The 72,089-nt window shown below is 40.3% G+C and overlaps 1 protein-coding gene and 1 pseudogene across 7 annotated transcripts in view; both read left to right on the top strand.

Moving 5' to 3' along the window:
• Positions 1 to 30,093, top strand: part of ATRNL1 (attractin like 1) — an 832,634-nt gene extending 802,541 nt beyond the window's left edge. For all 6 annotated transcript variants that reach the window (XM_017944361.3, XM_017944358.3, XM_017944357.3 and 3 more), the window contains one exon: positions 28,177 to 30,093. In XM_017944361.3, coding sequence (XP_017799850.1) covers positions 28,177 to 28,298 — 122 coding nt within the window. In that variant the 3' untranslated portion in view covers positions 28,299 to 30,093. The remainder of the gene's footprint in view (positions 1 to 28,176) is intronic.
• Positions 30,094 to 43,891: 13,798 nt separating this feature from the next.
• Positions 43,892 to 44,246, top strand: LOC101008653 (annotated as a pseudogene). Its single transcript, XR_651975.4, has one exon. The product of XR_651975.4 is annotated as a 60S ribosomal protein L37 pseudogene (transcript).
• The last annotated feature ends 27,843 nt before the right edge of the window (positions 44,247 to 72,089 follow it).

Raw genomic sequence — 72,089 nt, 5'->3', positions numbered from 1 at the left:
GCCCCCTGTCAGGAACTGCCTCTAGGTATGGTACAAAAATTAAGTTCCAAGTTTTCATTTTTGCAGTGCAAGTGAAGAGAGCTGCTATAGACAACCATAGAGGTCATACAGTCCGAATCACAAATGTGGCAACACTGCCAAAGCTGAACCTTGTCAGGGCTTTGAGATGGCGTCTAACTCTAACTGCCAGTTTAGTAGCTGTGCTACCTCTGGCACTCTCTGGATCCTGCCTTTCTTCCTCTGTAAAACAGGGCCATGATATTCACCTTTTAGAGTGATCATGTGGACTACATTAGACAAAGTAAGCAAAATGTCCGCTCACTATGTAGTGGTTTTTGGTTTTTTGTTTGTGTTGTTTTCAATGAGAGAGGTTATTTAAATATCCTTACCATGGAGTAAAAACTCATATGTGATTAATATTTTGAAGGAAAAATTATTCTTTACTTTTCTCATAGTTCATTTTATAAGGAACAATGACCCCGTGAAAAAGCTCACCAGATATGTAAGATATTTATGCTAACCACATTTCGTTCATAATAATGCTCCAATGAAAATTTTCTGCAGGGCTTGATTCTTACTACAGTATTTCAGGTCAGCTCAGCACTCCCTCACCTGGTATTTTCCATATTAACAAGTAACAAAATAAGTGGGGGTAACAAAAGTCACTGCTGTTGTAATTATTAACAAGTATTGTTTGGTTGATTGGCTTTTCTTTTGTAAAATTCTATTTCTAATAATTGTTAAAATAGTAAATAAGAGGTCCCAGAAATAAGATTTATATCACGTTTAAACTCCATTTCAAAATGTTTATTGCCTTGCTGTAGAATAAAAAAAATCTCAGATTTGTGTGATATGTGTCCTAGCTTACAGCAATCTATTTTTTAGGGTCTTTTTGTGTGTGTGTGTGTGATGAAGTCTTGCTCTGTAGCCCAGGCTGGAGTGCAGTGGCACGATCTCGGCTCACCGCAACCTCCACCTCCCAGGTTCAAGCAATTCTCTTGCATCACCCTCCCCAGTAACTGGGATTACAGGCATGCACCACTGTACCCGGCTAATTTTTTTGTATTTGTAGTAGAGACGGAGTTTCACCATGTTGACCAGACTGGTCTTGAACTCCTGACCTCAGGTAATCCGCCCGTCTCGGCCTCCCAAAGTCCTAGGATTACAGGTATGAGCCACTGCACCCTGCCTTTTTAGTGTCTTGTCTTTGCCTTCTAAGTAGTTGTACAGATCAAGAAGTAGTGCTAGCTACATTCCTTGTGGAATATAAGGTTAAGAAATTCCCAGGAAAAGTTTAAATAATTTCGAGGCAATTATTTCAGTAACTCTGAAGAAATAATTAGAATTTTTAGAATTAACCAATAAGTATTTATATAGTAGAGATGTAGTGGGGTTAGGGATTTGGGAATGGCAAAGGGGGATAAAACACACAGCCAGACCCTCTTCAGTGGTAACTGCTAAAACAGCAATAAACAACAAAACCACCAGAGGTCGAATTATGTAATATGGGCTTTAGGTGCTAAAGAAGTTCAGAAGGAGAGAAATTTTAGTGCAGTCTTTGATAATCAGAGAAGCTTGCTGGTGAAGCTGGGTCTTGATCTGGGTCTGAAGGGATGAACAGAATTTGGATAGGCAGAGGTAATAAATGTTCCTTAGTGTTTAATATCGCTGATCTGTAGTGGGAATCTGCAAATTCTTTCACATTATAAGGATGTAAAATATTTCCAAATAACTAGCAAACGTAAGAACTTGACTGTGACTGCCTAAAATGATTCAGCAATAAAACTTCTAGACATAAATAAAACCCATCTCAAATTCCTGACTCAGCAATAAAACTTCGCAGACATAACCCCATAGGAAGAAGAAATACCACCACTGAGGTCCACATTTCCAGCAGGAACCAGCATTGCCCTGAGTTTGTGCATCAGATCTTCAAAAGATAAGGGGTCAACAGATTGTGATTTTGCAAAAGAGGTGTTCCAATTCTACTTGGGCACACAAGTAAATAAGTTAACAAGAGAACCTGAAAGTTAGCTAAATTGGAAAGCTGGCTGAAATGCTAAATGAAACATACTCAGTAAGAAGCAGTGTGTTCACTCAGCCCGGAGGAAGTGCAGCAGAATGGAGAATGTTTTCTAATACAGCTCTACTCATTATGATCTCAGCTCAAAGTTCCTCAGTGATAGGTGCAGAAGGCATATTGGAAACTTCCCACATGTCTAATTATTTCCCACTAAGTCTATCAAAAAGTGCAAACATTTAAAAATCACAGTGAATGTTGATGAAGGTGTTAACATTCTGTGCTATAGATGCCATACTGAATGTGTATACATAATTAATATTATGTATACGTATACATATACATATGTACATATGCACACACACACACACACATATATATATATAGTCTTAGTCCATGGGGCTGTTACAACAAAAGTATCACTGGTGGCTTAAACAGCAAACATTTATTTCTCACAATTCTGGAGGCTGAGGCATCCAAGATCAAGGTGCTAGAAGATTTGGTGTCTGGTGAGGGCCTTCTTGCTGATTCATGGATACTATCTTCTTGCTGTGTTGTCACGTGGTGGAAAGCAGTGAGAAAGCTCTCTGGAATCTCTTTTATAAGGGCACAAATCCTATACTTGAGGGCCCCACCCTCATGACCTAATCACCACCAAAAGGCACCACCTAGTAATATCATCACATGTGGGCTAAGATTTCAACATGTGGATTTGGGGGGGACATATTCACTCCATAACCCTATAAATTGAAATTTATCATTATTTTAAGAGTCTGCTCACCTGCCTGTGTCCCCCAGTATATCTTGTCATTGAAGTCCAGTCTCATCCTTCCTAACAACTCAAAATTTAGACTCATGGACAGCAATCTTGTCACATTATTCTCCACTACTCCATGCCCATGTTATGTTAGACTCATGATTTTGTAAACAAACATATTTTGAGCTCTTTTTATTTTCACCTTCATGGATGTCCAGCAGGTCACCCCAAACTCTGCCTTACCAGTTTATTCTGATCATATCAGGCACATGGAGTTGTGGTAAAATGTGTTCTGTCCTCACCTCTGTCATCTTTGCTGCTACTCATGGAACTCAGACCAGGAAAGCCAGAGCTAGTACAGGCACCTCCAAAGAAATGGCAAATGACTGGTTGTGAGCAAGAGGGAGTAATATGAAGACTGTAATTGTGAGACAGTCACCCATCCCCTGCTGGGGAATAATATAATTGTTTACCTGTGTTACAGACACCCAGAATCTAAGAGAGGCACAAGACCCCATCTAGCCAGATCTGGCTTGAGACTCATTTGCTAAAGGCCCCCAGGTGGAATCTGTATAAGGAGAAGGGGAGCCCAAAAGTGCATGGAATAGATTTAAGCTATCCCTTGAAATGACCTTGCCTGGTTAACCAAAATCTGGATTCATTTTTACTGTGTCTTTTACAACAGTCACCTTCACAGCATTAGATGGAACCATTAATGAAAGCAGGAGCTCTTCTAGTCAATACACATAAAAAGAAGTCGTTTAAACCCAATATTACATAGATATTAACAATAAAATTGCAAAAAACAGTTTTTAAGAGAAAAAAGAAGTTAAGAAGTATCAAAATATCAGCACTTATTTCTATAACTAATGTATATATAGAAGATATTTAAATGGAAATTATCTGTGAACTAAAATGAGAAGTTAGAAATAGTACAATAACAGAAATAGTTATTGAAATCATCTGAAATTTCCTTCTCTTCTACAGTATCAAATAATGATATGACAGTCTGAGTTGCTCACAGAATAAGATAGCGTTAGGAAGATTTTAGAAGACATTTTTGGAGTTTCACAAAAGGAGGTCCCTGAAGAATAGAAGATGGTTTAGATAATGCTATTATTTAATCAAAAATGTCAAATACCAGCAATCACACCACCTGCTTTTGAAAGTAAAGGAAGCTTGGAACTAAAGGGGGTGGTTTAAAAAGAGACAGAGGAAGAATAAATGACAAAAAGAAGAGAAAAAATTAATTATAGATAGTCTAAAGGATATGGAGGTAGGTTGCATTTAAGCAGTATTTTTTTGTCTCAGAAGTTTATATATGAACTAAAATGTATTAAAGGATAAAGAAGCAATATGTACAACTTTTTGTATGTCAGTCATGCCTCAATAAAGCGGTTTTTTTAAAAAAGATAAAGAAGAAAACTCTAGGAATTAGCACCTTTTTTTTATTATTATTATACTTTAAGTTCTAGAGTACATGTACACTGCTGATGCAGGTTTGTTATATATATGCTTGTGCCATGTTGGTGTGCTGCACCCATCAACTGCGTCAGCACCATCAACTAAGTCATTTACATCAGGTTATAACTCCCAATGCAATCCCTCCTCCCTCCCCTCCCCATGATAGGCCCGGTGTGTGATGTCCCCTTCCGAGGTCAGAGTGATCTCAATTTGTTCCCAGTTCCCACCTATGAGTGAGAACATGCAGTGTTTGGTTTTCTGTTCTTTGATAGTTTGCTACAGAATGATGGTTTCAATTTTGCATCCGTGTCTAAAGGACACAAACTCATCCTTTTATGGCTGCATAGTATTCCATATTGTATATGTGCCCACATAGGAGTACTTTACACACCATTAGTTGGGATTGTAAACTAGTTCAACCATTATGGAAACAGTGCAATTCCTTAAGGATCTAGAACTAGATGTACCATATATTATACATCCCATTACTGGGTATATATAAAAGGATTATAAATCATGCTGCTATAAAGACACATGCACACATATGTTTATTGTGGCACTATTCACAATAGCAAAGACTTGGAATCAACCCAAATGTCCATCAGTGACAGACTGGATTAAGAAAATTAGCACCTTTTTTAAAGGATGAGAAAAGAGGCTCCAGTTATAATAACTGTTAAGGTTCTTACATTCTTTTACACCTCTTACCCCCATATTTCTGGTTTTCACTGTATTATAGTTTGATAATACAGCCCTAATTTACCTTTGAGCTATAGCTCTTCTTCCTTGTTAGGGCTTGATTCTTAAGGAGATTGCTCAGGTGTTGAGAACAGTTAGTAGAGACACCTAAGTATACCCAGTATTAATCCCAGAAGAAATACCATGTTAGTCAATTTCACTTCATGCAGTAGCTAATCTTTTTTAAAAATTGTGTTAGCGTAAAGTGTTGGTGAATCCACTCATTTTTACATGGGATTATCCCAATTTACATAACCTTTTTATAACACCACATTTTCAAGTATTAGAAAATAAAAACAGATTAACTTAATATTGTGACTAATCGAGAGTTAACCAAAAATTATTGTATTTTAAACATATGACTGAAAATGTTTCTTAAACATTAGTTGGCTTCCCTGCCTTAGGGATTGTTGACTCACCTCCAGTTGTAGGATGAAGGATAGCTCAGCTATTGAGACTGCCAGCCTCATTACCCAGGGCTGTAGGTCAAGGAGGTGCCAGACCAGGGCCTGAAACTACTCTGAACCCTGCCCCTATGTTCACTAGTTTTCAGCACTAAGATCTGCTTGAAGTGAAGAAATTCTCTAAATACATATGGACAGTTTGACATTATCTGAGTATGGGAAAATATTTTGATTTTAATACTTGTCTTTTAGAAAAACTATCACTTGTCAACAGGGATCTGTATGTTTTAATAAAGAAAGCAGATAAAGGGTGGTTTGCATGTAGTCACTTAGCTAAAATTTCGTGTCATTTACATTTTCTGATTATGAGTAACCCAGAAAAATTAAATATACTTAACATAAAGTAATAAAATCCTTTCATATAAATAAATAAGCAACCAGGATAGTTTTCATTCTATCTACCTATTTATTTATTTATTGCCATTTTAACCATTTTAATTGTACAATTCAGTGGCTTCATATTGTCACAATTGTGCAGTCATCAGCACTATGTATTTCCATAACATTTTCATCACCCCAATCTTCAATCTCTTTTTATTAAAACTTATTATATTTTAATTTCTTTTTTTAGAGACAGGTTTTTGCTCTGTCGCCCAGGATAGAGTGCAGTGGTACAATCATAAGCTCACTGCAGCCTCAAACTCTGGGCTCAAGTGATCCTCTCACCTTGGACTCCCAAAGTGTTGGGATCACAGGCATGAGTCACTGTACCCAGCCTGGGAAGCCTGCAATAGTTTTCATTTTCATAAGTCAGTTAAGATTATCTTTAGCAGAAATACTCCATCAATGCTGAGTTTTCCCATCTGACATATGTAGTAGTATAAGAACATGTTTTAAGTTTTAAAATCTAATAAGAAAATACGTAAGGCAAGTTCTTCATATAAAAACAATGTATAGAGGAAAGAACAATAGGTTAAGAGGAGAAGAAATAAATTTATTTCTACAGAAACAAAGACCCAATGGGATCAAAAGAATTTAGAATTTTTAGCACACGGAAAATACCATGCATGGTGAGGTAGCAGATGGGTTATTCTCTTCCTATTCCTAAGATATCAGTGTTACTTTAGCCCACAGTAAAGGGGGAATATAAATAATTTCCATGAATCAACATAATGTATGAGTCTCCAAAAGATTGTTAATTTTTAAAAGATTATTCTGTAGTCCCTTACAGTATCTTCTTGTCCAGGCCTTAGCTGAAGGATTGAAGTGTTTCTAATAACAGTGAAGTGGCTCTAATGAAGTGATCTCCTGATTTAAATTATTGTATCAATATCTTCATGTAACCCAGCAACAAAATATATGTGGGTACACATATATACACAAAACATATATGTATATATGTATGTAGTAGATCAAAAATTAGAATTCTATTTTTTTTAAACTTTAAGTTCTGGGACACATATGCAGAATGTACAGGTTTATTACATAGATATACCTGTGCCATGGTGGTTTGCTGCACCTATTGACCCATCTCTAAGTTCCCTCCCTTCGCGCCCAACCCCTCACAACAGGCCCTGGTGTGTGTTGTTCCCCACTTTGTGTCCAAGTGTTCTCACTGTTCAACTCCCACTTATGGGTGGAACATGTGGTGTTTGGTTTTCTGTTGCTGTGTTAGTTTGCTGAGGATGATGGCTTCCAGCTTCATCCATGTCCCTGCAAAGGACATGATCTCACTCCTTTTTATGGCTGTGTAGTATCCCATGGTGTATATGTACCACATTTTCTTTATCCAGTCTATCATTAATAGGCATTTGGGTTGGTTCCATGACTCTGCTGTTGTAAATAGTGCCACAATAAACATATGTGTGTCTTTATAGTAGAATGATATATATTACTTTGGGTATATTCCCAGTAATGGGATTTCTGGGTCAAATGGTATTTCTGGTTCCAGATTCTTGAGGAATCGCCATACTGTCTTCCACAATGGTTGAACTAATGTACATTCCCACCAACAGTGTAAAAGCGTTCCTATTTCTCCACAGCCTCACCAGCATCTATTGTTTCTTGACTTTTTAATAATCACCATTCTGACTGGCGTGATATGGTATCTCATTGTGGTTTTGATTTGCATTTCTTTAATGATCATTGATGTTGAGCTTTTTTCACATATCTGTTGGCTGCGCAAATGTCTTCTTTTAAGAAGTGTTTGTTCATACCCTTTGCCACTTTTTTATGGGTTTTTTTTCTTGTAAATTTGCTTAAGTTCCTTGTAAAATCTGGATATTAGATCTTTGTCATATGGGTAGATTGCAAAACTTTTCTCCCATTCTGTAGGTTGACTGTTCACTCTGATGATAGTTTATTTTGCTGTGCAGAAGCTCTTTAGTTTAATTAGATCCTATTTGTCAATTTTGGCTTTTGTTACAATTGCTTTTGACATTTCTGTCATGAAGTTTTTCCCATGCCTGTGTCCTGAATGTTATTGCCTAGGTTTTCTAGGGTTTTTGTATGGATTGGGTTTTACATTTAAGTTTTTAATCATTCTTGAATTAATTTTTGTATAAGATGTAAGGAAGGGGTCCTGCTTCAGTTTTCTGCATATGGCTAACCAGTTTTTCCGGCACCATTTATTGAATAGGAGATCCTTTCCCCATTGTTTGTTTTTGTCAGGTTTATTGCAGATCAGATGGTTGTAGATGTGTGGCGTTATTTCTGAGGTCTCTATTCTGTTCTGTTGGTCTATATGTCTGTTTTGGTACCAGTACCATGCTGTTTTGGTTACTGTAGCCTTGTAGTATAGTTTGAAGTCAGGTAGGGTGATGCTTCCAGCTTTGTTCTTTTGGCTTAGGATTGTCTTGGCAATGGGGGCTCTTTTTTAGTTCCATATGAGATTAAAGTAGTTTTTTCTAATTCTGTGAAAATGTCAATGTTAGTTTGATGGGAATAGCATTGACTCTATAAATTACTTTGGGCAGTATGGCCATTTTCACGATACTGATTCTTCCTATCCATGAACATGGAATGTTTTTACATTTGCTTATGGCCTCTTTTATTTCCTTGAGCAGTGGTTTGTAGTTCTCCTTGAAGAGATCCTTCACATCCCTTGTTAGCTGTATTCCTAGGTATTTGATTCTCTTTGTAGCAATTGTGAATGAGAGCACATTCATGATTTGGTCCCCTGCTTGTCTGTTGTTGGTGTAAAGGAATGCTTGTGATTTTTGCACATTTATTTTGTATCCTGAGACTTTGCTGAAGTTGCTTGTCAGTTTAAGATGTTTTGGGGCTGAGATGATGGGGCTTTCTAAGTATAAAATCATGTCCTCTGCAAACAGAGACAATTTTACTTCCTCTCTTCCTATTTGAATACCCTTTATTTCTTTCTCTTGCCTGATTGCCCTGGCCAGAACTTCCAATACTATGTTGCATAGGAGTGGTGAGAGAGGGCAAAATATAAAGATTAATGACACTATGAAGAAACTGAATCAACTAGTGTGCAAAATAACCGGATAACATCATGATGACAGGATCAAGTTCACACATAACAATACTAACCTTAAATGTAAATGGGCTAAATGCCCCAATTAAAAGACACAGACTGGCAAATTGGATAAAGAGTCAAGAACCATCAGTGTGCTGTATTCAGGAGACCCATCTCATGTGCAAAGACACACATAGGCTCAGAATAAAGTGGTGCAGGAAAATTTACCAAACACATGGAAAGCAAAAAATAAAAATAAAAAATAAAAAAAATAAAAAAATAAAAAAGCAGGGTTTGCAATCCTAGTCTCTGATGAAACAGACTTTAAACCAACAAAGATCAAAAAAGACAAAGAAGGGCATTACATAATGGTAAAGGGATCAATGCAACAAGAAGAGCTAACTATTCTAAGTGTATATGCACCCAATAAAGGAGCAGCCAGATTCATAAAACAAGTTCTCAGAAACCTGTAAAGAGACTTAAACTCCCACACAATAATAATGGGAGATTTTAACACACTTTCAATATTAGACAGAACAATGAGACAGAAAATTAGCAAGGACATTCAGGACCTGAATTCAGCTCTGGATCAAGTGGACCTAATAGACATCTGCAGAACTCTCCACCCCAAATCAACAGAATATACATTCTTCTCAGTGCCACATGGCACTTATTCTAAAATTGACCACAAAATCAGAAGTAAAACACTCCTCAACAAATGCAAAAGAACTAAAATCATGACAGTCTCTCAAACCATAGTGCAATCAAATTAGAACTCAGGATTAAGAAACTCACTCAAAACTGCACAACTACACGGAAACTGAAGAACCTGCTCCTGAGTGACTGCTGGGTAAATAATGAAATTAAGGCAGAAATTAAGAAGTTCTTTGAAAACCAATGAGAACAAAGAGACATCATACCAGAATCTCTGACACACAGCTAAAGCAGTGTTAACAGAGAAATTTATAGCACTAAATGCCCACATCAGAAAGCTATAAAGATCTCAATTCGACACCCTAACATCACAATTAAAAGAGCTAGAGAGTCAAGAGCAAACTAATCCAAAGCTAGCAGAAGACAAGAAATAACTAAGATCAGAGCAGAATTGAAGGAGATAGAGACACAAAAAACCCTCCAAAAAATCAATGAATCCAGGAGCTGGTTTTTTGGAAAAATTAACAAAATAGATAGACCATAACTAAACTAATAAACAAGAAAAGAGAGAAGAATCAAATAGACACAATAAAAATGATAAAGGGAATATCACCACTAACCTCACAAACATACAAACTATCATCAGAGAATACTATAAACACCTCTATGCAAATAAACTAGAAAATCTAGAAGAAATGGATAAATTCCTGAACACATACACCTTCCCAATACTAAACCAGGAAGAAGCTGAATCCCTGAATAGACCAATAACAAGTTCTGAAACTGAGGCAGTAATTAATAGCCTACCAACCAGAGAAAAAAAAAAAAAAAAAAAGCCTGGGACCAGAAGGATTCACAGCCTGATTCTACCAGAGGTACGAAGAGGAGCCAGTACCATTCCTTCTGAAACTATTCCAAACAACTGAAAAGGAGGGACTCTCCCCTAACTCACTTTATGAAGCCAGCATCATCCTGATACCAAAGTCAGGCAGAGACACAACAAAAAAAGAAAACTTTAGGCCAATATCACTGATGAACATCGATGCAAAAATCCTCAATAAAATACTGGCAAACCAAATCCAGCAGCACATCAAAAAACGTATCCACCACGATCAAGTCACCTTCATCCCTGGGATGCAAGCTGGTTCAACATACACAAATCAATAAATATAATCCATCACATTAACAGAACTAAAGACAAAAACCACATGATTATCTCAATAGATACAGAAAAGGCCTTTGATAAAATTCAACATCCCTTCATGTTAAAAGCTCTCAGGTATTGATGGAACATATCTCAAAATCATAAGAGCTATTTATTACAAATCCACAGCCAGTATCATATTGAATGGGCAAAACCTGGAAGCATTCTCTTTGAAAACTGGTAGAAGTCTATTTCATTCAAAAATGATTAATAATGTTTGAACATTTGCTAAGAATACTGTGATTACTGTTGTTTTCAGTAACAGTACTGTGAGTACTGTTGCTTCCTTTGAATTTTCTCAATAATACCAAAAAATTAAATTTAAAAAAAAATTAGAAGATAACATGGGAGAATCTTGCTATGATCTAAGAGTAGGGAAGTCCTTTCCAAACACCATATAAACATTTAGATGATCTTTAGCTTGAACTATATATAAAAGCAAAAGTTTGAAGCTTAAAAAATAAGCATGAAATGACAACTAGCAAATAAGAGAAATATTTGCAATACAGTATATTGTTGTTAAATGCTTCTTTATCCAAACCTTTCACAGAGATACAAACTTGTAAATGTGTTTGATAATATTTTATAGACTTGTCAAGAGGATCAGTGCGCAGTGTAGGTGTTGGGAATCGTTTTAGTGCTGTTTTCATGCTATTTGTTAAAAAACCTATATTTTGCTGTAAGTTTTTCATGTTATGATTTAGCATAATCTCTGAGCTCAAACTGTACTCTCAAAACTTTAGGGACAAGAAGTAGCACGGTTCAGGAAGAACCAAAGTAATTTCAAAGCCAAACTAGTCAGTACTTGAGAAAGTCTAACTTTTGTGGTGGTTTCCAATGGAGAAAATGAAAATAATCCCTCTTCAGAATTCGGCTCTATGGACTGTTTGGGAGACTGAATTGTTCTTTTCCCATTTGTTAAACCAGGAAATTTCTAAGGCTCCTTCCAGCTCTCCAATTCTCTAGTTCTATGAATATCCTCATTATTATCATTACATCTCATTTTGCTTAAAGAATGCTAACATCAGTAGTCTTGTATCTTACATCTATCTTTGTGAGAAAGAGTAAAGAAAACTGAATTTGGTTTCTTCATGATTAATGCATTTGTCAAATTCGTTCCAAGTAGCAAATTAATTTATTGTGTTTTTTCATGAATGCAAATTAAAGCTGTGCAAACTTTTGTGGTAAAACTTAGCAGTCTTTTTTTATAAATTAAAGCTAACTGATTTAATGTTAATGAAAGGAACTATATTCAAACACAAATTTTAATAACTTGGGTGGAAAGAAAATCTTAGACTTCATAAGCTTTTCCTTACATAAAATTCATGTAATTTGAACAGAAAGTCATTAAAATGTAATTTTCTATAGTGAAGCTTGTATTAATTACCTTATATGAAAGTCTGAAAAGTTACTGAATAAATGTCTGTTTCTATGCATTCCCTGGAGAGAAGAATTGTCTATTGATTAGTTAATTATCTCAAACCAAGGGTCCCAGGTTCAGTTTTTGGTGATCATTTTCTTATCTTTTTCCTGTTTGAATATTCTGATCAAAACCAGAAGTAAAACAGATTTTTTTAAAAAATAGAGATGTATTTTGCTTCTGTTCATATTGATAATACAAAGAGTACTAGTATACATATGATAAAATATTTTTCAACTTCTTGGTTCATAGGACTTAATCAGTGTTTCATGTATGTGGGTATGAAAAGCACCTTTATTACTGGGAATAAGATTTTAAGAATGATTTTAGAAACATGTCCTTTAAACTTGATTCTCTCATACTTTTAAGATTAAGTTCACTTCAATGTGATTGTCCAAAACAAAGTTATTTTCAAACTCACTGAATCCTTATGTTCTTCTTTAGTGTAACTATTCACAAATCCCATTTTGAATACTGATCCTGGAAAACATGAGAGAATCGAAATCTGTGTTTTCTTTTGATTTTTGCATCATGATTGCATTTTTACTCATTTCAACAAGGGGAAATCTCAACTTTTTATACTGACTAAATAAACTGTAGGGGCTAATTTATGCTTTTAAAAAGGAAAAATTTATAGATGCTATGTTTGATTACACTTATTTCTTACTGGTATTTAGGAATTTGTGTAATAATAAACACTTCTCATTTTTAACATTAAAATTTGCAAGGTTCACCAAATTCTGAAGGTAATGCCTGATTGGAGTTAATGTTCACTTAATTCTGGGTCTAATCTTTGTAGTTGAAAAAGCGAAAACTAAAGCATACATCCTTTGACTCATTCTATCTTATATTTATGTCATATTAAAAGTCATAAAAATGGACAAAACAATAAAATTGAAACTGAAACATATCCAAAATGTTTTTGCCTTATCTACTTACAAACCAGAGACATGCCAGGTATGAAGGAACCCAAGGCTTGAGTAGGTCAGAGGGTCCGATGAGTTTATCCATCCTCTAGACATGGTCACTTTCGGATTTTACTTTAAGAAAAAATAACTTCACGGAGGACCATTATAATTTTTGTGATGAACATGTGTAATATTTTTGTGTCCACTTTTTAGTTTTTATCTTGGCTGCCTTAACATCTTCCTTCAAAATGTCAGCAGTGATTAGGCTACATTATGGGATAATTCATATGAACTCTCAAAGCTAATTTTGACTAATACTAGAACAAAATATATGCCAATATGTTAAAGATGGGAAGTTGAACAGATTACTTTCCTATATAAAAATATTTTTTCTCTACGTTCACCTTATTTTTCAAATACTAACCCAATCTCAATGTTTGAGGAAGGTTAAGCAACCTGTGAAAGAAGCACCATTTGAAATTTGATGGTGCAGTTCCTAAAATCTTTCCAAAGAATGTGGTATAGATGCTTACATATTGAAATATTGACATTCTAGGAAGTTTAGGAAATATTTCCTCTGAACTTGAACTCTGGGGTTGTAGCTATGGTTGATAAGCTATGCCCAGTTCACACTTTAATTCCAGTGTCTGTATTTTAACATTATTTTAATGTGACATTGTATGCCTTGTTTATTTCTTCTAAGCCGTACTTTTCCCAAATTAGTTAAAATTACTACACGACGTGTTTTTAACCACAGTCATTCTAGAGATTTATTTGGTTTTTTCCTTCCCCAGAAGTTGCTTCGGTCATTTTTGATTGCACATCTGAATAGAGACCATGCTCAGAGTTGAAGTGTAAACCTCTTCAGGTCGGATCATAAGCCTCAGAACATGTCATACATCCCATAAACTTCAGAACTAGCCATACGTAAGCTTCAGAACTAGTCATACATCCCACGAAGAGCATCTTAACTGATACTGATCTGAACAGTTCAGTCCAACAGCCAGGCGATTCAGCCACCTACAATTCAACTATTGGTTTTATTTGAATGAAAATCAAATTTGGGGTATAATTGGCTTAGCTAAAATATTCACCTGGGTCAATTTTGGTCACATAAGTGATTCTGCACAAAGATATAACCACATTTTATCTCAGGCATCTCACTCAACATTTTTAAAGATAGCGTTTTTTAAAATCTGCTACAAAGAGTGCATTAAATATACAACTAAGAGTCATACTGGTGGATGGTAAATGTCTGGGCATGAGCATTATGAGTTAATGTGTTTTTGTTCACTGACTTTTCATTTTTGCAGATTATTCTAACTCTCTAGAAGTAATGGGTAGCCCTTTGGCACTGTGGCTCACTGGCTCAGGGTCAGTATTTTTACTTCTCCATCCTCTTCTCAGTTAGCACTTGAACAAAGAAAGAAAAACAACTGGTCTGCTATTTCCAACTCCTGAAAGTGAAAGAGGGACAAAATAATAATTAATTTAAATATGCAGTTATTCACAGAGGATTTGCTTTTGTTCTTATAATTAGGATCCCAATTTGTCAAATGCTTTAACAACAGTCTTACAGCCTTTTACTAAGGGAGGGGGGAGGGGTGAACATCCAGGTTAATTATAAGCCATATATTTGTCTTTTCAAGATTTGCTTTTACATTGCTTTAGGGCAAATGATAAATATCTTTGCAAATACAAATTGTAATCTTCATTTCTCCAATTTTAGTAAGTGAAAGTTGGGTTTAAGAGAATATGAAACTAAATCTGATTAAATTATACTTTTTGAAACCTGACAGTACCTTACTTCTGCTGCACTGCACTTTCTTAGATTTAATGCCTCTAAAGTATAATGATAATATAAGTTTCTTTTCTTTATTTAAAAATAAAATGATTACTCTAATTATGGGAACTCATGTACCATTGGGCTGAAAGTCAGAGACAGCTGGATGGTGAACTGGCCCCTTGCCCAGACCTCAGAGGAAGATTAATTTGAAAACTCTTTACAGAACACAGCCCAGAGCCTGCTGCTCAGAAGATCTTGCTTTAATCAGCCATTGATCATAAGAGATTCCCTTTATTGACCTGAAAGAAAGGTGTTTTCATCTTCATGCCAGCTAAGGCACTTACTGAAAGTAGGTACACGGCATCCAAAGTGAATATGCCTAATAAAGAGAATAAAGTTTTCCATCTCTCCCCACAAATGACATTCTGTAATGACATGTGCTAATAGTTTCTATCTCCATCCATCCCTTAACTCATCATGTTGCCATCCTATGGGGAACCTATGGTTAACAAGGGCCCCTTTCTGCAGATACACATGTCAAATGACCGAGGAAACATACCGGCAGGGATTGTGGAACCAGTCTATGAGAATTCTCTTTGTGTCTGAAAATACCATGGAGTGGATGCAGGGCAGTATTTACCCCCCTGAATATAACATCAGAAAGTTCCAGATCACTCTGAAGTCTGTTCTCTCTATGATTTACCTGCCTGTGGAGTTTGGAAGGTCCTCACTAGTGCTGACTCTTTCTGACACTTCTCAATCTATAGTAGCTCAGAGGCCACTTTGATTGTTCCCAAAGGCAAAATGGGGCATCATGACACTTTTTTCACTCAAAAGGGCCAGCATTTATGGGATATACTCAGTCAGATTCTCAAAATTGCTTCAGAGAATCCTCTGTTAGATTAAAGGAGGTCATTTAATCAAACAACTTTCCAAAAGTCCCTGTTTTGAATTACTGGAGAGCATGTGTACTCTCAGGGTCCCGGATCACTTAGCAGACATCAGAGGAAAGGTTTCAAGTCTGTTTTGAGAAATGTACTGTCCAAGTCTACTGCTTTTTCCTTCAGCAAAGGAGATTTATCAAGGATCAATTTGGCTACAGACATACCTGTTTTCATTAAAATGCCTTTGGCCATTACATTATCTATAATAACTTTCAGTAAGGTCTAAGCAATTTATAATAATATTAATGGAAAAAAATCATGATTCTCTACAGCATTTTCCCTTCCATTTCATCTGAATGGCTACAAGTGAGTGTTTGCATAATTTTTTCTAGTTTTTTTTTCTCCCATTTTGCCATGATCTAGTTTTATATGGAAGTCATAAATTTGTTCTACCAATGGAGTTTGTTAAAACAATATTTTGACTTTGCAGAGATCATTGTATATTTTCTATTTATTTTGATGTCAAACTTTTAAAAATATTGACTGCTAGGAACTTAAGAGAGCAGAAATATCACTTTGAAAAATACTAACATTCGTTTTTTCTAGTTGATACCTTGTCTTTTAATATTCATTGTGGTATATCTGTGCTATGTAATATTATAAGCCTTGTATCTATCTCCTATACTTTCCTATACCCTCACATAAATACTATGGAAAATTATAATGTGCATCACTACCCAATACTTTAGCCTTGACTTAAAATTGTAATATAATTTCTTATAAATAGGTATCTGAGCTTAAAAAAACAACAAATAAAAACACATTCCTGTTGGTTCTAACTTTGCACAGATCCCTTGAAAGAGATCAGAACTCATATGGAAGGTGAACTGATTCTTCCATTTGGCAAGCAATTCCTTCAGGAACTGAGTTACGCTTATGGTGGGACTTCCAATTAGAAAAGGAAATTTTAAAACAAACAAACAACCAGGCTGTTCAGAGATGGCTAGACACAAGATCAAGTCCCAGCCAGGTGTTTGACATTGCCCCGTCTCTTTACTCTTGTAATGTGAAACTTAGAGTCAGCTTCTTCACTAGTGTTTTTGGCATCATAGAAACGGCACCTAACCATAAATGCAAACCATAGCTGATACTACCAGTGCAGTTCTCATTCTTGTAGAACTATGTTCAGTCCTTCTCAAGTCATTAACTAACAAGACCAAATGCACATTTCTAGCCAGGGAGTCCTTGAGCCCATCCAATCCCCTGACTTCACAGCAATGCTGTGGCAGCCCACTCTGCTGCCGCCTGCAAGCACACATGGAGGGGAGGCCAGCAGGGATGGTCCTCGCCCATGGGCTGATGAAGAAAGGCAGCTGCAGTCATGAATTCATAGAACCAGAAGTGACCTTAGCAGCCACCTACTCTAACTGCTTTCCAAGAGAAATTTCTCAAGAGACATGCTGAATTTCAAGTCAAGAACAGCTTGGAAGCCACAAACTAAGCTGGCTTACAGTTGCCATGGAATTTTGGGACTATTTGCTGCAAACAGAAACAGGATCCACAGGTTATAACTAGCTACTGACCAGTGTTGTAGAGCTTGTGGACAATCTCATTCCTGGTTTCTCCTACCTCTCTTCATTTTCCTGTGTTCTTCACCATCAGCCCTCCTCTGGGTATTCTCCCTTTCTTACTCTATTCTTTCTACTAGGGAAGCCTCATCCACTCTAATGGCAGAGTGCTAGTTTTCCACCCAAGATTTGCACACACACCCCCGCCCCAGCTGAATGGTGGAGAGGTGTTGCCCGGCAGCAGTTCTTGCTAATGGCATGGGAACAAAGTGTTTTAGAGTGGGGGTACCTTTTCCACCTGCTCATCTTCTGCCTGCCATGTAGATGCCAACGCTCAACACATTGGTGGATGCCCTGGATTAAGGATGACAGAAGTGTCATCGGTCTGAGACCCTAAATAATGCCATAGACCAGAGCTAAGCTGTGTTCCTCTCTATCCCCTTCCAGACAGCCTGCCACCAATCAGGAACACTGTACGTCATGAGAAACAAACTTCGATTTTGTTAAACCCTTGAGATTTCAGGCTTTAACTATTGCAACAGCTAGCATTCCCCGCCTATATAATTATAAAATCTTCAGATTCCATCTATGCTAATTACTCCCAATTCTGCGTCTCTGGCATCGATTTTATTCCTAAGCTTCACACCTGCATATTCAAGTAGACAGGTCCACTATAATGACCTGCAGGTTACCAAATTCAGTATGTCTGAAGCCAAACAAATGATCCACTGCTTTCCCACACACCCTGGCCATTCCTGTTCCATCATATGCTTGTGAACACCAATTGTATGCACCCAGGTACTCAAGAGTGCCCTATTTTATCTCCCATAGTACTCTCTCCTAAATATCTATCCTGTCCATCACCTTTATCTCTCCTTATTGCCATATTCTTATCTGGTTTCAATAATAGTAGCCTCACCCCCTACTCCAGTCTGTCCTCCATGCTACACTGTCTCTTTGAAATGAAAATCTGATTATGCCTCTCTACTCCTTAAAATCCTTCCATGGCTCTTTCTGCCTTGCAGATTAAAAATAAAAGTCCTAGTGTAACACCTAAGGCCGCTTTATGGACCCTTTGCTGCTGACCTTCTGTCTTCTCTCTTACCATTCTCCCATCGTTCCGTTTACAACGTATGTCCCGAAGTTTCTCAAATATTCCTTCTCTCCATGCTGCTGATTTTGCAGTTTCCAGCATCCAGAACACACTACACCCCTCCTGCCAGTGTACTTCTTCCTCTTCATCATTCAAATCTCAGTTCAGAGATCATGTCTCTTGGGAATCGTCAACCTCCACATTCCCCTTAGAGATCACACCTCTATCTTTCTTTTCCTTGTGGCTTCTGCCTACTTCACAGAGTTGGTCTCTGCGCCATTGTCAGCAAATCTAGGAGCTCTTGCATCTTTGCCCTAGTTTGATGTTCTTTGAGAACAGCCAGCTACAACACTGCCTGCAATATGCCCTCAATACGTGTTTCTCAATTTAACCTGTATTGTCACCCACTCCTAGCTGCATATCCTGACAAAATAATGCATATATAGTGCTGACGGTAATGCCTGGCTTATTGCAAGCATTCAGTTGATGTTAACAGAATCAATCATGGTTTTTTGTATTATTATCATTACTGTTTTTATTACTATCAGCAATTACTCAATGTTTTTGACCATAGCTGATTTTACATCTCTACTAAGTTTTGTTTTTCTTTTTCTTCTGTTTCACAATCACGTGGGAGACATTTGCACCAAAGTAGCGACTTCATTCTTCTGGCTGCAAATGAGCAGAGTGCAGGTCAAGGGATCTGGAGTCGTGGGTTCAGGTGCCACCACTGTCACCAGCTGTGTGGGCATGAACTAGTCATTTAACCGCTCTCTGCCTCATTTTGGCCATCTGTGACATCAGGACAAAAATAGCTTCCTGACCCACTTCAACAGAATAGTTTTGAGAAACAACCTAGATAATGAATGTAAAAGCATTTTGTAACTCTGAAAAATGATAAAAGTCCATTATTAGTAGTATTTCCAATGACATGAGCAATATTAGTATAAACAAATGCTTTCTCTGTTGAATGTTGTCATTCCTCTATTTTGCCATTATCACTTTCGGTTATTTTTGCATTTCCTAATGAATGGACAACACACGTAAGTCATGTATTTCCGCATGAGCAAATTCTCATTTTCATCACCCCAGGCATCACATAAATTCTGCTTTGAGGACTGTATACAGAATCACCTCATTGATGATGTTGCTGTAAATTGGCATTGTCTGTCTTTGAGTCTATCTTTCTAATAATTTTTTCCTTACACGGCATTTCAACCCATGGTAGACATACTGATTTTTGCATGAATGAATGCTTTTACAGATACAGGCAAAATCTTTGAGTGCCTAGAGTTTTGTCTACTATTTCCTATTTGACTTCAAGCTTCTCACTTGATGTTAATGAGAATGACGATGATGATGATGAAGATTGACATTTTTGAACTCTTATATACCAGGCATTTTTAAGCCCTTTTACATTTAATCCTCACAATGACTTGGTCAAAAGAATTCATGTGCTAGATCCACTATAATGTAAACTCCAAGAGGTACAGAATCTTTCATATATCATCGGTTTTTTTCACTGATAAATCCTTGGGGACTAAAGCAGTGCCTGGCATATAGCAGGTGCTCAGGAAACACTTGTCGAGTGAAGTTACTTGCTTCTCAAATGATTTTTTAATCCTCAAGTCTTTGGAGTTTTCTGAGCATTTATAGTTTGACTGTGATTGCTTATTGGTAGTAACAGATTATTATTGAAATTATTAACTATATTTATATAATACATTATAGTTTATAAAACACTTTCACATACATAACCTCACTTAAAGCAGCCAACGACATTTTTCCACTAGAAACACTGAAATACAATGTCTCTACCAAATGAAAAATAAAACATAGCCATTATTACAATACCACCATCATTCCATTTCTTCAATGAGCAGTAAGCATTTAAATTAAGAATGACTAGGGTTTACAATAAGGATTGTCAAATATCAGAATTGTTGGGGTTTTTTTTAATTAAAAGAAGAAAATACTAGAAAATATTTCTCCACTTGGCTTAGAAAGAAGGAATTTCCATTTGAGTTCCAAATTTACTTAACCATCTGGAAAGGTGGCTGCAAGTCTGATTCTGGTAAGTATTTGTGTCTCCAAAATCAATGGCAACAAAATGTTTTAAATAAACCAAGTAAAGTTTTGAGTATGTCATTAGAAAATAGAACTGATGAGATCGCTTGCCAAGAACAGTGAGGATTTGCATTAAAAACAATGATTTGAGACAGTCATGGTCATGATTTACTCAGCACATTCTACCCAGTGAGAGAACAATTCGTATCAAAGTGAGGGAGTGCTCAGCAATGTTATAGAAAGTGTTGGATAAGGTGTCTGTGGTGCTAGAGTAGGATAACATTTTCTATAACTTGAACAGTGTGTCTTTAAATGAAATTGTAAAGTATTATGATATGTTAAAGGCCAAGCAAAATTTTATAACCAGAATACAATGATCATTTATATTTAAACATTGGCATCTGTAGTTGTCACTGGTTTTTAGTAGGTGAGGGGAAATAGCTCTTCAAATGATCAGACAAGTTTGACTAGAGCATTTGTCATTCCAGTGTCTTCGGCACTTGAAGTTTTTCCATTTTTGTTCAACAATGTAACCTTTGGAGTTTTGCCTAATAATGACTTCACTTGTGCTGGCCTTCCAACAGATAAATGAAAATGGAAATGCATATTTTCTAATTATGCATCCAGCCTTAGTTGCATATTGGCGAGGGTGGCCACACTGAATGTTAAATTAAGTCTGCACAATAGTTAGAGTCTATGTAACATCAAAGTTTCCCAAAGTCACTTTCTTAATCATGTGAAGGATAGCCAAGACTCTGATCAGTAGTATGCAGCTATATACGATCAGAGGAAAAACATTTAAACATCCCAGCATGGTATTTCCATTTAAATCTGATTACAGTGAAATAAAACTGTAGCCATTAAAGGTTTAGAAGAACTACAAATACAAGCAGTAAAAGAAGACAGATAGTAAATGAGGTAGTAAAACATTTCGGCAGGGCAAACAGTTTATAGCACTCATTCAGTCGTCCTGAAGCAGACTGTACAATTCACTACAGACCCGGCACCATTCCCTGAACTCCACTTAAACCTACAATTAACCTTTCACGCCTAATGAAGCTGTTTTCCTGGAAAATTAAAATATATAGTGGTGCCTGCTTTTACACAGACTTCAGAGGAGAGCATTTCAAAATGAATGACTTTTCTGAGGCTTTTGTTCAAATGTAAAATGGAAGTGCTCTGTTTGTATATAAAGCAGGAATGTTCTTTCCAAGGCAATTTCATTTGATGTGCAGTATTTTATTACTGTACTTATTAATTGTTCTGCATAATTGTAAAAAACACACATCAGTAATTTTATGATTAGATTGTTACTGCTGAAGTCTACTATTACCATTTCACTTCCATTAGGGAAAACTAGAGTTTTGCTAACAGTAACTAAATTCCTGATGTTTCTCCTTGGTGGTTTTCATTGCAAATTTAGTGGTTTAAAAAGACATGTTTACCATTTAATTATTTAGCTGTTATTTACATTGCTGTCTCTTTGGGTCATGTTTTCACATGTTTAAAGATAAATAAAATTCTTAAATTTCAGGAGTCATATATTGTTTTTTCCTAAAGTTGCAAGTGCAGGTCTGATTTTGGTGTATGTTCTACTTATTTACAAAATAGCTGTGGGGTACTCCCACATTCATTTCAGCATTCTTCACAATAGTCGAGATATAGAAGCAGCTATATGACCATCAATGGATAAAGGGAAAAAATAAATAAAGAGAATGTGGTCTTTATAAACAATGGAATATTATACAGCCTTAAAAAGAAGGAAATTCCGTCATTTGCAACACATGAATGGAACTGGAGCATATTACGTTAAGTGAAATAAGCCAGGTACAGAAAGACAAATACTGTATGACTTCACTTATATGTAGAATCTAACAAAGGTGATCTCAGAAATTCAGAGTAGGAAGCTAATTACCAGAGGCTAGGGGAAGGGGGAGGGATGGTGAAAGGGAAGGTGTTGATCTAAGGGTACAAACTCCAGTTAGACTGGAGGAGTAAGTTTTAATGATCTTTTGCACTACATGGTGACCACAGTTAATAACAATGTATTATATATTTCAAAACTACTAAAAGAATAGATTTTTAACATTCTCACCACAAAAAAAGATGGTAAGTTGGAGAGGTGATGGATATGTTGATTAGCTTGATTGCATCTTTCCAAAACGTATACATAGGTCAAAACACCACATTGTATCACATAAATATCCACAATTATTTGTCAATTAAAAATAAGCTTTAAAAATAGCTGTGGTAACTCTTGGCATCCAGCCCAGGGACCACTGAGTTGTGCCCATTTTCTGAGGGAAATTACTATGGTCCTGAAGGAGCCTGCTTCCTTTAGGGCTTGTCCTGCCCTGGGTGAACAAGAGCAGCCACTGAGGCTACTCTCTGTTAGCAAGGACCAGTTTGAAACACCAAGAGACCATGGATAATGGAACAGGAAACAGAGGGATGGTATGTTCCTTCCTATGTGGTTTATACTTCCTATTTTAATCATCTAAATGTCATAGTGTCTAGTGTTTAAGCACTAAAAGTACAAAAAGGTAAAGCTGATAATAACTATTGAAACCCCAGCATTTTTTTAAATCTACTGATATATTTTTATGTAAATCCTGCTAGCCTGCAGCATCTGTGCATCATCTTTACATGGTAAATGAAATTCCTTTAGACCACCAGTCTAAAATAATGAATTGTTCCCCCAGTTAATTGTATTGCTTTGATAACACGGAACTGTGCTAGGCCTAGAGAACACAGTAAGTGAATTTCATCAGATGATTTGTGTGACGTTTTGAAAAATGATCTTCTGGAGTGACCTGATTTTAATGGAACTCTAGCGGCATGCAGCATGGGCCGCTGCCCAGCATCCGACTAGGAGGAAGCACTTCCTCCTATGGCACAAGGAGTGCGGGATCATCCCCAGAGGACCTCTCACTGGGAAAAATTCTCAGGAAAGACAAGAGAAAGTGTGTGCCGAAAATGGCAACACAAAGAACCTATTGATAGGTTGCTTTTCTTTTATTGATACGTATCTTTTTTAAAACCCAGAAAAGATCGCAGACGACCCTTATGTCTTCACTGCCAGTGTGAAAATAAACCAAGACCAAGCAAATGAAAATAAGCAAAAGCTGTGTTTTCTGAGCTTGCTATAGCAAGAGAGTCAACCACTTTCACTTGTGTTTTGGCGGAGACTCAAAGACAGGCAGGAGTGGGAAAGCTTTATCGTGAAAAAAGGGAAGCTTCAGGTGTGCCGTGATTAGAGGCTGTTGGCTTGTGGGAGCTGTAGACAGGCTAACTAGAAGTGGGGCATCCTACGTGGTTAGGGGTACATATTTGGCTTCCTCTGGCTGGAAGTGAGGACACAAATTAGGGAAGCTGTTATTTATTAATCAAGTCCTGGCCATTTGGAGCCATTCATGACAGGGATTACAGTTTAACTTCGTGAGTTATTACTAGAGATAGCAGTCTGACTTCTTACAAGTCGACATAGCAAGCTGGCTTCCTGGGCTGGTTATTGCAGATCATAGCTTGGTTTCCTGAGCAGGTTGCTGCAAGTTGTGGGTCAGAATTCTATTTATACATGGTCTGGGCATTATCTATATGTTCGGTCTCTTACCAGAATATAACCGCTACATTTAGGGGATGGGGGAGGTAATACTGTCTTTGTAAAAAAGCTATTGACTTGACTTTTCTTTTTATCAATTAAGAAAATTAGATTCCCTACAATAACAAAGTGTGCTGAAAGGCAATGACAGAGATTACTTTCTCTTTCTCTCTCTCTCTCTCTCTTTTTAGTGAGTCTTCCATACACACTATCGAATTCAATAAGACAGGGGCTTTGCCTCTTTTTTTTCATTCTTGTATCTAGGTTCTCTTGTAGGTTGAACAAGAACATAGCAACTTCTGATTTTTTTTTTAAGGTTCACCTTATATTTAACATGAAGAAATGCGAAAGTGGTAATAACGATATTTAAGGCACACACACATATAAATGCAGTTATTATGATTATTATCCTATTCATAATTAAATTACAAGATTTATAAAGAAGAGTAACTCATGATGGGCCACAAGCAGTGGGGTCCAGTAAAGGACCTAAGCCAAATGAAACGTCATTTGGCCCATCAAATGGGCAGACAAGACTTTGGGCAAGTGGCCCTGAGTGTTCTCTGTGAGTGCACCATGGTGAACACTTAAGTATCTCTGCCTAGAGAAGTGCAAGTCTTTCTACATACACATTGTCATTTACACGGATCTGAAAATGCAGTTGTTACATTTTCATAAGAAATGACAAAAAGCTGTCAAATTAAAAATAAGTATGATTTGCAATTTTATTTGTAAATTAAGAACTGAAATATGATTTACGATTTTCAACTGAATGTGTTTCCAAGTTTCAGAATCATTAGTAAACCCTGGACATGTTGTGAGAGACGCTGCTTCAATTAGGTTCTGGACTTCATGAAATACAGCGATACAGTGGCAGTTTTGAATTAGCATAGAATTTCCTGTTTTGGCAACTCAAACTGTTTACTCCTCTCCTGATGATATATCTTCTGTAACGAAAACATTTGCATTCACATGTAAACGGAAAGTATTATTTTTTCAGAGCTTATTTAGACTACATCATGCAGTAGTTTAATGAATAACATGATTTCATACTTGGATGTTGTGATCATTGAAATTAGTGTAAGTAGTCTCTGTCCACATTAAAGGAGACATATATTATTTGTCATGCTTGGCTGTCTCTGGATTAGTTGGTGCCAGGAATAAAATAGCAGGAAGTTGTAAATAATGACAGAAGTATGCCAGAAGATCAGTGGAAACTTATGGTCAGCTTGAACTCTTAGTTAGCACCACCACAATCTGTGATTTTAAAAATAACAACAAGGTCCTTCGGCTCCGTTAATTAAACAAATAATGAAATAATTATTAACTACCGCAGAATAAGTGTTTAAAACATCTATGTTAGACTCTTCAGAAGTTCCCATGTGCTCTTCAAAGGTCAAGAAAACAGTTTTTATTTAAACTTCGAACTTGTAATAACTCTAAAAAATTCAGGATGATATTTAATATCCTGAAAGAGCAAATTACCTAAGAGCAACCCTTACCAGGTGAATCTGTAAATTTATCAGGTTAGCCAGTGCTTATTGTAATTTTGTAATTTCTTTCCTTGCTAACACCATAAATTTCTCCTTCTCCACAAATCTCTTCTCTTCTGTTTTCAAATGTACCCAAGGCTCCCTTTTCCTTTAAATAATACACTTACATAATCCCATGCATCCACATGTATTCCATCTGACACTGCTACTTCCGTTATGTAGATAAGCTTACTTATCTCTTCCCATTGCTGAGCATCTTAAACATGGAACTTACGCCTGCTGGCCACACTTTCCATCACTCCATTCCTTGCTTAACTTTCAGACTTCTATCCTCAGTTAGATACAGAAATGACTCAAAGATCACCAGAATCTTCTCTGAGGAAGTCTAATGGCCTTTGCCATAGGCCTTACCCTGCTGGCCTGTTTGTCACTTTTTATAGACTCCTTAAGCTTGGCCCTCCCTTGACTCCCACAACACTGCATTAGGTTAGTTTGCTTTCCTCTTACCGTGCCCACGTCCCTTTACTGGCATTTCTTTCTGTCCATCAATCTCTGAATTCTGTTCCTGCCAGGAAATATGTGACTCTTACCTAGAATTAACCGACCCACAGGAACAAAATAATTCAATGATATTCTATGTAGGATAAGATCTGAAAATGATCTTCCTCTAAGAGTAACATGTGGAGAAGAGGTCAGCTCAATTCAAAATCAGGTCTTGAAGATCTTGGAGAAAGGAAAATGAGCCAAAAGTCCTTTTGTGGCCTTTTCTTAAGCAAGGCCAAACAGTCTGGCCTCATGGTTTAGTATGGTGATTTGATACATTTGGTTTTACTCAAGAATTACATGGGACTCAACATATATGAAAATGATTCATATGTAGCTATGATAAGCCAAATTATCTGGTTGAGCCATTGCTTCCATAAATTTAAATATAAATTTACTGTCCCTGAGCATCTTACCAAGTGTTCCTGTCCATCATTGGACAAACAATGTAACAAAGCAGATCAACATAATTAAACAATATACTTTTTAAATTACCTGTGATAGCTACAGCTCTGCCTTTGTGGTCACTTTCTGTTAATAATACTCAAGGTCCGTTTCTAATACTTAAGACACGTGTCAGCTACATGTCAAGTGAGCTTTCTTCCATGTCCATTTGTACATAGCATAACTCTATCCATGGAATGCTTTTATACTTTTTAAAACAGTTTGTGAGAATGAAAAGACAAGCCATAGACTGGGAGAAAATATTTACAAAACACATATCTGGTAAAGAACTGTTATCCAAAATCTTCAAAGAACTCTTAAAACTCAACAGAAAGAAAACAAACAACCCAATGAAAAACAGGCAAAAGATCTGAACAGGCACCTCACTAAAGAAGATATACATTTGGCAAAGAAATATATCAAGAGTTGCTCAGCATCATATGTCATTAGAGAACTGCAAATTTAAACAGCCGTAAGATACTGCCACACACCTATTAGAACGGCTAACCCCGAAAACACTGACAACAACAAATGCTGGTGAGGTTGTGAAGCAATAAAAACTCATTCACTGCTGGTGGAAATACACAATGGCACAGCCACTGTGAAATACAGTTTGGCAATGTTTTTTTTACTAAACGAAAACATAAGCTTACCATATTATCCAGCAATCAGGCTCCTAGGTACTTATGAATTGAAATGTTATGTTCACATAAAAACCTGCACACAGATGTTTTTAACAGCTTTATTCACAATTACCAAAAATTGGAAGCAAGGACAATCAAGATGTCCTTCAGTAGGGAGTGCATAAACAAACTGTGGCACATCCACACAATGGAATATAATTCAGCAATAAAAGGAAATGAGTTATCAAACCAAAAAAAGAGAGATGGAGCTATGTTAAATACATATTTGTAAGTGAAAGGAGACCATCTGAAAGGCTATGTACTATGTGATTCCAACCATACAACATTCTGGAAAAGGCTAAACTACAGAGACATTAAAGAAAGATCGGTGGTTGCCAGAGACTTGGGAAAAGAGAAGAATAAATTGGTGAAGTGCCGGGGGTATTTTAGGGCAGTGAAACTATTTTGTATGATACTTTAATGGTGGATACCCTGCATTATGCAGTTGTCAAAACCAACGGAACTATGCAACAGAAAGAGTAAACCGTAATTTAAGTGATGGACGTTAGTTGGTAATTTTATCTCAATATTGGTTCAATTTTTCTGTAAACCTAAAACTGCTTGAAATATTTTTAAAAATCTTAACATGACTAGTTTTGTTCCAAAAAAAAAACAGTAACATTGAAATTTTCTAGTACCTCCACAGCAAACTTGTGTTCAGACATAGAGAGGAAGGCTTAGGGTCCTATGCACAACTAGATGTGATAATTTGTCAAACACTGATTTGACTGTTCCAAGTCAGAGTCAGTTAACTTTCTTAGACCTTTGTTCTTCTTCCTTCGTGCAGTTCACATGCCCAAGTCAAGAAACATTTTAGGTGAAGGGCAAATTACTTGAAAACTTCCAGTAACAGCCAAACGTGTGATGACTAAATGAAAAGCACTAACAAACGGGGTCCTTCACCACCACTGTTGCCATCCCAGAAATGTCTAAGCAAGCATTTAAATGCTTTTCTCTTTTCTTCCAGGCCTTGCAATTGCCAGTGCCCTAATAGATATTTCACAACAGAAAGCTTCAGATAGTAAAGATAAGACTTCTGGAGTCCGGAATCGAAAACACCTTTCAACACGTCAAGGAACTTGTGTCTGAGAAATGGAAACCGCTCCTGTATATTCTGTACTGTTTTACTCTGGGCTTCTGTTAAAGCTGTTCTATGGCCTCGGATTTTATGGAGGCAAATCTCTGTATCATCCCGAGCCTGAGTACAGTTTCCTTCCAAATGGGCAGTGACCCAGGTGGCCAAAGAATGTTCATGAGTTTTATAAAAGTATTGATGGTCACAGGCGATAAAGTCCGTTTTTACCACTATCTTAGGCTTATTATAGCTAACATTAAACTACTCTGGAAAAAGATGTATATTGTTTCTTAATGAAGATGAAAAATATGTAATTCATATAAATCAACTGTTTATATCCCAAGACTTTAAAGAAAGACATTTTTTAATGCCTGAATGATGAGAATTGTACAGTTTTTGCCTCATAAGCCAACTTGAATCACCTGTATATGAATAGGGAATGAATACATTGCAATGGCTTTAAATGCTCTTTTATCTCGTTGTAAATGTGAAGGCCAGATTTTGATGTAGTAAGATGTAGGTAATGTATTTAAATATTTCACATGACCATATCATGTCCAAACTCAGTCTGAGAATGTGACCGCTTTCCATCTAACTGGAATGCAGATCAGAATGAGTTCAACTCATTCTGTGCAACTTCACAGGAGGTTTATTAGAATGCTCAGTGTAGAGGACATTCCTGTCATCCATGCCAACTGCCTAACTCATTATCAGAGCTGATAGAGCATGGAAAAGCCTGTCCAGCAGTCAGTTGTTCCCCTCCTTCCAAAAACAGCCTCCAATGCCACGACCTGAAGAGAGCCGAAATGGTTATTTTACAACATACAAGCTTCTGCTCCAGTATGATAATTTTTAGTTGCCTAAGAATCATTGGATCAGACCTAAATGATCCATCTGCATTTTTATAAGAATGGATCTTTCTTTGCCCTTCCTCTCCTAGCTGCTAGATTTTAACTACCTTTTACAAATGTTACAAAATGTATTTTAGAGGCAACGTCTCTCAAGATGACCTGAGTTCCTTCCTGCCAACTGTTCCACTTAGAATACAAGTAGAGAAGAGCACTGGCTGGCAAGCATCAACAGAGTCTTCTTCCTAACATGAGCACATCCCTGCCATGAGAAAAAATCTGTGGTTTAGAAAATATGATCATGGTTGCCCACAGTCAGCATACTCTTAATGACTCAAAATTCTGAATTATGGCAGAAAGGAAAAATAAAATAGACTTCACATTAGAACATAGAATCATTTACATCCTAATACTGACCACAGTTCACTAAAGCTCAGTAGCATTAACAGATGTAGTTTGGAATTGCACTTTCCTAACTTCAGGGTGACGACAAGATATGTATAACAGTGATAGAAATCTCCAAAGCTGCTGTATATGATATAGCTTTGTTAAATATGAAGGTCATTTAAATACAATTGATGTTTAGTACTATATATGTACTTTTCACATTCTTTGGATTTCTGGAAGGTAATGACACCTTACTGTTTACAGCTAATGCATAGTTACTTGCATGCCATGGTTGTACAGTAGCAGACTACGACCCTATCGTGATATTAAATGTTTATTTCATAATGCCATCTATACATAGCTTAATTTGATGAGGATTGAATGTAATATATAACAGGAATGATTATACAATATGTAGTTGCATCTTATATAAGATTGCTAGGTTGCATCTTACCATGACTATGTCATTATTTTGATAATTAGGCATTTATGAATTATAGTATATATTCCTCATGTTGGCATGATAATTTTGCTATTTTCCATGCATTAAAAATAAGACAAATTCTTAGAGTAATTTTAGTAATTTTATCTATAATCTGTGGGGGTTTTGGAGGGGGAGGCCACTGGTTGTTTCTACTTCCCTGTGATATTTTCTCTCTCACTAAAGGAATGAGCTAAGTTTGTAAATGTCTCCTAAAAACAATCAAGTAATTTTATTAGCTTCTTTTGGACCCTTTAAATGTTGACTTCTCCCATTAAAAAATAAATTGATATAACTAGTGATTACAAAGATATAATCATTTTATAAAAGTGATGGCCCAATGTATTTAATTCTCTAACAATTGTCACAAGAGAAAGCGTATGTAATAAAAATATAAAAACATACAGATTTAGATGTAAAATCTATATCAGCTATATTTTTAGGGAGGCTAAGCAGATGGTATTACTGTGGAAGAATTATCAAGTTTTATTCACCTCAAATCCCACTGGGTTCTTAAAACTTGAAAATTCAAATTGTAGAGGATTATGAGACACAATGCAATGTTAACTTAAAGTCATACTATACCTTTCTGGGCCAAATATTGCTAACTCTGTGGCTAATTATGCAATTAGTTCTCAACTTATCAAAGCTTTTTACTGGCAATAAATTCTTTGCCCTCAGGTGAAGTGGATTGAAAAGACATCAAGGATCAAGGATAATCACTTTGAGTCTGTGTCTTGGTTTTTCCCCCTACATTCCAGACAGTTTAAATTTGGATGTTTTCTTTTTTTTTTTTTTTTAATAAAACCATACAAATATGCAGATACTTTCCCAGAATTTCTCAGTTAAATGGCTGATTCTCTTGAAAACTAACCTTAATGGAATTGTAAACATTTCAGTTTAGAATGACTTTGAAAAATTCCTTAGATTTTAGGACGTTTTATTCTACCAAATATGAAAAAAAAATTGGTTAAATACAGTGGAGTTTTAAAAATTAACCTGAGGATTCTATTTGAACTAGAAAATTCCTATTGGAAAAGAATTTGCACATACAGATTCAGCTAATAAATTTTAAGAGGATTAGGATTCTCATAATTGCTTTAAATGAAAATGCATTTTAGTGATACACAGAGATGCCATATACTATAGTGTTATGTTCAATAGGAAAACTTCAAATAGGACATGTTTAAAAAGGTAATTGATCCTTGCTTTACTTCCCAACATCTCATTTTCTTTTGGCTGCAGTAAGATAGAGGTGACTATATGGCTGCAGTTCATGGCATAAGGTCATTTAGGGTGCACACTGGCACATAGGCTGGAAAACAGGCACTGGACCCAGCTTTCAGGTGTGTGGTGCTGGGTGCGTTTCACCTTTGAAACTCAGGCTTCCATCTGTAAAGGGCGGCAATGGTGCCCACCTTTCAAGGCATTGCGAGGCTAGATGGTAACACAAAAAAGTTCCCACACTGGGACCTTGATGCAGCATAGCTGGCATTAACAACCGTGGGGACACCGGGCCACTCTTTTTCTACCAGTTGTTTTATGAATCCACCTATTAATTTTCATCCATCTTTTCATCATAGGTAAAGGTCAATCAGGTTTTTCAAAAAGACTCCCTGAATAACTTAAGTTCCTGTATTTCTAAGATACAGGGATTTCTACGAAACGAATTTGACATTTGGTCAATAAAGACTTAAACTCTTCTTAAATCTCTACAGTTTTAGGAGAGTATTTCATAAAATTACTGACTGATGACATTGAGACAAGAGCATCAATGGTCACCTTTCACATACAAATTAGGCAAGACAGGGTCAATGCTTACATTTTGTGGTTATATATGATACATCTTTTTTCAGTGAAGATAAAACTATGATTTGAAAGGTGTCTTATATTTAAAAAAGATTTTAAAATCTTTTTTAAAAAATCTTTTTTAAAAAAAACTGATCAAAGGAACTATTTCTACCTGCCTATGCTCTTTTTAAATGTCAAGTTTCAAAACCCATTTTTCATACACTAGGGTGAGTTTGAAATTTACCTGATTACAGGAATTGCTTGGGTTCAGGCAGATTCCCACTTTCACCTCTAGAGATTTAGATTCAGAAACACTGGGGTAGGCCCTGGAGAGCAGTACTCTTAATAAGCTCCTCAGTGCTTCTTACCATTAGGCAAATTAGGGAAACGGCATTGGGTCAAAGTGCTGCCTTTATCGACCATTAGAGGGAGTTCTTTAAATAACGAAGTTATTGCTCTAATTCAAAATGCGTTAAAGAATTTTCCAAAGAATACAAGCCATCTGGTTGGTGTTACAGCAGTGTTTTCATTAGAATGTACATTTAACATTTTAGTTTTATCAAAATTTTTTGAAATTAAGAATTAGAACCAGAACTCCTATCAGTATATATGTACGCCGGTGTGCATGCCAGGGTTAAAAACAGATTGTGTAAAAGTTCAAGCCCATTTTAGAAAGCCAACATTTTATATTATAATGTGCTGTTAATCAGGACTTTATTGAAATAAAAACATTGGCTCTTCCAACCCCCACTGCCAAATGCAGTTTTGTTTTGTTTTTGGTTTTTTTTCTTTTAATCCTTTCATGGTCGCACAGGAAAAAGCACTCTGAGAACTTGAAAAAGCCTCTCTCCATCGAAGAGGTGATCATAAAATTTGTTACTGAATTTTGACATTCAAAATACATTTTCCCCTCTTTTCCTCTTCACCAGATTTGCACTGACCTTTCCTGCATGTTCTCTGTGAAGGGCGTGCTGAGCACTTGGAATGTTCCTGAGAATTAAAGGCAAAACTCACAAGGCCTAGCAGCTGAGATTCTAGCTATAATGAGGGTCTACGCCACAGGACATGTGTTATTGAAATTGCTCTTACTTAGAGTAAAAGTCAGCTATCTGAGACAAGGGCAGCTCTGGCATAGCTGAGTCTTCTGGGGAAAGCCTGCACGTTCTCTGGCAAGCTCTGGGCTTGGTCCCCATGTGGTCATCTGGGGCCCAGCCTTCTTTCAGTGGCATGGCTCTGCCAGGCCTCCGTCAGGTCTCACCGAGAAGGAGAAAACCAAGGAGAATCTAAACTTCTCTCTTCTCTCCAGCCCCCTTCCCCCACAGCACCTGGGCCCAGCACGTGGGATACTTCCTGGGCTCAGGGCCTCAAATAGGCTCTGCCAAGAACCTGACCTGAGCCCTAACCCTGAAGCTGGCTCTGCCTGTGCTCCAGGGCATGGAATGGTGGTCTCCTCCCCATCCCACCTCCAAGAGGCCAGGCCAGGAAGGGGCTGGGAAGAAGAGGACCACCGAACCTTGAGAAACACGCCCAGCCTGGCTACTGTCTCCCAGGAACGTCCGAGAAGAAAGCAGCTTTTGGAGGGTCCTGGATGAAGATGCGCCCAAAGTAGGTAGGGTGATGGGTGGACTCTGGCAACAGAGAGCAGCAGCTGCTCTGTGAACATGTAAGCCTCACTCTCCTTTTCAGCTTTATGATGGTGGCTCAGTGGTTATAACGAGATTCGGAGAGTTGAGCTTAAAACTGACTTTTCTCTGGCCTAAAAGGATTTGCTCAGAGAAATCACCTGTGAGTGGCGGGTGTGTGTGATAGGCGTTCTTTCAGCTCCAACCTATAACCCTTTTGGTAAACACACAATTCCCTCTCCAGATTCTTACATGCTTCCTCAATTGTTTAGAATCAGGGTACCTGGCATGGCCATGGCAGCCAAGATAGTATCAAGCTTTACTTTCTCCAGCCCTACTATGAAAACAGCTAGTATTTTTTTGTTTTCCAAATATGAAACAACAGTATAATTTTAAATGAGCTTCTGTAAACTACACCCCCACCCCACCCTCACTCCCATTCCAACCTTCTCACTCTTCAGGGATTAGGTGCAGGGTAGTTTTAGTTGAACAAGAAACCAAACCCTTGAAAGACCGTTCACAGGAACACGGTATTCTTCTCACCCTCAAAAGCTTTAACCTGTGTTATTTTTGGCAGAAGTGGTACTTTCTGGTTATTTTTGGCAGAAGTGGTATCTGGCCTAAGTGGTATTTTCGCTCAGGGAAGATGGTTGTTTAAACATAAGTTTCTTTAACCTGGCTGTGTGCACAGTCAGAAAATCTCACTCTAGAAAATCTGCCTAGGAAAATAGCATTAGCGAGCACATTCTTTTATAATTCTTTGTGTTTCTATAGCCTCTATTGCCCAAAGATATTTTAAATTTTGTTCTTTCCAGTGACATATAAGTTTTCTTAGAACAGGTCCTGTGTGAAGAAATACTCGAATTTTAACTCAAATGCCGAGTTTATTTTTTTTTTTTTTAATGCCATGGGCCAGTTATCTAAATTTCTAAGATAAAAATGCTCACTACCTCATGTAGGCTTTGCGATGGGTTTTTGTTGTTGTTGAAATGATAAGTAGATCATGGTTAAATGTTCTCTCCTTTTACTATGAAAAGGTCCACACACTTAAATTCAGTGAATCATGAGCGTTGATTTTTTTCCCGTTTTTTTTTTTTTTTTTTTTTTTTTTTTTTTGTGGCAGTACCACTAAAGTGCATATATGTGCCAAAGTTCCCAAATAATTCAATTGCAATTGGAACCAATGGTATGTGTTGCCTGGTGATTTAGAGTTGTGTTTTTCAAGATTTTTACAATGTCTGTTACATATTTTAAATATTACCTTCCTCAACTTTAAATGACAGTTTTATAGTAAATACTAACAAATTGTGCTCGATGTTCTTTCTCATCTCCACACACCTCTCCTAACCCTTCACCAACTACTCAGCTCATTCCCCCGGTGGCAGACTAGTTCTCTCATACCTCTACCAATGTTTTAAATATAAATAAATAACATCAAATAGGTCTTGCACATCTTCATTCCCTTGTTACAATGCACGTTGGCAGCAGTAATCTTTTCCTTTAGATCAGCTTGTTTGAAATACGATGGCACTTAAAAGGGAAGGCCGACTGGAAGGACACCAATAAAAACACCAGCTCAGCTTAAAGCAATTTGATTTCAACCTGAAATGAATTACCTTGCAACACAAATAGATAATGGCAAACAGGATATGCTACTTATCAAGACTATTCCCTTCTGAGAGTCAGATCTCCAAGTTCCTTTGAAACTTGTTTCCATGTAAGAATAAAATAATATGATATCCCCAAACATTTAGGGGCAGACGAACTAATCAGAAGAGGGAAAAAACTCTGAGAATCCACTGTTCACTCATTGTTGATTTCTGAAGTGACAGCTCCAATTTGACCTTCCAAAGCCAAAAACAAAACAAAACCAAAACTCTACCAGTGCAGGCTGTTAACTGAAGCAGCCTTTCTAGAAGGGAGAACTACAGAATAGTTTCTCAGGAGGCTGTGTCTATGATGAGCTTTACAAACTAGAAATTTGTAACGACGTAGAAGGATGCCTTGGTTGTGTTTTCACACATAATGTGCAATGTTTAAATTAAATGATTTTTCTTTTTATGTGCAATGTCTAGAAGACAGTTATGTGATGGCCTTTTTTTTAGTAATTCTTATAAGTGATAATATATCTGAACCATTTTCATTTTGCACATTACTGGATTGATCATTATTGTGGATATCCCAAAAAGCATATACCTTCCTGGGAACCCTTTGAGAAAAAACAATTTCCCTACTGTTTCAAAATATTACGACTATGTTTATAGTCCTCTTTACTGCATTAAGACAGTTAATAACATTCTCTTTTTTGGTGCAAATTACTTTGTGTACATATTCTTGATGGAGTCTTGATAATTGCCCTTATAATGTAGGCACTAAGGGACTATTTGAGATATTAGCAAAGATTGTAGCAACATCAAGTTTATTGTCTTGGTGGGATGCAAGACAAAGAATAGTGATTAATAATCTCTACAAAGTTTGAAATCTACTAAGACTGTTGGTAAAAAGTGTAATTCAACTTGTAAAATATGTCACTTCATGCCACTAAAAATTAAATGCAAATTCCCCAAATTGGGTCTTAATCACATTAATATAGATCTTCTATGGCAACATTGTTTGGGAAGTTTTGTGCTTTATTTTATCTGAATCAGTCTGTGAACTGTATGGTGAACCAAAATATCCAAAAAATAGAGATAGTTAAATCAATTCTGTCAATTTTTTCAAAGACTGCTGAGGAAGCATGATCTAGTGGTTAAAACGGAGGCCTGGGAAAACTAGAATAAAACCAAAATTCTACCCTCAGCTGAATAATTATATTTTACTATGCTTTATTTACCCCATGTAGAAAAATGATAACATTGCTATCTGCCAGGGTGCTTGGGAGGAATGTGCTTCTAGAATCTTCAGAGCCTCACACCCAGTGCCATGCCCCTCTTGTCAGAGGCCTCTCCATATGGCACTGTGTGTACAAGCATTCAGCAACCTTCTTTACCTTGTCATAGTATCTGTAACAATTCGATTTTCTATAGACGTTCCCATGGGGTCTTCTGAAAGGTTTACCAGATTTTAAAGGTGGAGGGATGCATCATTTATCACTGACCTACCTAAGCTATCATAATCATTGTATTGGTATATAAAGGAAGGAAGAAATATGGTGCCCTATCATAATTTGAATTTCCATCTGTAGCTGGATTTTGTACAATTTAACACTTTGGAGCTTTCCGTTCCACTGTTAAATGATAAAGTTTACACATCTGTACCTAAGAATCTGAAATCTTATTAGGTAATTGCATAAATGAAGTGTTTTACACAAAGCATTAAAATTTGTATCAGAAAGAGCAGCTCACTTTCTTTCTCAATCAATACTGGCATATGTAAAACACTTTTAAAGCTCTCGTCGAAATAACAGACTAAAACGTTTTCCTGTCTTCCGGTTAGTCATTACCTAGATAGATATTTTTCTTTTAGATAAACAATCTACAGTGTGTTTACTAAAGCTTGCATTGATATTCCCCAATAGTGTTTGCTGCTGGAGTTTTATTCCAGCAGCTACACGAAATGAGTCCACGGTGCAGAGCAGGCAGGGCCCTCTGGAACCTGAGATTATTTGTTCTCTCACTGTTCTAAAGGTAATTAAGGAGCATTGCATGTTTCTCAATTAATGATTTCTCATTCAACAGGGGATCTTTGATGCTAATTTGTTTTAATCAGGGCAGAGGCTTCTCAAAAACTCTAAACAATTCAGTGAAGAGGAACTAGGAATTTTTAATCAAGTGGAAGAGATTTAAATGCTATGAGGGATGCATCCATCATGCGCCTTCGATTCCTGTTCATTTAACTGTGTTCTTTTGAGTTTTCTAAACCGATGCGAGAATTAAGAAATAGAGTATGTTGTATTCCATAGTACACTTTTTCCTTATATATTTGTGTGTAAATATAATGGACTTCAATTTCTCCCATTTAAAGCCTGCTTACATTCAACCTTTATTTCTCTCTGTATATAGAATATGTTTATACATACATCTTAATCCTCCTAATTGTTATATACACTAGGAAAAGTAGGAAACATGTATGTAAGAGTATACGTATATATATGTAGCAAAAGAATGCTGGAGGATACATTACAAATAAGCATTACATTTAAAACATTCTTTTTATCCCTTGGACAACTGTCACTGAGTGGCTGTTCATATTTTGAGCAGCTAAAATCAAACCCTACAATGTACACAAACATTCATAAGTTCTGCAGCCGTTGTGCCTTGAAGAGGCATTGCAGCCTGATTAGATCCTAGTTTGTGTGAAAAATGACTTTACCAGGTGACTTTGCCCTTACGAAAGTAAATACTCAAAGTGGTGAAATTAGAATAACTGCTTTTCTTTTCTAATGATCAGCTTTTGTCTCACTCTGATGTTTTCGAATCATAGCTACTTTACAGAATGCCAATCATGTGAAAATGATGTTTATTTTTTTACCTTCCTCTAACTGAATGTAGAAAAATCTCAACAAATGTTTGGGAGGCCTAACTAGTTACAAACTTAGTGGGTCGCTGTATTGAAATAAGTGGGGAAATGGCCTGCTTTTTTGTTTGTCTGTTTTTTGTTTTTGTTTTGAGTCAGAGTCTTGCTCTGTTGCCCAGGTTGGGGTGCAATGGTGCGGTCTCGGCTCACTGCAACCTCCACCTCCCAGGTTCAAGTGATTCTCCTGCCTCAGCCTACCCAGTAGCTGGGATTACAGGCACCTGCCACCACACCCAGCTAATTTTTTTTTTCTTAGTGGAGACAGTGAAACCATGTTGACCAGGCTGGTCTCGAACTCCTGACCTCAAATGATCTGCTTACCTCGGCCTCCCAAAGTGCTAGGATTATAGGCATGAGCCACCATGCCCAGCCTGTTTGTCTGTTTTTTAACCAGTAGCTCTCAAACTTTAGAGTACGTTAGAATCTTCTGAAGGTGTGCTAAAACAGATTGCTGGGGCCCACTCCCAGAGTTTCTCATTCAGTAGGTCTGGGGTTGGGCCAGAATGTTTATTTCCAACAAATTCTCAAGTAATGCTGGAACTCGAGGATCGCCATGTGAGAACTGTTAGAAACAAATCAAAAATAAGGCGGGCGTGGTTTGAATGCAGCACTGAGCAAAGAATCTGCCTTCCTCATATATTTCAGCCTATTTTCCACAGGGTCTCTGCCAGAAAGTAGGCAGTCCTCGTATGTCTCTGAAGTGGCCTCCAGGGTGAATTTCTGGGCAAGGGCTAAGTGGTGGAGTTGGGTAAGTGGGATGACATTATTGTCTGTATTTTAATTCATGGAGTGCTCCTTGGAGGGCTTTGCTGGAATAACAAACACCTGAAAACAAACTTTTAAATGGAAATAGTGTCGTGGTACACCTGTGCAAATGGGCAATGCTAGCACCAAACTGACTTGTGAAAAGCTAGACCAGGGAGACATTTCTCAGCCCTGCTGTTAATAGGAATGATCTGGTGTTCTGTTGGACATGAGTATTTTAAATAAGGCTGCAATTGATTCTTAACAGACAAGTTTGGGGAGCTCTATTTAAGGACGCAATCGGTTTTCCTTGGAACTATTCTTCACGGAGTTGCTAAATTGCTCATGGAGCTTCAGGGAGAAGGCCATTCACATCAAGCCTCTGTCTGGGGCACGTGCCCCCTTGCTGCCCACGCTGACCTCCTCTGCTGGGGCTTTCCCTGACGTGTGGCATAATTTCCTTGGTGGCTGTGAATTGGCCCAGTGTGCCTCTCAGTTGTATAATCTTCATGCACAGTGTGATACATTCAATTATGACTCGTTTTTGTTCTGTCAATGCTGGTTTATTTTTTTCTGACTCTCGTAAGGTAGTTTTACGAGAGTAAGAAGTGAGAAGGTCCTAATACTGGTTTCATTGATTATTTAATTGCATTTACATTTGCCCTTAAAATTCATTAGTGGACATAGAATTAATTAGTAGACATGCAATCAAGTCAAAAGATGACCCTGTAGTGAAACGCATCTTCTGAAAGTTCAAGTATTTGGTAGCACCTACTATGGGCTACACACCATGCCATGTTATTTAATCCTCCCACAACCAGTAAAAGAAGAATATTAGAGTCCCCATTATACTGAGGCTTAGAGCATTGACCTGTCTAAGCTCACATGGCTAGCAAGTGCAGACAGGGGAAAAATCCACCATGTGCTGCTTCCCCCAAACCTGCTGTGATTAACACACAACCTTCATACAGTGTCAGAAAAAATGATGTCAGAAACTCTGACCACCATTCCTTTATCATATTTTCCAATGACAGAAACCTTTTTAATCCAAGACATAGTCTCCCTTTTCTAATGGGCACCCTTCATTTTTCAAGTTGTCCTCGGTCTCCCATGTGAAGGTAAATGAGCTCTAGCTCTCTCCAGCTTCAGGAAGTCTTAGACTTTCAGTTGCCCGTGACCCACCATGTCCATGAGTCAGCCTGATGAATCACACAGTCATCACTGTGCGTGTTCCTGGGCTGGCTTCAGACCTAATCATGTCACATCATTGGGTCACAAAAGTGCTAGTGATCTAATCAAAAGTGACTTGCTATTACATCTTGATGCCATCATTTCGTCCGTATTCCACGTCGCTGGGATTTTCAGATCTCTAGGCTGTAGTTGCAATGCTTGTTTCAGTCCAGTGCAAAAAGTCATCAGCACAATAGTCCAATCTAGTGACACTTGTGCTTCGTTAGTACTTACCTTGGATAGTGTTAAGCACACCTCCCTTCTCTACTCCTTGGGCTTACTGAGCAGTGGACCGTGTCTTCTGCTGTCATTTACCCAGCTTTTCCCCGACTCTTAAGCTTTGGAGAAACAAAGCACCAGTTATCATGTGTCCTCTAGATAGTATATGTATCGGGTCAAGTCACAGTACAAGTTGTTATGAAAGGCATTAACATTCCTTCCTAGAAACTCTAGTGTTGCTATCATAAACACTATCTAAGCATGGAGGTCTTCTTTATACAGATTGCATACTAACAGGAATTCACACACAGCACTTTTCAGTTAAAGCATGCTTGTGGGACTAGGTAGGTTACTTTTTTTTTTTTTGTCCCAACCTTGGTTTCCTCATTTGTCTAACAAGGGCCTTTTTCAGGACATACTGACAGATTCTGTCTGAATTCTCAGCTGGTGATAATGCTATTGTGCTTACCTGCATTGCCATGGCTTTTATGAAATAGCTCTGAGAAGACTGTGAGGACCTGTCAGCTTCATTCAATTCCACAAGAAATACATGTTCTTAAAATGGCACACGAGTCATCCTAGGAATGTGATGTGCAAGGTCAAAAGGTTTCCTTCTGTAATATTTTTGGTCTCCTTTGGTTATGCTTGGGTTGGCATCCTAGCATATTGAAAGAACATGGGTATTAAAGACTCTTCTCAGAGATTTTATCTTTTCTCATACAGATCCTCTGCATCATACATACTTTAAATATTCTTTATCCACCAGCACCAAAATACTAAATTCTTATTTCTCAGTGAAGCTCAATTTGGGTAGCCAAAGGACTATATATTGTAACTTCATCATCTCAGCTTTGTGTTGAAACTTCGTTACCTCTAAAGGGATTTTATGAAACACATTCTTTCCACACAGAAGATAAAATGAGATGTGGAGGATTCATAAATTATTTGGGCATCAAACGATTCTGTATAAAAATTGCCAGTTAACAGAGACAGGAATGTTGATGCCCTGTAGAAACAGTCTTCTAAAAAGATTATTGGAAATATTTTGCGGTGGCCAACTTTCAGAAGAAATACCACAATTACTTTATGGTTATATTGAATAGGAACAACCATTTTTCCATCTGGGGCCAAAATAAAGGGTAATTCTCCATCAAGCATGTCCCTAACAGCCTAGAAACATGCAAATACTAAGTAACTAGCTGGTGTGTTTGTATGCAACATGCAGATAGATGTCTGACCTAGATACATTTCTAAAATTAATTTAATGGTGCTGTACTGGGTCTGGCTAATACTCTAACAAGTTTTTTTTTTTCTTTAATGATGAGCATAAACCCTGAGGGCATTGTGTTTGATAGAAGTGACAGCTCTGCAAGATGCAGGCTTCTCTAAGAGTGAGTATGCTGACTCAGAAAAAAGAAGGACAGAGTCGGATGGTCAGGGAGTTGTCAGACAAATTAGTAACCTCCTAGATTAAAAGTTATGTAGCTAATCAGTGGTACAGACATACTTTAACCATGTCCCAACAGAGGAGGTGACTTTTTAAAGGTGCATTCCTTAAAAGAAAAATCAGTATAGGACCTAGAATCTACATTGTGAAATGAGTCAGTGTCGTCCTCCTTAGATTATTCGACATAGCTTGAATTCTATTTCGCCTGAATAAGGGAGTTTGGTTTATTTCTTCTTCTTTTTTCCCCCCACCTCAGCCTCAGTAAGATCTATCATGTGCCTGAAACCACACAGGGCATTGAAATCTTTGTCTTTCAAATATGCTCTGAAATAAAATCGCAGATGTTTGTGTATTTCTAAGATATTGCATAATTAAGTCTGATATCAATGAGGGAATTGAAACAAGCAATTCAGCAAGAAAGATAGGTATTTTATGTCTGTTTGCCTGGAATTTGCTTTAAAGTAGCTTAAGTTACACTCAAGATTAATTAATCGTGTGGTTGATTGCTGTGATGCGTGGAGCTGAGGGACATCCCTCTGATTTGGAAGGTACGTGCAGGAGACCTGATATAACCAGCCTGAAATAAGTATCCCAAAAAGGACATGCCGGAGTATCTCTAAATGGAGGGGCTGAGGAAATGAGACTTACCTAGTTTAGTAGTTCAGTGTAAGCATCAAAGTCCTAACTATTATCGATAGCATCTGCCCAATTCAGGTATCATGGCACTTGAAGGGAATGTTGAGTTTGTGACATTTGAAGATGATTAAAGGATTCTTAAGATTCTGTTACAAACTCAAGAGTGAGTGCTCTAGGCACATCGCCATACAGTAACTCCTCAGGAAGATGCTTAGTGATACACTGCCATGCGCTGGGGTTCGGACAGCAATGTAAGGTTCCTCTTCGCTGGGAAGAATGGGTGGGTCTTTGGTATCCAGGAGGCTGCATCTGAACTCCAGTTTTCTGTGCCTTGTCCCTGTTTTGTTGGTTCCTTCTGAGGACCTTATGTTTGTTTCATCACTTAGGGTACATTGAGCTACAAATAACAGACAATTTGAGTAGTAGTGGAATGAGCCATAAGGAATTTATAGCTCACTTAACAAGACAGTATGGCAGTGGGCAGTCCTGAGATTGTTTTGATGTTTCAAAGGTGTTTCCCTGCTCTGCTTCTCACCCTCAGTGGATTGACTTTTATCCACCAATGTGTCCATCTCAGTCACAAGATGGCCACCATGGCTCCGGGCCTTACCTCCTCACATGACTGTGCAAAGCAAGAAGGCAGGGAAGGGGCGATCTTGCTTTCTCTTTAAAACCCTTTTGTGTTTCATCAGGAAGGGAAATCTTCAGAAGCCCACCTGCCCTTCAGCATATCCTCTCTCAGCTTTCATGAGCTGAGACTGAGCCACATGCTTACCCTAGACCAGTGAATCTTCTGGCAAGGGGGAATGGGATCAGTCTAGACCCTCTCTATTCAAAGTATGATCCAAAGGAGTTGTTTCCTGGGCTGAGCACACTGCAACTTGGGAAAATCAAGATTATGTTAGCAAGATAAGTGGAAATGGCTTTAGGGTGGGCAACCCATCAGTGTCTGTGCAGTCTTAAAATTCCTCATCACTTAGACTGGGAATGTCACCTGTTTTGGCGACCACTACTTTTCTCTCCAAAATGTTCTGCAAAATACTGGCTGTTTATATTACTGCTAACCCAGGGAATGGTTGTGGTGCACTTGGGTGACCCTGCAGCTATGTCCCCTGTCTACTGGCACTTTGACCATTTTAGTATTCTCTGGGTGCCGAGACAAAGGGCACATGTGTCTTCCACTCCCTTTGGCAGGAAGCATGACTTTCTGAATAGAGTCTAAGCTGAAACTGGCCCCTCACTATGACAGATGGAATATTAGGACAAATATTCATGTCCTAATCCCAGGAACCTGTGGATGTTAGCAGATATGGCAAAACAGACTTTGTAAATGTGATTAAGGTAAGGATATGAGGATGGGAAGGTTACCCTGGGTTATCCACTTGGGCCCTAAATGTGATCACAAGTGTCTTTGTGAGTGAAGCAGAGGAAGATTTCACTGACTACAGAGGAGGAGAAGGCAATGCGACAACAGAGGCAAAGACTGGAGTGAGGACACTATCAGCCAAGAAATGTCATCAGCCACCAGAGAGGCTACAGGATGGATTCTCCTCTGGAGTTTCTAGAAGGAACCAGAATCAGTTTTCCTCTGGAGTTTCTAGAAGGAACAAGACCTGCCAGTAATTTAATTTTAGCCATGTGCCACTCATTTTGGACCTCTGGCCTCCAGAGCTATGAAAGAACACATCTCGGCAGAAGCCATATGACGAAGGGAACGTCATCGTTTGGAAAGTGTCGCAATAAGACGCACACATTGTGCCGCCGCTGTGGCTCTAAGGCCTACCACCTTCAGAAGTCGACCTGTGGCAAATGTGGCTACCCTGCCAAGCGCAAGAGAAAGTATAACTGGAGTGCCAAGGCTAAAAGAGGAAATACCACCGGAACTGGTCGAATGAGGCACCTAAAAATTGTATACCGCAGATTCAGGCATGGATTCCGTGAAGGAACAACACCTAAACCCAAGAGGGCAGCTGTTGCAGCATCTAGTTCATCTTAAGAATGTCAGCGATTAGTCATGCAATAAATGTTCTGGTTTTAAAAAATAAAAAAATAAATAAAAATTAAAAAAAGAACACATCTCTATTGTTTTAAGCCACTAGGTTTGTGATAATTTGTTACAGCAGCCACCAAGAAGTGAACATGCCCATGTTGCAGCCCTCGACATTCCCTGTTTGACAACTTTAAACCCAGCAATGTTATTTTTAATTATTTCAGTATAAATACAAATGACATTATAGATCTTTTTTTTTTTTTTTTTTTTTTTTTTTTGACAAGACATTCAAAACCTGTTAGAATACAGTCCCAGTTGGGTTAGGATAAGATTTAGACTCCAGGAAGCTCACAGAGGCAGTTATCCTGTGCCATCTTACTTGCAGGTCATTGGTTACCATCATTACCTTGCCCACCTGCAAGACATGGTAACAGGAGGGTGGGCCTGAGATTCGCACCCCTCCTCCCTCACACACACACAGCTTCACTTCAGCTGCTCATAGAATAGAAAGGAAGGAGCACAATTAGTCAACCAACTTTACAGATGCTTTTCTGATTCCTTTCTACAGTGATTTGAGTAAATTGTACTTTGCTCCACCAAAACCATTTGACAGGACAATAAAGACAGAGAAAGGTCAAGGCGCCAGCACTGAGGAGACTAAACGTGCTGCCGGAGTGAATAAAGGGCGGCCATTAGCAACCTTGAAGGGATGCGAGCTGACTCGGGAAAAGACTCAGAGGGGACGGGAAGGTCTCATGCACAGCCATGGCCATAGGCAAAGGCCACAGCTCAGGCCAGCCCGGGGGAGGCCATAATTCTGCAGACGGGAAGGCCTGACCTCCAAGAAGGAGAAGAAGCCATTCCTGGCGTTGGCACGTTTGTGCTGATGGAGGCTTTTAAAGAAGCTCTTTGGACTGTTCATCTCAGGCCATTTGGATAGAGATGGATGAGGGTCTGAACTGAGGGAGACTAATGTGAAGAATAATTGTTTTCACTGCTGGGAAGGAGGGGGAAGAAGCTGTCACAATCTTGCAAGCACAGCTTCTTCTCAGAAATGTGCTCACAGACCTGCCGTCTGCTCCTAAGCTCATGTTCTTCTAAATGGTGCTCATTGCAACACAGCCACCTTTGTGGCTCTTTCCACTGCTGGTGGGCCACCATGCTGCAGAGCCATCTTTTCCACCTCCAGGTCTGCTGGGTACAGAGCCTGATCCTCTGGCCCTTGACTTCTTTATTTGGAAATAAAGGAATATTCAGCAGTGCCTCACTGGCACATCTGAGCCTTGTGGTGCAACCTTTTGCCAATGGCGAGGACTGATATATGAAGTTTAGAGTGGTTGTGTGTGTGTGTGTGTGTGAACACCTGCGTGCATGCGTGCACATTAACGTTCCCCTTATTTACATCATCTTGGTGGTGCCCCTCTGAAAATAAAACACATCCTCAAGAAAACCACAGCTTGGCTCCTTATCTCAAAAGAAAGAAGCCCCAAGTTAAAATACAAAAAGAAATAATACAGTAATATTCAATTCTGGATTTTGAGGTTACAAAGGCCCAAGTCCTAGCATAAGCAATAGGTTGAACAGAATATTTAGCCAAAGGCCACTTCTCTTAGTCATGGAAAGAGATGATGGTAGATGACCAGATGGAGGCAGGAAGAATGTATGGAAGGGAGTCCAGGCCCTGCCCCCTTGCCCCTCTCCTTGGACCAACACCAAAGGGGATACATATGTGTGTGTGCTTGATGTGTGTGTGCATGGTGTATGTGCACGTGCAAATTGGGGTGTCTTAAGGTCTTGGCTATTGGAAGTAGCCTGTAGATTCTGCAAGCCCATGGCCAGTGAAGGACCCAGCTGTCTCAACAGATACCAAAGGGGACAGAGGCTGATTATCAGAGCAAAACCATGCAGTGGCCCTCACCAGAGATGCCACTATGGTCAAAAGTTGGTGAGAACGGGAAACACCTTCCCAAATGACGTAGAGGCTCGACCCCCATCTCTGACATCACCCTGCCCCACAAGATCGTAGATGTGGCTTAGGGAAGAGAGGAGGGCTGAAACGACTGGAAACCTTCAGGAAAACCTTCAAGTAGCTGAGTTTTCTTTTCTTGCCTCTTATCCTGCCACAGTTGGAGTGGAAGGTTGAGAAGAAAATGGTTCAATTAGAGAATATTTTCTTTTCACATTTGGGTATGTGGATTGTGAAATATAGCCAATATGCCAAATTGATTCAGCCTGCCATGAACTAGAAATACACCTTCAGCTCTGGATTTCAGCTCACTGTTTGGAGGGATTTAGCTTGGACGTTTTATTCACTACTACTTCCTTCTCTGTCATTCCTAGTGGAGCTGATCTGAACCGATGATGACTTCCTATGAATGATCTCACTCATCCCGCAGACTCATTGAATATGGTTCATGCATGACTAAATTTATTTATGATACAAATAAACACCATCCAAAAAGGACTACCACTCATTAAATACTTGCTGTAGTGCATTGTCCTAGGGATGTGGTATGTAGAACCTTACTCAACTCAGTTCCCTCCAGTCACCTGTGATGTGGCTGCCATATTCTCTACCTACAGAGGAGGAAGAAGTGCCTCCCCAAGGGTGCACTGGTCATACTGAACTGCCTCATCAAATAAACAAAGAAATACACTGAATACAAGATCTATAAGAGACCTAAGAGTTAGAAGGCAGAAAATGCTGGCTCTAAATGGATTTAACCTTTGACTACCACTTTCCCTGTGCCTCCGTTTCCTCCCTAAAAACATAGCCATCAAATTGCTTTGGCAAAGGCGGAGAGCTGATGTTGAAAGGGCACGTGGGCAACAGACCCTGGAGGGTGCAGGGACCACAGCACTCATTCCTGGACCCCCGTTCTTCCTGGAGAAAAGAGGGTCTGGGCTTATTCCCTGGCACTGAAATCCTTGGCAGTCCTCAGATAGCATAGAAGTCCAGAGTGCTGGGCTGCACCCTCAGATTTGTCCAATCTGGGTCACTTAACCTGTTCTCTTTGAGGCACTGGAAGGCACTGTGGCACAGCGGCTGCACTCATGACCTGTGGAACCAAATAGTCTGGGTTCACGTCCTGGACTGACTGTGGGCAAGTGATTCAGCCTCTCTGTGCTTCAGTTGCTTGATCTGCAAAACACAGATAATAATGGTATCTACCTTAAGACTTCTCTACAATTGGAGATGAGCACGTGAGTTACAGGCATAAAGTACTCAGGACAGGCCTGGCACATGGTGGTGCTGTGAAGACATTAGCTCTCATCATTATCCAAGCTGGGAAAGTTTCCCCAAGAATCCAGTTCATAGTCTAACTCCAAACCTAGTTTCCCCATTACTCTGATGTCTGGTGGTACAAGAAGGTCTCTTGAACAAAATGGGCCTCTAATGCATCCCTGTTTTGCTTCTTTGGAAACAGTATGGCAAGACCTCATTTGCTCTGACAAAGCCCATGAGATAATTATTCAAGAGGCTTTGGAGAACTGAGGCATTTTCCTGGCAATCAATCCACCTTCCAGGCTAATGGAGCCAAGGCTGGTAAATGGTGTCATCTGCTTTAACATGGAAGGCAGGGTGCCAGCTCAGTGAAACACCTACTACATGCCAGGCTCAGTTCTACTCACCCTCCTGACAACTCGGTGTGCAGAATCATTGGCCTCATTTGTATAAAGAAAGAAACAGAAACTTCAAAGGGGTTAAGTCACTCTCAAAGGCCACCTGCTGGTAAGTGGGGCTACATTCACACCCAGGTCTGCCAGATGGCAAAGCGTCAGGCCTTCCCCTGACTCCGTGGGTGTTTCTCCTTTCTCTGTGTCAGGGATGCTTACACCCCAGCCACTCCACACTTCACTGCCTGACCCTCTTTCCAGCTCTATTCCTCCTTCATTGTTCAGGACAGTCTCTCAGTTGTGCCTGGTGGTATTTGAGATCCCACTGTTAGCCAGCTTCTTTTCTTCCCACTCCTGAGAAAGCCGCTTCAAAAAAGTCACTCACAATAGTTTATGCAAGTAGGTAAAATATTAGACTCCCCAGAGACATTCGATATGCCTCCACCCGGGGAACTGCCTCTCCAGGGGCTTGAATTCAGTCTGGTAGATGGCAGTGGAGAAAATGATTTTAAATGAGGCATAATCAGTAAATAGCAGATTCCAGAGCACTGAATAGTCTGATTAAGTGGATGTCACATGGAAAATCATAAGCCCCCAGATAGTCAAGTAATCTAGTATTCTACTATGCATCTTATTCTTTGACTATCTATGAACCCAGAAATCCCAAAGAGGTGCTGTTTGCAGGAGAAAGAACCAGCCATGACCCAAGTGTCACTGACAGCTGACTTTCCTAACCATAGCCATTAAGGGATGCTGTGAGGGAGGGGGTTTGTGGGGTAAAGGGCAAGGCGGGAGGGCATCATTCCCTCAAATGACCTTTCCCTTACCCTGGTGGCCATCATTTGCATGCACCCACATTTGAATCACCTAGTATAGTTCTCAGGGTGCCAGCAGCTAGCTGTGTAATCATAAATTAGTTACTTCTGAGCAACTAGCTGTGTGATCAGGAATCAGTTACCTGTCCTCTCCTGTCTTGCTCTGAAGAGGAGAATCTTGGGAGAGCTGGGGCCACTCTTAGTCCTGATACACTGTGATTCTTTGATTATAGCAGAGGGGGTTTATCCCCAGCAAGGAGAAGATTGTGACATCACTCTTGTGGAAATGCAATCAGTCTAAAGAGTTTGTCAGAGCCAGGCCTACTTAGAAGAAATAGAATACTCCATGTCTATGTTCTTTCTATGACTCCCCAACCCCTGGGCATAGTAAGAGGGGAAACTGACATTTATTGCAAACCTAGTATATCCCAGACCCTTTTCACATCCACCATCATAGTCTCAGAAAAAGAGCTTGATCATCTTGTCTGCCGTAGGATGGGTGGCAGAGAAAGTTCCTTGAATTGCTTTTCCCTGGGGTTGGCTCATTTGCAATCCATTTGCTCAGATTTTGCCCTCCTTGATTCTGCACCCAGTCCTCTGCCCTACCTGCCAAAATGCAGCCGGTCTTTTAGGATTGCCTCAAAGGCCCCATGATGCATGTCCTGACAACATCCCTGTGGCCAGTGCTTTGGTTCTTTGGTCTGTGATTGTGTGATTTGGTTTAAACACTCACGTCCTGATGAGCTCTGGCTGAAGTCTCGTCTCTCATTGGAGAAAGCAGAGTGCAGGCTGGAGCCCAGCAGGCTAGTGCAAATCCCCATTCTACCATTTCCTGGTGCCAATAAATTGGGCAAGTCACTTAACCTCAGAAAGCCTCTTTGTAAAATTAGGATATAAAATTAGGAGATAGTAGTTTCTTGTGATGATTTCAGTGATGATGTTTTGAGATAATACCAGTAACGCTTAAACCTTAAAAATGATTCTCATCCTTCATCATCTTTCATCATGGTGCCATTTAACCAGGGATCCTGCAACCAGCACAGCCTAGCACATAGTAGGTGCACCAATATTGTTTAGTGTGAATGAAAGAGTGAGCTGGCGCACCCAAATAAGAACACAGGGAGACTGGAGGCAGGGAATATTCAGGGAAATAAGCCTTTCCCCCTTTCTTTAGTCCTGATCTGACTTTAAACTTGGCTCAAGGAATTCCTACAACCGAGTTTTATTGACCAGGATGTTGCCTGCATTTCTAGTTTGCTTCATACCATATGGGATTCAAAGCAAGTTTTATAAATTCATTAATTCCTTCACCCTTGCATTCATGGAATACTAAACTTCTGCTGTTGTGGGAAGTCAGGGAAGTCAGGGACCCCAAACGGAGGGACCAGCTGAAGCCATGGCAGGAGAACATAAATTGTGAAAGTTTCATCGACATTTATCACTTCCCCAGTCAATACTCTTGTGATTTCCTTTGCCTGTCTTTACTTTAATCTCTTAATCCCATCATCTTCGCAAGCTGAGGATGTATGTCCCCTCAGGACCCTGTGATGATTGTGTTAACTGCACAAATTGTTTGTAGAGGATGTGTGTTTGAACAATATGAAATCTGGGCACCTTAAGAACAGGATAACACGATTTTCAGAGAACAAGGGAGATAGCCTTAAAGTCTGGCTGTGTGTGGGCTGGGCAGGACAGAGCCATATTTCTCTCATTACTGAATATGGGTAAGAGAAATATCGCTGAATTCTTTCCCCAGTAAGAAATATTAATAATTAACAGCCCTAGGAAAAGAATGCATTCCCAGGGTGGGGCCTCTAAAATGACCGCTCTGGGAGTGTCTGCCTTTATGCAAATGTAGATAGGGATGAAACACGCCCTAGTCTCCTGCAGCACCCCCAGGCTTCCTAGGATTAGGAAATTCCATCCTGGCAAATTCTAGTCAGACCGGTTCTCTGCTCTTGAACCTTGTTAAGATGACAATGTGTGCACCATGGGACATGGAAGTTCATTAGTGATTCTGGTTTCACCCTGACCTGTGATCTTGCCCTGACCTTCTGCCTTGTGATTTTTTGTTTCCCTTAAAGCATGTGATCTTTGTGACCCACACCCTATTTGTACACCCCCTCCCCTCTGAAAAGTGCTAATAAAAACTTGCTGGTTTTACGGCTCAGGGGACATCCTGGAACCTCCCGACATATGATGTCTCCCGCGGACACCCAGCTTTAAAATTCCTCTCTTTTGTACGCTTTCCCTTTATTTCTCAGACCGGCCAACGCTTAGGGAAAATAGAAAAGGACTCACATTGAATCATCAGGAGTGGATTCCCCTGATAATTCTGCTACCTGCCAAGTCCTTTTCTAGGCACAAGGACATAAGCAGTGAACAAAATAGATGAAAATTCATTTATTCATGGAGTTACATTCTAATGGAAAGAAACAGATAATAAATATAAGTAACTAAATAATGTAGTGTAATGAAAGGTAAGTGCTATGAGGAGGAAAAGCAGAGGAGGGTGCGGATGGCTGGTGGTCAGGAAGGGACTCACAGAGACAGTGACTAATATGGTTTGGCTGTGTCCCCACCCAAATCTCATCTCAAATTATAATCCCCAGGTGTTGAGGGAGGGAGGTTATTGGATCATGGGGGTTGTTTCCCCCATGCTGTTCTCATGATAGTGAGTGAGTCCTCACCAAATCTGATGGTTTTATAAGGCAGTTTTCCCTGCTCTTGCTGGCTGTCTCTCACCTGCCACCAAGTATAAAAAGGCATGCCTGCTTCCCCTTCTGCCATGATTGTAAGTTTCCTGAGGCCTCCCCAGCCATGCAGAACTGTGAGTCAATTAAACCTCTTTTCTTTATAAATTACCCAGTCTCAGGAATGTCTTTATAGCAGTGTGAAAATGAACTAATATAGTGACATTTAAACAAAAATGGAAAAAGGTAAGGAAACAAAGCTTGCCTTCATCTGGAAGAATGTTCTAGAAGGACAGCCAGACGGCAAGGCAACTGGTACAAAGGCCCTGAGGTTACTGTACACCTGGTGTGCTGGAGTCTACTGTGCCCAAAGCCCAGTAAATAAGGGGAGGGCATGTCGGCCAAGCAGAGCTTTGTGGGCCTTGAGGACATTTTGCACTTAACTTTTGACTCTGAGTGAGATGGGACCATTGAAAGGTTTGGAAGATAACAGTTGTATCATCTGACCTGCTCCCCACTGTACCGGTGATATTTGGGATAAAGATATCCATAAGTTGGTCTTACTATACCCTCAATCGAATAGTATAAAACAGCCTCAAAAACTTATATTAAAAACTTTATCTAGAATACAAGTACCAAATACCTTTGGTGAAAAAAATGGTGTGGAGATGGTAATATCAGTACCAATTTTCTTTTATAACCTTTAACAGCTCTAATTTAACAGTAATTCTTTCATATCACCAATACAAAGTACTCAAAATTTGCACTAAATATTCTATGCCCATAGCATATAAAACAGTTCTCATGATCTTCATTACTGTCCATTCTTAAATCTCACTTTATGCAACTATCTGAAATGTTTTACTCTTTACTAAAGTATAGCATAGAGAAAAGCATGCAATTAATTAAAGTACAGCTGGATGAAATTTCTCAAAGCGAGCCTCTTTAGCCAGGACCAGACCAAGAATCAGCATATTGGCCTCACCAGAGCAACCCTGTGACTTCTTCCTCCTTGTTGCTACTCTGCCTCTCACCCAAGGGTAACTACTTTCTTGACTTCTATCTCCATATTCTAGACTGGTCTACTTGTAAACTTCATTTAAATGGATGATGACATATTTTCTCTTTCCTGTCTGGCTTCTTTTGCTCAACATTATGTTCGTGAGATTCACCTATGTTGTGGCGAGGAGGGGTTTGTTCTCCGTGCTGTGTGATCGTGCAGAAGGACTGTAGTGTGTGTATTAGTCCGTTCCCACGCTGCTAATAAAGACATACTTGAGACTGGGTGATTTATAAAGGAAAGAGGTTTAATTGACTCACAGTTTAGCATGGCTGGGGAGGTCTCAGGAAACTTACAATCATAGCAGAAGGGGAAGCAAACATGTCCTTCACATGGCAGCAGCAAGGAGAAGTGCAGAGCAAAGGAGGGGAAAAGCCCCTTATAAAACCATCAGATCTGGTGAAAACTCACTAGCACAAGAACAGCATGGTGGAAATCATCCCCATGATTCAGTTACCTCCCACTAGGTCCCTCCCGTGACATGTGGAGATTATGGGAACTACAATTCCAGATGAGATGTGGAGCAAAACCATATCTGTGTGTGTATCCGTTCTGTTGTTAATGGGCTCTGTTGAGTGCTCTTGAATAGTGCTGCCATGAGCATCCTTACACAGGTTTTCAGGGGACTGTGCACACATTTCCAAGTGGTATCAAGAGATGTGCTATTTAGCTTGAGTTCCGTTACATGGTTTAAGAGAACCACTCTGGCTTGCTGAGTTAAGTATGGATTAAAAAGTGCCAAAGGACAGGAATGGACATAGGACATGAATGACAAGGCTTGGGGACGATCTGGGGGAGGTGAGGGTTGATTGGATCAGAATGGAAGCAGTCTGAGTGGTAAAGGGTGGTTAGGTCTGGATGGATTTTGAAAGTCCCATGTGGTCGTGCTGGTGGGAAGTCACCAAGCATTTGGCCTGTGACATCAGAAGTGGTGCCTCTGGTGGTGAAGGAACGCAGTATCCTGTCAGGAGGGCACAGAAAAGCATTCGCATGTGCTGTGCCATGTGCAAGGCCCATTCCTTCACATGGTAGCCACAATGACTGCAGCTGCCAACCTCCAGCCAAACAGGAAAATTACCCTGGAAGGCTCCAGAGACAGAGCAAGATTGGAGAGTACCTTTTTAAATGGTTTTCTTCTGAGAGAGCCTACTGCTTATGCACCACAACTGCCTTTCATAGTTACACATTTGTTTGTAAGATTATCTGCTCATGTCTGAAGTACCAACTTATAACTCTGTCCATGTTTAGCTCCTTGTCCTAGAGTTTTGTAAGCAACCAGAAACCCATTGTTCCCTAAAATACCTGACTCTTTAGAAGACGCCCTGGTTTTCCTCAAGCATGCTCCCTCTTTTGTATACACTAACATATCTCTTTGCCTAAGGATAAAAAGCCGTCTTTCTGGTTGAATCTCCATCTCCCTCCCGTGTTCCTGACAAGGTTTCAAATCTGCAGGCATCAAACACAAAACACATGGACCATTCTCTCTCTAACTCCCTGACTACCCATTACTTCCAGGCGCTTGGGTTCATTTTTCTCCACTTCTGGGTTTTATGAGAACGTCTCCCCCTCTTTGCAAACCATCATTTTGACATAATATTTCAGATTCTTCTGAATTGACTGAGAGCTTAGACAGTACTAGGTTTTGTTATTCTACTCCAACTTTATTTCTAATTTATGTTAGCAGAACTCTTTTTTAACCCATACACAGTTTCTTTCTCACAGCAAGACCTCTTTTTCTTCCAAGTAAACAAGGTTACCTACACCTGCTTAACTAAATCAATAAACAAATGGATCATCAAGCATCCTTCAGATAAATAGCCTATACCGCTTGACTGCCAACATGAGTGGTATCTTTGAACTAAATCTAATAGAGAAGGCCTGGAATAACTGATTCCTGTTGGTTTCTTCCCCCCTTGAAATGAAATGAAACCTGAGTCTTCAGACAACCCTGCCATCGATTTTTAGTCTTTTATCCTCCATGAAAGAAACCCCCTTGTTCCAGCTTTAGCATAATAGCAAACAGCTTTTGGTTCTATTTAAAGCTCCGTGCGCTCTCTCTTTTTCCTTTCTTTTGGGGTAGGGGGTTTATGTGGTCTATGGTGATGCGGGACTGTCAAGACACCAGCCTCTGAACTGGCCTGATGCACTGGACACCTTGTAACCCACTAAGACACAATGGGCTTGGGGAGACAGGAGTTGCTGCGAAATGCTCCCAAATTCTGCTCACTCCAGCTCATTGGCACAGGCTGCTGAAGAGCAGAGCAGCCAAGCGTGGTGTTCAATGGGAGTTTAACACGTATACAAGATGTGCCAGGAGATGGGGAAACACTCAATTATTAAAGACCGATGACAGGAGCCTCCTACTAATGAGCTCACAGTACACCCAGCCGCAACACTTGGAAGAGGAGTCAGAGGAGGTGACGGCTCTGTCGCCTGGGCTGGAGTGATCCTGCGGGACTTTTCATCCAAGCCTGCACCGGCTGGGCCGCCCCTTCTCCCCAGGCCTTCCTAGGAGCCTGGCTTCTCCTGGGGACCCTTGCAAAGGAGTAGCTAATTACTCTGCTTGGCCCTGGAGCGTGTCTCTAAATTGCTCAGATGCCGGCCTTCTTTGCTCGTCCTCCAGTGTCATCCATTATTCAGATGTGTTTTGGGCACTTGCGGAGAAGTCAGGCCTTTACCTAGGGTCGTAGAGAAGAGGAAACCATGACTTTATGCTTCTTCTTCTTTTTTTGTTGTTGTTGTATTGTTTTGTTTGTTTTGTTTTGTTTAAGACGGAGTCTCACTCTGTTGCCCAGGTTGGAATGCAATAGTGCAATCCTGGCTCACTGCAACCTCTGCCTCCTGGGTTCAAGCAATTCTCGTGCCTCAGCCTTCCCGAGTAGCTAGGATTACAGGAGCGTGCCACTGTGCCCAGCTTATTTTTTTATTATTATTATTGTTTCTTTTTTATTTTTTTGAGATGGAGTCTTGCTCTGTCACCAGGCTGGAGTGCAGTGGCACCTCCCATGTTCAAGCGATTCTCCTGCCTCAGCCCCCGAGTAGCTGGGATTACAGGCACCTGCCACCATGCCTGGCTAATTTTTTGTATTTTAGTAGAGATGGGTTTTCACCATGTTGGCCAGGATGGTCTTAATCTCCTGACCTGGTCATCCTCCCACCTCAGCCTCCCAAAGTGCTGGGATTTCAGGCATGAGCCACCACGCCTGGCCTTTTTTAAGTTTTATTTTTAGTAAAGACAGTGTTTTGCCACGTTGGCCAGGCTGGTCTTAAACTTCTGACCTCAAGTGATCTGCTTACCTGGGCATCCCAAAGTGATGGGATTATAGGTCTGAGCCACTGTGCCTGGCCACTTCTTACTTTTTAATGAGGGAAGCTACTGTCTACAATACCACGAGAAAACAATTGAATTGAGGACCCAAATGCTCCCATCCATCAGGCACAGCACTGGGTGACTCCCTCGTACCCTTTATTCAGTGCCCACAGCAGCCTGCATGAGAATGGGACATGTAATGCAATTATACCCATTTCATGGATTTGGAAACTGAGATGAATCTTACGGGACTGCTCAAAGTTGCCGCTTTGTCTGCCAGTCATCAGGGCTGGAGTGCTCACCAACACAGAGCCAGAGGGAGCAGGATGGATTTTGAGGGCACTCTTGACAGTTTTTGCAGACTTTTCCAGACAAGTGGGGAGAGAGCTGTGTCTGAGTGAGAAGCGAGGTTGAGTTTAGCTGGGGAGGAAGAATGTCATTTCAAACAAAAGGAAAAACACAGCCCATGGGCACCAAGGCTGGCCTGAGGTGTCACTCGTCTGATGAGATGACCCTGTGAGCATCATGTTGGGGCTAGAGGTGGGAAACAGGGCTGCAGATGAGGCCAGAGCCAGGACCCCACATGTCCCAATGCGTGCCCGTTGTCACAGCGTGACTTCTAGTAGTGCCCTCTGCGCTCAGAAGTGGCCTGGTTTAGATGATAAATTCCATGATCACCCTGTGCCAGAAAGAGTCTGGGGGGGCAGTGGGTGCTTTCCAAAGAGCAAGGCTTTGGTCCTGCAGGTGGGGATGGCTGGAGCTTATAAGGAAGGCCCCGATAGCCATGTAAGCTTTGGAAAGGTTGTCCCAGTAGCGTGGAGGAGGAGGATGGAGAAGAAAATAAGGAGACAGGGAGACTCCAGTGGGGGCAGAGGAGGTCGTAGCCAGAGTCTAGGCAATGACAGTGGGAATGGCAGGAAGGAGCCAGGCTGTAGATGAGAGATGCCCAGAGGCCAGTTGAGGTGACAATGGAACTTTTCGGTGCAGGGGAGGCCCGAGGTGTCTAATGTGGGTTGAATGGACACCCATCACAGAGAGGCACACCAGAAAAGACAACTGGCTTGGCTTTCAAACTCTTAAATGAGAGGCTCCAAGGAGCATCTTACAGGCAGAAGGAAATGCAAGGCAGCTGATAGGCAAGAAGCCAGACCAGTTTGAGAGTGGCCAATGGAGAGACAGACATTTGAAATGGAAGGAAGGCATGGAATAGTGGAGAGACAGTGCAGCCAGAACAGAGGCCAGGCCAGGATGCTGGACAAAGCCCTTGGAGAGGCTCCAGCATGAGGGGTGTGGGAGCCGCAGGACAGAGAGCTGGCAGTGCAGTCAGAGGTGGTCTATGGCCCAGGGCTGCGCAGGAACCGCAGGCTGTGGGTGAGCCATGGGTGGAGGCAGAGGCAGAGGTGGAGACCTGGGGACAGAGGGGTTCCAAGCTTCCTTAGGGATTGTCAAGGGAGGGGAGCTGTGGAGCCAGGAGCCTGGGAATCCAGAGGCTTTCCCTGGGCTGCTGCAAAGGTAATTGTAGTACTTACCCTTACTTTCTATGGCAAAAACCACAATTACTTTTGTACCAATCTAATATCTCATGGCCCCTTCTCTGACTGTTTCTGACACCCAACTGGGCCCACTTGCCTCACTATTCAATTGACCCCAGATGCCCTTCTCTTGTATTTTCTCACAACTCATTGAGAAAATACTGTCTCTATCGCCCAAGCTGCCCCAAATGGAATTGCAGCTCAGGCCTTCACAGTCCCCTGCTGAGTGAAGCCAACATCACCCGCCACCTGGACATGGGCCATGGACACCTGCTGGCCTCCCGGCTTGCCCACGTGCTCCACACTCCACACTTCAGCCAGGGCCAGCCTTGGCAGGTGTCCGTTGGATCAAGTTCTTCTCTTGCATAAAACCCTCTGGCATTCCCCAGCCACCTTCAAATCTAAAGTGTGTCCTGGGTTTCAGGCCCCATGATGTGCCTGCAGCACTGGTGTCCCCTCTCTCACCTCCCTGCAACACTTGTCCCCACCTCTATCCTGTGTCCCTCAGCCCAGAACAGTCTCCACTAGAGAGTCATATCCTCCCTAAATCAAATGTCTCTGATCTAATGTCATTTCCCAGTTCCTCTCTGGAAACCCAACTAAACTGTGCCCCCTGTATCTCTCTCCTCCTCTTTCCCCTGCATTATTTTCACTTTTTTTTCTGATTCAGCTCATTGCAACCTCCACCTCCCAGGTTCAAGTGATTCTCCTGTCTCAGCTTCCTGAGTAGCTGGATTACAGACACCCACCACCACACCCAGCTAATTTTTGTATGTTTAGTAGAGATGAGGGTTTTACCATGTTGGCCAGGCTGGTCTCAAACTCCTGACCTCAAGTGGTCTGCCCACTTCGGCCTCCCAAAGTGCTGGGATTACAGGCGTAAGCCACCAAGCCTGGCCTCTGCATTGTTTTTTCTTCCGAGCAGTTATAACTTCCCATAATTATATTTTTTCCATCTTTTTGATATAACCTATGTACAATAAAATTTACTCTGGGTGTTGACAAAAATCACACGGCCCTATAAGCACCACCACAATCAAGACAGAGAACAATTCCATCGCCCTCAAAATGCACTTGCCCCCCTTTGGACTCAGCCCCTTCCCAGCCCTTTAATAACCACTCTCTCTTCAGATTGCTTTTCTGTCCTTACAGTTTTGCCTTTTCCATAATATCATATAAATGGAATTGTATAGTATGTGGCATTTTGAGTCTACCTTCTTTCACTTAGAATAATGCATTTGGGAAGTCAGGTGTGGTGGTGCATGCTTGTCGTCCCAGCTACTCAGGAGGCTGAGGTGGGAGTATCACTTGAGCCCAGGAGTTTGAGTCAGCCTGGGCAACACAGCAAGATTCCCATCTCCTTTTAAAAAGTTTTAATAATACATGCAGGATTCACGTCGCTGGGTATCAGTAGTTCATTCCTTTTGATTGCTGCATAGTATTCTGTTGCAAACGTATACCACAGTTTGTGTATCCATTCTCTGTTGAGGATATTTGGGTTGTTTCTAGTTTTGTGTGACTATGAATAAAGCTGCTATAACCCCTTGTGATCAAGTTTTTGTGTACACATACGTCCTCATTTCTCTTGGATAGGTATCTAGGAGTGGGCTAGTTGGGTTCCAATGATCTTTTTTCCAAGGTGGTCGTACCATTTGACGTTCCCACCAGCAATAGATGCAAGCTGCAGTTGCTCCACCTGCTCATCAGCACTTCATGTTGTCACTTTTTGTTTCATTGTATTTGTTTAGCCATTCTAACCGGTGTGTAGTAGTATCTTATGGTCCCATCATTAGACATTGATTCCTAAGAGGCCGAATATACAAATGGACAGTGACCAGACCATACACGACAATAGCACTCTGACCCACAGCCTCTGCAGCAACCTACCCAGGTTGGGCAGGACTTGGTCTGTGAGTGCAAACTTCGACTCAGGACCGACCAGAGACAGCCCAAAATACAGCCCTAATCAGTTGCATAGGATGCCTCTTTTCTAGGTGCCTCCAGCTTGCCCATACCAATAGCCTCCAATCCAAGCATGCCTTCCTCTTTTCTGCTGTAAAGCCTTCCCACTCCCCTGCCTGCCTTGGAGCCTCTGCCAAACACCAGTGTCAGTGGCTGACTCCCTTGCTATAGCAAGCTCTGCATGCCTCTGCCTGTTCTCATTTAAATGGTCTTCATTTATCTTACAAGTTTAAGTATTCAGTCTTACTCCGTCAGGACAGGGTGTCTGGAAAGGTCCCTGACATGCTAGTGCATGCTCCAAAAGTGCTTGTTGATGGACTACAGGAGACTCCAGCCCTCAGTTCTCGCCCTTGACTAATTTCTTTTTAAGGCATGCAGCTGCCTGGGCAATGGGAGGCCTGGGGTTCTGGCAGGTCCCTGGGCTCCCCATCTCTGCTGGAGGAGGGGGCTTAGCTCTGCTTCCTCTCCACACTGACCCTTGCTGCCTCCTGCTTACCTGTTTCCCTGCCTGGTCTGAGAGGCCTCCCTCCACTCTGCAGAGAGAAGATCGGAGGGCTTGGGGCCATCACGGGGGCTGTAGGGTAAGGGCCTTCCAGTTCTTTCTAAGGATCCTGTCTACTGTGGAAGAATGTGGAGCCCAGGGGAGAGAAAGCCTACAGCAGGCCCTTTTAGAGGCAGCCAGAATCTTCCCTGCTTTTGGAAGCGGACTCGTGAGAAGCAGGGCCTGTTAGACTAAACATTGCAGTGTCCCAAATTGCACCAATTTTGGAAACACTTCTCAGGCTATGCCTCTCTCTGGGAAAAGGGCTTTATAAACCCTTACTGTGAAGCAGTCTCAAGCGGCTCTGAGTGCATCTCAGCTCGAGGGCTTTCAAAGGCCCTTCTGGGGGCAGCAGTGGCACAAAAGCAGCTTCCCTGGGCAGGCTGGGGGCTTGGCCTTGGCCTTGGTGGGGGGGGCCGTTGAATCTTGGGAAGGTTGGTGAGGGCCAGGGATTAGGGCTACAGGGAGACCCCCCCTCAAAGCCCTGAAGACACCCACAAGGGCTGTGTTTTCTATCTAGTAAATCAAACATTAAAAGCAAACAGCAGAATACAGTGTCCTCTCCATGCGTGAGGGTATCTTGTTGTCACTATGGAGTCAGATTTATTTTTTGGAAAATGTCTGACTGTTGCTTTATTTGTTTAGAACATCTCCAATTCACGCCAGATTAAGTATTTAATGATCTGCAAACAGAGATTTGAAGATGCGACAATGTGATCAGTTTCACCCTCTGTGTTGGAAACCAGTTGTGAAGTGCTATTGTTAAGGATGTGTTAAGTAGGTGCTACTGGGAGAGAGAAAAGAATCCACCCCCAGTCTGACACTCCTGCATCCCTATAAGATGACTCTGCTCAGGGAGGCCAGAGCATTTGTGGGGCAGAGGGACCACTGCAAAACCGGCTGTGAATCTGGGCTGCTGACTTCCTCATGGGGGGTGAGGTAGTGAATCTTCAAATTTTGCCTGTTCTGTTTCCCCATCAGTAACTGGCAGGCAACTCACAGGGCTTGGGGATCCATAGCTCGGGCAGCACTCGACAAATAGAAGCACTTATTCTTTTTATGCTCAGCAACGTATTTCTTTCAGATACACAAAAAAGACAGGCTGAAGTCAGAAAAGAACTGGGGAGAATGGCGAAGTTCGAAGCAACCTCACCTATTGCCTAAGATTTTGGCTGTGTTTTGGGAGGGAGGGTTTTGTATAAGGTTTGGTTTATTTCTAGTTGATTCGTTTTCTATCAATTTAACTTCTTTATTTGGCACCTTTGTGTGTAGAATGCACTGCAGGGTTCTATGAGTGAAATAAAGATGGTTAAGTTATTGACAAGGAATGAACGTATGAACTGATGGACATTGAATTCCTGGAAGGGACAGGTATTGGGTCAAGGGCTTTCGCATTTCCTCTTTTCATCTGCCCAGCAGAGATTGCTTGTAAGGAATCTTAACAGATGAGGAAACAGAGGTTTACAGAGCTTCAGTGGTCTCTCGGGGTTCCTCAGTGTGTGGCTAGGATGGCGTCTGATCCCTGGCTGGTAGGGCTTTTCTGGACAATGAGCTCCTCTGACTTGGGTGGAACCAGCGACTTCACTGCAGACTTCAGTGTGTGCATCCTGCCCTCGGGCTGCCCATCACAGGGGAAGAAGCCCCCACCACTCGCACAGCTGGGCTGCTGAGCTACACCCACACCAGACGCCACAGGAGAGGTGGAGGAAGGTGGGGGTGTGTGCCAGTGAATGGATCACACACCTCTTTCCCTCTGAGATTTTCCCAAGCTGTTCAGATGATATTCTGATCCCTGACACCTTCCATCTCCTGCCTCAGTAATGACCAGCAGCCTCCCAGCAGCTCTGCTGCTTCTCAGTCGCGTTTCCCTAATCCAGCACTTTTTGAAATTCCCCTTGGATGAGAATCAGACACTGAGCTCCACAAACTTGGAAAATTTTGAGTTATAAAAAAAAAAAAAATGTTCCTGTGACAACTTTTTTTTTCTTTCCCCATGAATTCTCCTAACAAATGCAGTTTTCTCTTAGCGCTGGGCTTTTTCTTGAATTTCGTTTCTTAAAGCTGACTCTGTGTCCCCAGGTTTTTTCTGCTCTCGTGGGCTTGGAGCCTGCTGTGTGGCTCTGGCTTTGACAGTCACAGATCCTGGGAAAGACTTGCATTATGTCCCTTCTGATTTTCAGTCTTAATAGTCCTAATGGGTCACTGCAATTTAGAACATTGACGGTAAATGGAGAAAGAAAGAAGAAATGAGCCTTGCCTGCACTGGGGCTGCCCTAGCCAGGCTCTGTGTATAAACACTTTAATGTCCGAGCAGTAAAACAACAATAAAACCTTATGCCACCACGGAAAACTGTGGGTGCAACAGGCCAGCTCAAAAGTCAATTGATCCCAATTCTGCCCTGGGGTCTCCTTTGGGAGGGGCCGCTCCCTGTCACTGTGACACAGATGCAGGGAAGATGAAGGTCCCAGAGGAGAGGTGACCCTTTAAACTCAGTCCTTCCCACGCATCCAAGCCAATGCAAGTAGCCAAAAGAGATTTCTTCCTTCTCTCCCTCCTGTCTCACTCCCAGCACCGGAGATGAGCGTCAGGGAGGCAGTAAAAGAGTGGTGATTAAGAGGTAGCAAGAAGGGGCACAGACCTTTGATTGCCCACCTGTGTGCTGAGAATTCACTAGGTGTGGGGACATGACACAGGTGGGGGGCAGATGACACTTGGAGAAAGGCCCATAATCCTATCAGCATCATGAGCTGGAGTATAGAAAGAGAAACCAGAAGCACATTGAAATTGGGGGAGCGTAGGGGGCACCAGGAGACTGAAAGTCCAGGCAGCTTCTGCTCTCACTAGCTTGTGACCACAGCACATTTCTTAACCTCTCTGGGCCTCAGTTTCCACCTGTGTACAAGGGAGACTGCGTCCACTGCTCAGGTTTGTTCTAAGGACGACATGAAGGAACACACGTGTTTAACACGGAGCTTGGTGAATAGTGACTCTTGGCAGGTCCCGGCTATTATTTTTTACTATCATTCATTTTGATGCAGGCGAGTTGAAGGTTACTGTGACAGCAGAGACAGCATCCAGGAGCCCTGTCTCGGGGCTGAGATGGCTGTGTGTCTTCAGACACCTGATTGAACTCTCCAGGCCTCAGTTTTCTCTTCTGCAAAATTGGTATATGCATCATACTTACTCCACAGGACTGCAGCAAAGATGAAATGAGGTGACGCTGTGAGTGCTCTCAGTGGTCCTGACACATAGCAAAAGCTCTGTAAATATCGGCTCCGAGGGTGGTTCTTTAATGATATTCACAGGGTCCAAGTCAGGAACAGCCTTAGAATTATAAAGGCAAGTGGATGCGAACACCGACAATTCCCTGAGGACACACAGTGGGTGAGAAAGGGACCCTCTCTGCTTGAGTTGGTCGTTGGTCGGGGGGGGGTGAGGAAGGCCTTGAAAAGGGACCCTAACATCCACCCCCGGTTCTGAAGGGCCATGTGTGCACTGCTCAGCATCAGAGCTGGGCAGGGCCAGAAGCTGGGGGCACAGGTGTGGACTGAATGTGAGGAAGGACTTGTTAACATTACATTTAATTTTTTGGAGAAAGTGATATATTCACAAGGTTCAAAAAATCAAAGAGGACATAAGGAAGGATACACAGACAAATTGTGCTCACACCTGCTTTGTCTGTCACACGGGGTCTACCATACCCACATTGACTTTTATTAATTTATTAAGAATTCTCACAGTGCTACCTCATGCAAACACATGCAAACACAAAATATGTATTATTTCCCCCTTTTAATGCAAAATGTAGCATGCATTATGTACTGTTTTACACATTTTTTTTCCTTTCATTTCTTAAAATATATCTGGAGAACTTTCCATGTGAGGTTTTTGATTCTTCCTTAGCAATGTGGTAGATGCACTGGGCAAACGTGCCATGATTTCATTATTCTCTATAGACGAATTCTTTAGCTGTTTCCAGTCTTTTATGACTACAGATAATGCTTCATTGCCCAACCTTGACTTGCCGTGGACCCATTGCCTTGATTGTATGTGTGTGATTTTGTATCTGTTTGGAGAGGGTGGAGATTAGAAAGATTCGGACCCAAAAGTGGGGTTGCTGAATCACAAGTTAAAGCAATACTGTGATTTTAATAGATGTTGCCAGATTGACTACACATGGGTTGTGCCATTTTGTACTCCCATAAAAAATGCACTCAGGATGGGCATGGTGGCTCCTGCCTGCAATCCCAGCACTTTAGGAGGCTGAAGTGAGAGGATTGCTTGAAGCCAAAAGTTCAAGACCAGCCTTGGCACCATAGTGAGACCCTGTCACTACAAAAAATGAAAACATTAGCTGAGTGTGGTGCATACCTGTAATCACAGCTACTGGTGAGGTTAAGGCAGGAAGATCACACGAAGCCAGGATTTTCAGGCTGCGGTGAGCTATGATTGTGCCAATGCAGCAGAGCAAACCCTGTCTTAAAAAAAAAAAAAAAAAAAGCCTTCAAATGTCTATTTTGCCACAGGTTCCCCAACTGCTTTCAGGGTCTGGGATTTCCTGGCCTATTAGGTAAGAAGAGGTTTCCCCGGCATGATGTCAATCTTTCTCTTATTCATAAGTGTACCGGTGCACAAGTCATTAGCACTTCTGTTGCTGTGATTTAGCTGTTCATGTATTTTGTCCATTTTCTAGTTGAGTGGTTTAGTTTCCTTCTTGATTTCCAGAGGATGCTTTTCTATTAAGAAGATTATCTCTGTCTAATCAGAGGAAGAGGGAGGGAGAGAGCCACCTGTCAGCAGAGGTGTTGGCAGAGATGTAGGGGAGGGGAAATCCAACAGAGGCCGGGGGCTGGACAGGCAGGTGTTGTTAGTAATAACAAGTTGTTATTATCACTGCCTACGTGTCAAAGCTCAGCTCAGATCCCACCTCTGCCGAGAAACATTCCCAGATCTGCCCAGTTGGAATGATTGCTATCCATGGCCAGGGCACACCTCCGTGGACATCATAATCTTCCTGATGACCAGTGAGTGACCAGAAGGTACAGGAGAAAAAGCATTGCTGGGGATGCTGGGAGTGTGGATTCCTCATCCCAGCAGGGCTGCGGTTCACACCAGAAATGGTCCTTCCCTAGTCTGGGCCTCAGTTTCATCAGGACAATGGGAGAATTAGACTAGGCTGGCTGCCAACTGATTCACCTGGGGAGCTTTTTAACAACACACGTGTCTGGTACCAGCCTCAGATTTGGTTGGATCAGAGGGAGAGGCAGCCTGTGTATTTTTTTTTTTTTTTTTTTTTTTTTTTTTTGAGACGGAGTCTTGCTCTGTCACCCATGCAGAGGCATGATCTCGGCTCACTGCAACCTCCTCCCCCTGGGTCCAAGTTATTCTCCTGCCTCAGACTCCCGAGTAGCTGGGATTACATGTGTGCACCAGCACACCCAGGTAAGTTTTGTATTTTTAGTGGAGACGGGGTTTCACCATGTTGGCCAGGCTAGTCTCAAACTCCTGGGCTCAAGTGATCCACCTGCTCAGCCTCCCAAAGTGCTTGAACCACTACACCCGGCCAGTCTGTGTGTTTTGGTGTGCAACCCTTAGTCTAGACAGTGATGACTGTTAGGACCCCTCTGATCCAGAAACCTGGTCACTGTGCATCTCCTGCCCAAGGGGCAAACCCCTAGGAGATTGTGTCTTCCTGGCGGTAGGCGTATTCCTCATCGGCATGTAGCAGGCACTCAGAAAACATCTGTGGAATCCAGCAGATGAAGTTATCTCCTCCTTGAGTCTCATTTTCTTATTTCTGTGTATGAAAATGCACTGCAGGGAAGGGACTATTTTGTAACCTCTAAACTGTGTGGATTTGATCCATTTATAACACAAAGTTAATCTAGCCCAAATTAATCATCCTGAAGCTATTAGCCATTTGGAATCTCTCCCCAATGGGACGAGGGGTCGTGCATTTACAACGTGTGGACTTCATGAATAATTGTTTCCTCTTCAATGCTGAGCTTGTATTTTCTTGATGAAAAATCCATGGTTTTTTTCCCACCTGATTTGAGGCTGCTGTTCATACTGGAAGCCTTCTCAGCTCTTGCTTTAATAACTCTGGCTTCTCTGACCTTTCATCTCTGCTCCTCTACCCATGCCCCTAGATTTGATAGAAAAATCCAGAGTGTGTGTCAGCAAATGACTTCCGGGGAAGTGAAGGGGGGCAGGCTTGTGGGCTCCCTGACTGCATTTTCTAGCACTTTCACTTTTAAATGCTCCTAAACAAACAGCCAGCACTACTGGTCATTAGGGAGGCCTTTGACGGAGCCGGTGCATCAGCCCAATTACTGGGGCGCGTCCAGGCTTTACACTGTGGGTTGGAGTCCACGGCACTTCAAGTGTAATCTGTGCTCTGGCAGCCTAAGAATTTGTTTTAGGCTTAATTGGCCCGAGGCTGGTACATGGTCCCTAGCTTTGTCCCCTAAAGCGATGCATGCCACAATTCAGTCTGAGAGTGGATGAGCGGCTTCCTCAAGGCCCCTTTACAGTAGGGATAAAGCTGCATCAAAGGCATTCAGCAGAGACCACCCGCCCACCACGCACCTCGGGCTTGCTGGGCAATGTGGCATGCCCGAGTACCTGAAATGACAAAAAACACGATTCTCTTTCATTCTCAGCTGTAACCATATGCTTTCCCACGATGCTTTTCTCCCATAAATCAGCCTCAAGAATAAAGCATGTGTACACAATCATTTCTTACCAGTCAGCCTTTCCTTTACTACTTTGTAGCAACATAAATGAAAGCGTTGTCCCCTCACCCCACTGCCTTGTTAGTGTTTAAGACAAGCCCTGGATGGGGGATCGCAAAGAATGGTCTGTGGCCCTGTCTCTGCTCCCTGTGACCTTGGGGTTAACATTGAACCTCTTCTAGCCTCAATTTGTGCATGAGAATAATGGAAATGCTACCCCCACTCCAAACTCTCTCACTGGGTAATTTTAAAAATTGAGTGAAAGCATCTCTGAGAAGTGCAAAATTATTCAAATTCATTGTGTTCCTAATTTCGCGATTCGAACTAGGTGTTTTTTCCCCCGGCCTTTAAATCTTTGGTGGGCGAGTTTTCATCCACTACAGGAAGTTTCTTCAGAGCTGGTGTATCTGGCAACAGAAGTACAGCTCACCTTCCTCATCTGTCACCATTTGTCACATTTTCTAAAGAATACCTCTGCAGATCATATGCCAATTTGTTGGGGGCAGCTATCCATCAAGGCAGAACCTGGATCATTTATCTTTAGACCTGGCTGCTGCCGCCGACACAAAGCAGATGCCGCCCTGAAGGGCTAAGAAATGACAGAAACAGCTCCTCTGAGAGGGAGCCACAGCGCCCTGTGACTTGTTATGTGTGTGTTCCAGGAAGAAATTGCAAAGAGAAGGCACATTTGAAATTACTGCAAACCTCCACTCTGGGTCTGTGTATTTCTTTCCCAAGTCTAACACCCAAGAAGGAAAGAAAAGTCTCCGCAGACTCTGGTCCCATTCCCAGATAGCTTATAGTGTCGACATTATAATTCCTATTTGGTTCACAGAATTTATGGAAAGCTCAGGTAAGGCTTTGTGTGACTACTCAAACGTTGGGGAATTACACATCCTTTGTGCAGTGAATATTTGAGCAAGTGCTCCACTCCGGGAGTACGATGGTGAACAAGCAAGACAGAGCCTTTGTTCCAGGGATCTGACAGCCCTAGTGGGGAGAGGACAGATGGCGGATGATAGCAATCACTGCAGAATGTGACAAGGAGATGTACAGGGGCTTTAGGAGCACCCAGAGGAGGCAACTAACCTGGTTATGAAGAATTGGAGAAGCTGATGAAATACTAACCGGGGCTGGGTGGCTGTGGGGGTAGAGGAGTGTTCAAGACAGAGGGGAGCAGGTGTAAGACTCAAAGCAAAGGCAGAGCCTGCTGCATGAACAGTGCTTCTCAAAGGGCAGTTCCCAGACCAGCATCACAAGCAAATCAAACTGGGTGAACCAGAAGCTCTAAGGGTAGGGCTCAGCAATCAGTTTGAACAAGGCCTCAAGTGATTCTGATTCACACCTTAGTCTGAGAACCTCCGTGTTAGAGGAAGTTAGCGAAGAGGTCAGCCCATCTGAGCATCTTTCCTTCTGGAAGAGACATTCCCTCTATCCTGGCCACTGTAACAGGGCCCCTTCTTGTACTTTGGATTTTTTTTTTTTTTTTTTTTTTTGGTCAAACTGCTGCCCTTCTCTGCTATGTTCAACTGTGATGCTTTGTTCTTAGCTCTTGGCCAGGGATAGCGCTCAGCCTCCTCACCTCCATACTCCCCCTACTCCAGAAAACTGCTGGAAATAGACATATCCACAGTTATTGGCAGAGATTTCATCAACCCTCTCTCAATAATTGTTAGAAGAAGGGAAAAAAAATCCAGAATATTAATGAAGATATAAAAGACAACAATATCACCCAACTTGACCCAGTTGACATTTATAGGACAGTTGAGCCCCAAATAGAAATATACAAATTATTTTCAAATATGCATGGAACATTTACCAAGATAAATTACATGCTGGGTTACAAAACAAGTCTCAATAAATATAAAAGGATTCAAGCCATACAAAGTATTTCTCTGATCACAATGGAATTAAATTAGAAATCAATTATAAAAAGAAATTTGGAAAATTCCCAAATATTTGGAAACTAACTAATACACCTCTAAATATCATACAGATCAAAGAAGAAATCAAATAGAAGCTAGAAAATACTTTGAACAGGATAAAAATGCAAAAAAAATCTGTGAAATACAACTAAAGCATTATTGAGAGGGACATTTGTAGCATGAAATACATAAAAAAAGAGAAGTCTAAAATAAATGACCTCAGTTTCCACCTTAAAAAATAGAAAAATAACAGCAAACTGAACAAAAAATAAGCAGAAGAAATGAAATAATAAAGATCAGAGTGACAATCAATGAGATAGGAAACAGATAATAAAGCCAATAAAATAAAAGTCAAGTTATGTGAGAGTATCAATAAAATGAATATACTTCTAGCTAGACTAGGTGAAAGAGGGAGAGAGAGAGAGAGAGAGAGAGAACACAAATTACCAATATCAGGAATGAGAGAGATGATATTACCATAGATCCTACTAGATATTACAAAGATAAAAGAATATTATGAACAAATTTATGCCAATAAATGTTAACACCTTTGATGAACAGAAAAAATTTTTGAAAGGCACAAACTACCAATGCTCACTCAGGAAAAAATGTATTTTGAATAGTCCTTTATCTATTAAATAAATGTATAATAAGAAAGCAAATCAAAAGCTTCAGGCCCAGATGGTTTCACTAGTGAATTATAACCCAACATTTAAGGAACAAATTATATTAATTCTATGCAAACTCTTGCAGGTAATAAAAGAGGAGGAACTACTTCCCAAATCATTGTGTAAGACCACCATTACTCTGATACCAAAATTAGACAAAGACATTGCAAGCAAACTACTGACCAATATCCCTCATGAACATATAAGTAAAAGCTCTTAACAAAACATTAACAAATAGAATTAATATATCAAAAGAATAGTACATCATAGCAAGTGGGATTTATACTAGGAATACAAGATAGGTTTAACATTTGAAAATCAATCAATTTAATTCATCATATTAACAGACTGGAAAAGAAAACTAATCCTCTCAGTGGATGCAAAAAAAGAGACATTTGTCAAAATCCAGTATTCCTAATGAAAGATGTCAACAAACTAAGAATAACAGAGCATCTACAAAAAACCTATAGGTAACATCACACTAAATGGTGACAGAATGATTGTTTGCCCCTAACACTTGAACAAGGCAAAGATGACTGATCTCATTACTTTTATTAAACATTGTACTGGACATTGTAGCCAGTGCAATAACACAAGAAAGGTAGAGTATAAAAGGTATTCAGATTAGAAATGAAGCACTGAAACTGTCTTTATTCACAGTCGATATGATTATCTCCTTAAGAAATCTACCAGAAACAAAAACAAAAAACAAAAAATCTTGCTAGAATTAATGAGTGAGTATAGGAAGTTTGCAAGAGGCAAGGTCAATATAAAGTATTGATTAGATTTTTATTACTAGGAACAAATCATTAAAATTACAATAAAAATATCACTAATAACATCATCAAAATATGAAACAGGGATAAATCTTACCAAAAGATGTGTGAGACCTGTATACTGAAAATATAAACATCGATGAGAGAAATTAAATCCTAAATAAATGGAGAATGATACTTTGTTAACGAATCAGATGACTCAATGTCATTAAGAAGTCAATTCTCCCCGAATTGAAACATAGATTCGATGCAATCTTAATCAAAATCTTAACTAATAGGGTTTTCTTTTTAATTGAGTAGGCAGAATAACCCCTCAATAATGCCCATATCCCTAGATGAATATGTTATGTTGCATGCAATAGAGATTTTTTACATATAATTAAGGTTATGGGCCTTAACGTAGGGAACTTATGGATTATTCAGGTAGACTTCTTGCCAGTTAAGGGTTTCCAGGTTCTTTGCACCTTGAACAAAGAACTGGCAAAACATACAAACAAAGCAAGGAAAGAATTAAGCAACAAACACAGAGATTTATTGAAAATGAAAGTACACTCCACAGGATGGGAGCAGGCCTGAGCATAGGGGCTCAAGAGCCCTGTTACAGAATTTTTTGGGGTTTAAACATCCTCTACAGGTTTCCACTGGTTACATGGTGTATGCCTTATGTAAATGAAGAGGGTGAAGTAAAGTTACAAGTCATTTACTTGGCAGACACCCTATGTAAATGGAGAGGATATTTCTTGTTATAGCTGAAGTGTTTCCATTTGATTTACTTCTAGGAAGTTCTTATATTCCCTGTCCCCAAACCCTCTTCTCCAGCCACAGGCCCATCTAAACTAATCACATGTGTTCCTAAAAGCAAATAACTGTCTTGAACTGAAAGAAGAGGCAGCAGTAGAAAGAGGTGGCAAAAGGAAAAGTCAGAGAGATTCCAGACATGAGAAAGCTTCAGTGTACCATTGCTGGCTCTGAGATGTAGAGGCCCGTGTGGAAAGAATGAGAGAGGCATAAAGAAGTTAAGGGCAGGCTCCAGATGACAGCCAACAAGGCAATGGGGAGCTTTTTCCTAATGCAGGGAACTGGATTCCACGAGCAGCTTGCATGATCTTAGAAGCAGAGCATTCCCTAGAGTCTCTAACAAGGAACACAGCCTGGCTGACACCTTGATTTTAGCCCAGTAGGATGCAGGTCAAGCTTTGGCAGAACTGTGAGATAATAAACTTAGGTTGGTATAAGCTGCTGATTTTGTGGTAATTTGTTACAGAAACAATAGAAAACTAATACAATTGGCAAGCTGATTCTAAAATATGCATGGAAATTCAAAGGACCTTAGAATTGGAAAAAGGGAAAAACAAAACCCTAAAAAATAACAAAGAAGACATGTACTGTCTGTGTTCAAGACTTCACCAAGATAGTATGGTATTGGTGTAAAGATAGATAAATGGATCAATGAAACAGAGAAAGGAGTCCAGGAAAAGGCCCACATATTTATTGTCAATTGATTTTTGATAAAGATACAAAGGCAATTCAGTGGTGAAAGAATAGTCTTTTTAACAAATGTTGCAGAAACAATTTGATAGACCCTTCCAAAAAATAAACTTGGATCCCTACCTCACACTATATAAAAAAATTAACTCCTGGTGGATCACAGACTAAAATGTAAAACCTGAAACTATAAAACTTCCAGAATGAAACACACAAGCAAATAATTGTTACCTTGGTTAGACAGAGCTATATGAATCACTGAAAAGATGACCCATAAAAGCAAAAACTGATAAATAAGGCTTCATAAAAATTAAGAACTACTGCTCTTCAAAAGACACGGTAAAGAGGATGAAAAGACAATTCACAGAATAGTAGAAAATAGTATATATGTGTTAAAGGACTTTCATCCAGAATATATAAAGACACGTTAAAACTCAATACAAAAAGCAAGTAATCCAATTAAAAGGGCAAAAGACTTAAACAGATGCTTCACCAAAGATGACGTACAGATGGCTGATAAAGATTAAAAGATGTTCAACATTATTAGTCAATAGGAAAATGCAAATTGAGCCTCAGTGAGATCCCACTTGTATTAGTCCATTTTCACGCTGTTATAAAGAATACCTGAGACTGTGTAATTTATAAAGAAAAGTTTAATTGACTCACAGTTCCACAGGCTTAAAAGGAAGCATAGCTAAGAGGCTTCACAAAACTTACAATCATGGCAGAAGGCGAAGGGGAAGCCAGCACATCTTACATGGCAGCAGGTGAGAGA

The sequence above is a fragment of the Papio anubis genome, chromosome 11 (assembly GCF_008728515.1).
Source record: "Papio anubis isolate 15944 chromosome 11, Panubis1.0, whole genome shotgun sequence".
NCBI classification, from domain to species: domain Eukaryota; kingdom Metazoa; phylum Chordata; class Mammalia; order Primates; family Cercopithecidae; genus Papio; species Papio anubis.
This window is presented reverse-complemented; position numbering and strand designations above follow the sequence as displayed.